At 38.0% G+C, this 72089-nt stretch overlaps 1 long non-coding RNA gene across 2 annotated transcripts; it reads left to right on the forward strand.

The window, feature by feature from the left end:
• The first annotated feature begins 3518 nt into the window (after positions 1 to 3518).
• On the forward strand, positions 3519 to 52155 carry LOC106836584 (uncharacterized). Of its 2 annotated transcripts, XR_011496703.1 has the most exons (5): positions 3519 to 4382; positions 7504 to 7605; positions 11737 to 11820; positions 43606 to 44010; positions 51868 to 52155. It is a non-coding gene; the product is annotated as an uncharacterized lncRNA (long non-coding RNA). The 2 variants fall into 2 exon arrangements; XR_001399389.3 differs by lacking the exon at positions 43606 to 44010 and having other exon boundaries at positions 3526 to 4382.
• Positions 52156 to 72089: the final 19934 nt, after the last annotated feature.

Consider the following 72089-nt stretch of genomic DNA (forward strand, 5'->3'; position numbering starts at 1 on the left):
GACCTTAGACATTTTAATAATTGTCTTTAATACTTAATATTTGTGACATAAGAAAAAAGTCAATGATAGCCTGGAAGCAATATATAAAAAATACCATTGGGCAGGAAATCTATAATTTGGGTTCTCATCACCCTCGTATTGGTCGTTACAACATTCTTTTGGATTAGATTTCTGTGTCCCCAGTAATGAGCAGAGCTCTGTCCGTATCTGCAGAGGATGTGCCCGTCTCCCACCTCAGTGCTCCCTTCAGGGCTCAGGCACTTATTCTTCCAACTTCTAAGGGTGTTGGCTACTAACGGCCCACAGAATTGCCTTCAGCCAGAAGGAATTGTCCTACTCGAGATTACTTCCCTGGTTCAGACCACATCCAATGGCCTGTCAATGCCTAGTCCCTTCTTCTCAAGTGGAAATGGCCATCCCGTCTCCAGAGTCCCCGATGGAATTAGCTGAGGCCTCTGTTGCAACGGCATCAAAATTGAACCTCTCTCTCCCCAGTCTTGCTCCTCGCACACCCCTATGGATGTTGTTTCCAAGAGCACTTCCCAAAAAACCCCCTACAAACTAATCTTTATCTTAAAGTATGTTTCCAGGAATTCAATCTAAGATAATAATAATATGAGGCATTCAAAGCCTGGCCCCACCATTTACTATTGAAGCCATTTATTTAGTTCTTTGGGAAACTTATGTAGTTTCTTTGAACTTTTCATGGGTTTTATAAAGATTTAATGAAGAAATAGATCTGTAAGTAATACTATATGGAACAATGTTCACAAAAATAAGCCTTGTTTAAGGAAAAAAGTTCATAAAGGTGTTACCTGATATGCTGTACAACTAAAACTCTCCTTATTAAAAAAAACCTTTTAAACTTGAGGTAAAAATCATAAACTAAGGTGAATTAAATGAAAAAATCATGAGTATACAGCTAAATGAATTTTTACGTATCTGCCCACCTGTGTAACTACCACCCAGATCAATCTATGAACATTTCCAACACTGCACGTCCTCCGCTTTCAATACCACCATCAGAGACAACAATTATTCTGACGTTTATCACCACGTTAGTTTTTCCTGCTCTCGAACTCTTACACATGGAATCATTCAGCAGGTGCTCTTTTGTGTCTGGTTTTCTTTATGCAACATAACTTGGTTCGTCTGTGCTATTGTGGAAATCCATAGTATGTTCTCTTTCTAGTCACTGTGTAGTTGTCCATTATAAGAATTTACTGCAATTTACCTACTATTCTGCTCTTGATGATCACTTAAGTTGATTATAGTGTTTGGCTGTTAGAACAAAGCGACTATGAACATGTTTGTACTTGTTTTCTAGCAGACAGATGCGCTCATTTATCTTCAGCAGATAACTAGGAGTTGAATTACTGAGTTATAGGTTAGGTGTACTGGGCAAATGAATCTTGATAAAATATGCCCAGATTTAGCTAATACTTAGGAAATTCCTTTTGCTGAGGATTTGAGGACAAAAACTATATATCACTACTAGTTAACTTAAAATTAAAACATAAATTATGAAGATTATGAACAAAACCTATGAATACTCAACGAGGCTGACAGTCAGAAGCAGAGGAAATGGTTACTTAGAACATGAGTGACAGACACAATGAGTTCCTTTCTGCTCTTCAGCGCAGCTACACAAACACCAGGGAATCAGTGTAACCAGAGTTCAACCCTGCAGTTCTACCTCAGGCCTGCACAGCTGCTCTTAACTTACAGACAATGTATCGAAAAGCCGTATTGAGTATGCCTCCTCCTGCACACAGGTTGGTGAAATAGATGAGAGCCCCTCCCTGTTTTGCCTGCAGTGGGCTCGGTAGTAATAATATAGCAAAAAGAGAAGTAAAACCGTAGGAGGATTTGGAGCCCCACTAATTAGGAGCCACTCAGCAGCTGCACTGTGAAAATAAGTATCCTTTGTTGCAAGGTCTTCTGATTTTTCAATGATATGGGATATATGACATTTTATGGGTGTACCAGGAAAGAGACATCATATTCAAGCGGTATTATTGAGGAAAGCTTAATGAAGAGGCTATTTACAACGGTAGAGGCAGGGTTAAGGGAAACCGGCAAGCAAAGCAGGGAGCCTTAGGACTGAGAGGGCCTCAGGAGGCAGTCAGCAAGCCTAGGGAGCGCTGTAACCAGAATCAGGAGAAGTTAGCCCAGTAAAAACCGCGGCCTTAAGTGGATGGAAACAGCCAACTGGTGGCGCTGCTGCAAGGAGAGGGTTTAGAAATAAATATTCTAATCTCATTCTCCTCCTGCCTTCTCAGCTGCTGGAGCATGTGTCAATTCTGGGTCATTTCCATAGCAAATTGTCTTAAAGCTAGAATTAATGGGTCATAGGGTATGAATTTTTCAGGACCTTGATATGTTGTCAAATAATCTTAAGAGATGGTTATACTAGTGTATACACACAAGAGGATATTACACAAGAGAGCAACAACTGTAACAACTAGATAGGTAGAACATTTTCTCTTATTCTTTAATTAGCCAGTAGTTTTTCTCCTGTGAATATTTTGTTCGTCTGTTCTCTACTCCTTTTATTGGTAGAGTGCTAATGGTTCCCCTATTAATTTGTTAGGGCTCTTTCATTTCATATAGTTAGAAACCATTTTTGTAGAATAATTCTTAGTTTTTATTTTTTGTTGTGATATAGAAAATGTGAGGCATAAATTAGGTAGACATATATAGGATATTTTAAATATTTTTTGAGTTACCAACTTCACAGAATATTTTTAATTCTAAGAATTTTTTTAATGCTATTAACTTAATGGTTATATAGATAAAATGTATTCAAAAATAATTCTACTCCTTTCTAATAATGATAACTCCTTCTTCAGGGGAAAAAAAATCCTTTGTTTTTATTGTCAGCCAAGATACTTAGAATAATGTAAGTAATAATTAAATTAGAATTATATTTTTTATTAATTTTATTTTTCAGTTATGGGTTACCTGATAATCAAAATTGTTTTATTGCACATGAATGAACATGTAACTAGATACAAAATTTGGGCATGTCTCAGTCCTTCTCTCTCAATGCTTTGTCCTTATTCTTTTTTTCTTTCTATCTCTGCACTTCAAATGTTTGCTAGGATTTGTCTAGCTATAACTTTCCTAATTACCATAATTTGTTGCAGCACTTAGATTCCTCCACTGCCAACAACATGGATTTTAATTCTACTGCAAAGTTTTAGTTTCCTTGAAAAAGTTCAATGTGGTTTTTTATCTTGAAATAGTCTTTTTTTCTTTTAAAACATTTGAAGCCTAATAAGACTAATATAAAGTAACTTTTTAAAAATACATTCTGATATCTATAGTAAATAAGTCTGAGTGGTACCTTTTTCTTCTGTCAACTATGATTTTTGTTTTCTTTGCTCTGTAGTTTTTTTTCCTTAATAAGAATATTGTTAATCTTTTTCTGCTTACCGATCAAAGAACAGAGATCTATGAAGGCCCAGTACTTGTCCAAAACAGTGTAGGTTTCCTCTTAGTTCTAAATACTCTGACTTAAATGGTGATAAAAACAACCTCTCAGAATCGCATTTTGACAAAAGCCCCAATTTCCAGAGTTTAATAAGTATACACAGGTTGCAAGTAAACTGACATAAATTTTCTCTTAATCCTCAGTTTTCCGACGCTTTAAATAAAACTTATTAAGTGCAAAACCACAACCGCCAGCAGGCATGTCAGCTAGGAAGCTTCCTGTTGCCACCGCCCGTCCTCCCTCACAATCTTTGACCCAGAGGTTTTCTGATCGCCTTGTCTAGGAAGGGTGAGGTGGTTTTGCTAATGCACTGAGCAAAGACTTTATTGATCACGAATTGTGATTGCTCAACTCAGCGTCATGAATCTTTCAGTGAATAGGATTGCCTCCAAGATGCTTCCTTTTTCAGAATTGATGACTTCCTCTTTTTCTCTCTCTCTTTTTTTTGTGATTATTTGAAGGAAGGGTGTGAAGGGTAACATCAAGAAGACTAGTCACATATCACTGATGCCACAATTAATTGTGTCTTAATGGAAGAGTAGAAATTCCCTAGTCAGAGAAGGGGAGGGAGAGGCATCCCCGGTCACACAAATGCGGCTCAAGGACAGAGCAGTGTGACAGAGTGGCGTGTTTGGCAGACACCATTTCAGTGCAGGTTAAAAGCAAAACGTGCAGGTGGTGAGAATCTTCTTGGAGGAAGAAATGTTCAAGGCTAGCTGACTGCAGATCCGGGAAAGCTGGACGTGTTTATATCCGGGTTCTGCGGTTAGTGGCGAAGCTTGGACGGAGTTCGCCAGAACAGTGATGTGACTGTTCTATGATTCGAGACAGGTGGTGATTGTGTGCAAGACGGATAAACAGGAAACAGAGATGTCGGAGTGACCAAGTAAGTGTCTATTCAAGAGTCTGAGTATCTTAATAAAAGTCTTAACTAAAGCAAGGCCAGTGGAATTTGAGAGCTATTTTAATCACAGAATTAAGAAGACACTGATGACTGGGAGGTATTTTCAGAAGTGTGGGGAGGGCTTCAGATACGAAAGAGGGAAATTGATGTATAATGTGAATAATGGAGAAATAAAGCTGTGCGAGAGTAAATTGGTTCAAATCTTATGGAGGTCAATTTGGCAAATAACAGCAAAATATATATGTGTAATATACAATATATAATATATATAAAACCTTTGATCTCATAAACCCACTTCTGTGGATTTCTCCTATGATATTGTTGAACACATGTTAAATAATTTATATACTAGTCTGTTCATTACCTGAGTGTTATTTACACCAAAAGATTGGAAACACTTCCAATATATATCAGTGGGAAATTTAAATAAATTATGATATATCCGTCCAGTGGATTACAAAACAATGGTTTAAGGGGGAAAAAGCTTGTTTCTATGTATTGGAATAAAATGATCTCCAAACTAAGTTCATTTTTTTTAAGTGTACAACACTGGGCAGGAAGACTCTTTCTTTCCCTCTTTCTTTTTCTTTCTTTCTTTGTTTCTTTCTCTCTTTTTCTTTCTTTCTTTCTTTTTTTTCTCTCTTTCTTTCTTTCTTTGTTTCTCTCTTTTTCTTTCTTTCTTTGTTTCTCTCTTTTTCTTTCTTTCTTTCTTTGTTTCTCTCTTTTTCTTTCTTTCTTTCTTCTTTTTCTTTTCCTTTCTTTCTTTTTCAGCTTTATTGAGATATAATTGATTTTCAATGAACTGTACATATTTCAGGTTAAAATTTGATGGATTTTGGTAAATATATGCACAGATGAAACCATCATCTCAATCCAGTTAAAGAACGTATCTGTCACCTCCTAAAATTTCCTTGCACTCTCTGGTAATCCCTTCCTCCCTTTCTTAACCCTCCTTCACCCCATTCTGGGTTTTGTCACTGATCTGTTTTCTGCCACTATAGATGAGTTTGCATTTCATAGAATTTGATATATGTAAAATCTAATAGTATATTGTCTTTTTGGTCTTTCTTCTTCCATTCAGTATGTTTATTTTGTGATTTAGACACACTGTTGTCTGTATTAATAGTTGTCCTTTTTATTGCTGAATAGTATTCCGTTGTATGATAAACCGCAATTTTTTTACTCATTCGTATTTTGATGGACATTTGACTTCTTCCTAGATTTGGGTATTACAAATGAAGCCATTGTGATCATTGAGTGCAAAGCTTTTGTGGTCTTGGGTGAATACCTGGAACACTGTTTGAGTGATCGGGTAAATGTATGTTTGACTTTTGAAGTTGTCAAACTATCTCCAGAGCGGCGGCACCATTTTGCGTTCCCACTGGCCGTGGATGAGAGTTTAAGGGGCTTCACATGTTCTCCAAGATGGAGTGTGGTCAGCCTTTCAAATTTTAGCCATTTTATTGTGAGGATGGTGGACTGTCATTATGAAATTCATTAGCGTTTCCCTAATGATTAATTATGCCGAACCTATTTTTATGTGATTTTTTGCTGTCTGTGTGTTTCCTGGGAGAAGTGTGTCAAATTTTTAGCCCACTTTTCAGTGCTGCTGCACGTCGACTTATTGTGGAGTGCTAAGAGGTACGGATTCTAGATATGAGTGCTTTTCAGATAATAGTTTTGCAAATATTTTCTCTCAGTTTATGGTGTGCATAATCATTTTCTCAAGAGTATATTTTGAAGAGCTAAGGAGTATAATTTTGATAAAGTCTAATTTGTTAACTTTCCTTTCATGTATTTCCATTCATATATTTTGTGTCATGTTTAAGAAATCTTTGTCAAACCCGAGATGACAAAGATTTTTCCTATATTTTCCTCTAGAAGTTTTGTAGCTTTAGCTTTTACATTTAGATGTATGATCTGTTTCAAGTGAATTTTTTGCACATAGTATGAAATAAAGGTATACTTTGATTTGTGCTTTTTTTTTTTCATCTCTGGCTGTTTAACTTTTCAGCACTTTTATTTGAAGAGACTGTCCTCCATTGAATTGCTTAGGCACTTTTGTCCAAAATCAACTGACTGCACGTGCTACATGCATGGATATATCTGTTCCCTTCCATCTCTTCCCTTGATTCACACTCTGGGACTTTGTGCCCATGGCAAAACAGAAAGAAACTGCTTTACTGCCCTGTGAAACCAGAAGAGTGTGTGCCAGGCAGAATCCTGGCAGGAGGGAGCGGGAAGCCCCCAACGTGATTTCCATGAGGGGGACTTTGACAAAGGCTCACACAAGAAGGGAGCAGAGAAGGACGTTGGTCTTGGGAAAGAGAAAGAACCTAGGACTCTCTCAGGTAGACTAGCCATCATGAAACACCCCCATTTCAAGCATGTAATTACAATATGTAGTAACTAATTATGAGGAAAGGCGCACAGTGTTTTAAAGACACATAACCACTGTCAGAGAGTGCTGACCGAAAAAAAGAGTTAAAGTTAATTGGGTAAATGGCATTCCAAGTAGAGGGACTATCCCATGTGATGAGCCTCTAATGAAAGGTAAAATGGTACATTTTTTTTAGCTATAAAAATGCCAGAACGGTTGAAACAAAGTATGAGAAAATGCACCTGGAAGGCCAGCCACAGAGGGCCTCACAGTCAAGTCATAGATGGGGATCTTTATTCCAGGAGCAAAGGAAGGCATTGAGGAGGGAAGTGATGAGTGAAGAGCCATGTAATTCAATTTGTAATTTGAAAAGAATTCTCGTCTGATGAGCCCCATCAGACTTTCCACGGTATAAAAGATGGTGAGCCTACTGACGTAGCTACTGCAATAATTCAAGAGAAAGATTTGGAAAGGCGACAGTGGAGAATAAAGTAAGATCATTGGATTTCTTGATGGAGTTGATAAAGTTAGACTTTACTGAACTTGAGGAATGAACTTTAGGAAGACCCACAATGCCTTTACTTTGGTTCCCACTCTATTGAATGTTTTGTAAGAACTGGATCCATTCTGGGAGCAAATAATACTCCTCTAGGCAGAGAGCCAGTTCTGGACCTATTAGCATTCAGATCCATATTTTCGGTCCATTTCTGCTCTTTTTCACAGCGGCTAATCCCTGCAGACTGCATTTACCCAGCTGACTTTTGGTTGTGTTCAGCCAATATAAGGCACGTGCAGGAGACTGAAGGATGGGAGAAAGATGCCAAGGTAATTTGATGTCTCTTTCTCTTTCTCTCTGTCTTTCCCTTTCTCTTCCTCCCTCTCTCTCTTTCTCTATCTCTTCCTCCCCCTCGCTCTTTCTCTTTCTCTCTCTCTTCCTCTCTCTTTCTCTTTCTTTCTGTCTTTGTCTGGTATCTCTCTTTCTCTTTCTGTTTCTCTCTTTCTCTTTCTCTCTCTCTCTCTCTTTCTCTTTCTTTTTGTCTCTTTCTCTTTTTCTCTGTCTTTCTCTTTCTCTTTCCCTCTGTCTCTGCCTTGGGTGATGACTTTCTCTTTCTCGCCTTGGGTGGTGTCTCCAGCCATAGATCTGTTTCCTTATGGCTCTAGTTCACACCAGACAGGGCTAATGTGTTTCTAGCTTCCCCTAGTGACTTCAGCCCCTAGAATTTCACAGCACATTCTCCCTTTGACTCTGCAGCCTAGGTTGACGGTAGCTTCCTGCTATTGCTAGCCTCTGGGTTGCCTTTATATACTCTATTTGACTTCTCAGCCATCTCTTCACTTGTGCAACCAAATCCCCTCTGTTTTAAATTCTTAGAGAGTTTTCTATTTTCTTGTTTGGACCTTGAGTGATACAAGTCTCAAAGCCCAAATATGGAATTAATAATTATAAATGCTTAAGACCCACATCATGGGCTTGGCTCATGGTCAGTGCATTCCAGGTCAATGCAGGAGGTGATCTTTAGGGATCAAGAGAAACAGTCAGGTAATAAATTAAGCACTGAGCTCTTTTGTTTCACTAGGCAGCCCATTAGCTCATAGTTCTTTTTTTCCAAAGCAGAAAATTTTTTCAAGAGTAAAAGAGTCATTTTTACATATTTAACCAGTAGGGATCTATTGTAAGACTTGGATCTTAGAATGCTGTGGATTTATGCTGTCCTTCGTAACATCCCAACTACATACAGTAATCATTCTGAACCAGATGTTAGTTCTTCTACAAGATTTCAATCTTTTTTCAAAATTGTTATTGAAAATCATAAATAATCATATAAAATAATAATTTTATCAAGATCTATGTTGTGTCAACAATCATTTATCAAGTACCTACTAAATGAGAGGCATAATAACATTTCTACATATAATATTGGGTTTCATATCCCTTGTTTGTCACAATAAAAAATTTAGAAACTGATACCCAGAGATGTTAATGAAATTGCAGAAGGTCATTGTAATAGACTGTGATGTCTCTCTTATGACCTGCTGTAGACAATCTATTTTATTTTTGGCATTCTTTAGACTGAATTTTTCCGCTTTTTTTTTTTTTTTTGGTTCTTTAGGCCAGATACTAACTAGACATCAAAGAGAAATGACATATTAGGTCATTGCAATTTGATGGAAAGCAGCAATATTATAATTAAAATATTTCAACATATGGAGGCAAAATGGAAGTGTCTGAGAGAATTAACATCACATTGAAAGACTAAGCCTTTCTCTAGAATGAAATCTAGCATATTGAACAGACTGAGAAAGTTTCTGTATCAGTCAGCTTTCTAAATTTCATCCAACAGAAACTAATTGTGGCAAAATTATTAAAATAAATTTTGGAAAGAAAATTGGCTTCATACTATCTCTGATAAGTCCAGTTTTTAAAACCTGTTCAGTTAGGGGCTGGCCCCGTGGCTGAGTGGTTAAGTTCGCACGCTCTGCTGCAGGCGGTCCAGTGTTTCGTTGGTTCGAATCCTGGGCGCGGACATGGAACTGCTCATCAGACCACGCTGAGGCGGCGTCCCATATGCCACAACTAGAAGGACCCACAGCAAAGAATGTACAACTATGTACCGGGGGGCTTTGGGGAGAAAAGGAAAAATATAAAATCTTTAAAAAAAAAAAAATAAAACCTGTTCAGTTAGACCAGGATGACCTTCACCAAAGGCCCTGGCCAGGGAATGTCACTTCTGTAGAAAAAAGCAGGACTTGTTTTTCCCTGACAACAGACCACAGTTGAAGGGGGATTGGTAGTTTAGGGTCCATGAGTCAAGGGACAGCAGCAGGAGTCTGTCTCAATGCAGCCATCCCAGTGACCATCTTGCCCCTTAGGTAAATATTCACGTTAACGTATTTAAAGAACTATAACACTGGTGGAGCAGAGCAAATTTATTGTGGGTGATGATGATCCTATGCAAGAACTGTCCACCATCGTGGCACCTTGAGGAGCCACCATGGCCTGGTCTGAATAGGAGTTTCATAACGATCACATCTCTTCAGATGGTTCAGGTTTCATCAGGGATGATCTGGAGCTTATGTGGGAGATAGCAGTGAGCCGAAGAAGACTAGCAGAACAGGGACTGTAGCCCTGATAAGACACGTTTCTGGTTGTCTGGGATGTGTCTGCGGGCTTCCATTGATAAGGACACTATCTTCAGCTCCTGTGAGGGCAGTAGCATCACTGATCTTTAAATCTGTCTTCAAACATGGTTCTGAAGTAACACCAGGTGTTAGACATTGTGCAGTAGGCAGAATAATAGCCCCCTAATGATGTCCATGTCCTAATCTCTGGAACCTCTGGATATGTTACTGTACATGGCAAAAGGGATTTTGCAGACGTGGTCAAGTTAAGTAGAAAACCTTCCCTACCTGTGGTCAGAGACAGATGTGATGACAGAAGCATCACATGCAGTGTGGTTTTTTTTAGATAAAGGAAGGAGACCATGAGCCAAGTAATGTGGGTGCATTCTAGAAGCTGAAAATGGCAAGGAACCAGACTCAATCCTAGAGTCTCCAGAAAGGACCATAGTCCTGCCAACATCTTGATTTTAACCTGGTGAGCCTAGTAGCAGACTTCTGACATATAGAACTGTAAGGCCATACATTTGTATTGTTTAAGCCACTAGTCGTATGGTCTTTTGTTATAACAGTGTAGTGAGTTGAATGATGGCCCCCAAAAAGATGTGTCCATATCCTAACCCCCAGAACCTGTGAATATGACTTAATTTGGAAAAAAGGTCTTTGTGGATATAAATAACTTAAGGATCTTGAGTGGATTATCTGGACGGGCCCTAAATCCAGTGATGTGTCCTTATGTTAGATTCATACAGTGTTTAACAATACATATATCATAGATTTGCCGTGAGGATTAAATAAAATAATGCATTTTAAGTATTTGCCCTGGTGAATTATAAAAAGACCTTAAGAAATATCAAAAGCTATTTTCCTGATTGTTGTTGTTATTAGTAGTAGTTGTATCAGATAATCTTCAATAATTGATCAGATTGGGCCTGAATTTGATAACATTTTTGTGCACCTACTGTTATATATGTGCCTGGAACCATAGGAGAAACTTGGAATGCAGATGTGAATTAGAAATCATTCATGTTTTCAATAAGCTCAGAGTCTGAGCTTAATTAACTTTTTTATAAACGTCCCAATATCAAGCTTCAATGAGGGCACAAACAGGTATTAACGAAAACTCTTGTTCATCTAAGACTATCCAATACTTTCAGCTTTTACAAGTAACTTCATGCATGTATTCAAAAATGTTTGAGTTCACTTCTTGGGCAAGGTGCTTTGATAAAACATTTGGCTATGTGAAAACGATACGACATCACGTGCTTTCAGAGCCAAGAGATCAACTGGGAGATGGTGGTAATTGCTGTAGGAGAGGCCCAGGCCAGACCTCTGAGAGGGAGACGGAAACATCAGCCTTGCTTTTGCATTTCAAATACTTCATTCAGAAAGCAGATAAATTTTAATTCATCTTGTGATAGTCCAATAACTTTAGCTCTAGTGATTTACTTTGTATGAGGAGGTGATTTAGTTCCACTGGTGTGCTGCGAGTTGATGGCATTCGAAATCAGCGACTGGAAGATCCGTTGCCTGTGTGCTAATCCAGATGCTGCATCTGCGTCTAGGACTAGAAGTCATCTTGCCTCACTCTCACTCCCCTGCACAATAGAAATGACAGTAATCCAGTGGCTTACATTCAACTGTTTACTCTGTAAAGTTTTCTGGATGGCAGTACTTATACTTTATTTTAACTTCATATTTATTTACAAAAATCAATGGTTCTCCTGTGGGAAAACCAGCACCTTCACCACTCTCCCTTGCTCCTCTTGTAGGATAGAGGCAGGAAGACACCAAACTCTCTTAGGCATGACTATTTCCTATTCATATCTTTCCAACTAGGTTCATCTCTATGACGAAGAGACAAAGAAATCAAGGAATCATTGAGCAAGATTGACCAACATGGCCCCACCAGCGTGATTGCTCGTAAGACAGCCTGTTCTGTTGCCCAACAACTTTAAGAATAATAATGGCTAACATTTATGTAGAATTTACGATATGCCTGGTAGCATTTTAAGTCATATTTTAACTCTTCAATATAGACTTATGATTTAGGTGCTACTATTATGGGTGGGCAGACTAAGGCACAGAAAGGGTAATTTGCCATTTGTCACACAGTAAGTGGTGGAGATGAGATTTGAACCTGATGGTCTATCTCAAGAGTTTGTACTCCTAACCTGTCTACATTGTGATTCTATTAAGGAAGTTTTTACATTGGTTCAAAGCTACCATATTTCCGAAGCTTAGTCCTTGTTATTCTGAATGATTTTTCACAGATTAATTGAAATCTTTAACTTTTAGAATTATAAAATATTAGTCTTGGAGGAGTCTCCAGAAAGCAGGTGGATTCCTAGATGAGCATAATGTATAGGTACAGAATTCTAATCCAATGTCCACATATTAACCCTTCAAATATTTTTAATTCAATAAATCAACTATCATATTTAACTCAAAGCTATCTCATTCCAAGATGAAATATTACTGGGTCTATTCACTATTTATCCTGTAAAATAGTCCCACATTTTTCACCACTGGGTTTGCTCCGTCCTTCTACAATAGAGCATCTCGGTGTCCTTTGAAAACATGGCACTCAGAATCTCACATAATCCTTCCAGCTGAGTTCTTGCCCAAAGAGTGTGGGATAATTACAACTCTAGACTCAAATTCTATAATTCTGTGAATACTGTCTTCACTTCCAATGGCTTTTGGGGGCGATGTTGATGCCAGCGTGGCAGCTCTGAGTATCTGAGAGACAGTATTGGTTCACAGAGATCTTGAAGTCGGACAGTTTCCCCCAAGATGACCTGATCCTGCTCCTCCCCCTCCTCCTTTTCTAGAGTTGTCAATCCATGCCTCCTTCTTTTGCCATTATAAAGTTTTCTTATATATACAAACCCAGGGCTTTTTCTTTCTTTCTCTCTTGAATATGATCTATTTGACCTGTTAAGAACTTTTCGATATAACCTGTTTCTGAGACGATTCCAGCGTTGCGTTTAATGCATTTGATAGGCTTACAGTTATAATAATAGTGCTTCTCACTCAATACCCCTCAGCAGATTCCCTGAATCTCAACTTCTTTCATAACCTTTTGGAATTAAGATGGACAATTCATGGACCACTTCCTTAATATCTTAATAGGCAATATCTATCAATTTCTTCCTCCTGATTATTTTATTTTATTCTCTGCTATTCCTGATTGATGAGGTAACTCTCTAGTCATTGCATTGCTTTCCTGGCGATTCTGCTCTTGTTATACCCCATTTTAGCACTTAATTTGTTTATTCCTGCATCAGATAAATTTTGTTTTGATGAGTGTTTTGAGATGATAGAAGACAATTATTTCTAAAATCCTATCTGGAATTTTGCTGGACTTATGTATTAAAATCATCTCAGGTCAGCTTCCAGAATACTCTTTTGGAAAATCAGGGCATTACTTATAATCAATAATATTCTGAAAACTTCCCATATTCCATTATATTATAAAGACTGTATTGTAAGGTTTTATTACAATAGTGTTGATAATATATCTGAGAATTATTCTAGTAGCCTGAGATAAAGTCTGCCTGGTTCTGGAATTTTAAACTAATATTAAACTATTTTAAGTATATATAGTAAAATAAATAAGTACAGCTTGGGAAAAAGAGACTGACCACCTTAATAAGGACCAAAAGATCACACTTGCCTTGATGAAGTCACCATCATTCAGGATGCACACCTTAATCTTGGATAATGAGAAAGATGATGAGTCAGCAAACCAAGAATAACTCCACCAGCGCCAGGTAGCAACTTGAACCAATTTTACAGAAGATGACCTGTGAAATTTGCACTCTTTGCTTCAGGGGGAATTAAATATGGGCAGAAGAGAAGTAATTTCCAGACAACTGAATCTAGCCAGTATGTGGATCAAAAGTGAGGTTTCTCTCAGAACTTGGGAATTAGGTAGAAAAGACAACTATACAGCAAAGTCTAAAACAGATTTGAAAAATCATATCAAAGAGACAAAATGGCTTACAGACCAGCAAAACTTGACTCTGTTCGCCCTTCTGTGTCCCTAAAAGTCCATATGTTGAAGCCGTAACTCCCAATGTGACTGTATTTGGAGATGCAGCCCCTGGGGAGCTAATTAAGCTTCAATGAGGTTTTAAGAGTGAGTTCATAATCTGGAAGGTCTGGTGTCCTTGTAAGAAGAGGAGACGCCAGAGAGCTCTCTCTCAGCACACACACGGTGGAAAGCCTACTTGAAGACACAGGGAGAAGCCAGGAAGAGAGGTCTCACCAGAAATCAATCCTGACAGCATCTTAATCTTGAACTTCCAGCCTCCAGAACTGTGAGAAGATAAATCCCTGTTGTTGAAGCTCCCTAGGCTGTGGTATTGGTAATGACAGCCTGGGCAGACTAATACACGCTTGGAGCCTTTTTCAATCACCTCTTACTGTTGGAGGCTCAGAATCACTTTCATTTTCTAATCCTATAAGGCCATTGGTTTCTCGAATCTGTTCCAATTCTTCCAAGTTCTGTTGAAAAACCTGGCAGTTATTGCTTAAGCTCATATCTTTCTTGCCACAGCAGGCTAGAGGCCACTGAGGCTCTTCCAACTACTTTTCCTGTAGCTACGGCCTCAGTTGACACACGCTCAGTCTCCAAGATATTGCAAATGACAAGCTTAACAAATTTTGTGCTCTCGATCAGCTTTTCGTACATTTTAGTTTCTTCCTGGACCCACAGTTGGACTATTTTCACATTCTCTCTTGCAGTTAGAGGTGTCTCTCCTCCTCCTACAAATAGAATAAAGACAACCTTCAGAGACACCTAGGAACCCTGTGTTGAAGATGATGGGGCCACGTAATAGAATGAGCCTTTGTCATTCTGGCTAACTGAAAAACATAAACTGAATTATTATGTGTGCAAGAAATAAAATTTTTATGTGTTAAGTCATTGACTTTTGAGTGTTTCACTGGTATGAGAGCTGGAGTTATCTAACACAAAAACTGCTACTGAAAGTGGATGCTCCTGAATCGAAATCCTCAAGTATTTGGCATTGACTCGGCAGTTAGGTGCTGAGTGATAACAGATGTCTCAGCTGGAGATCCGTGCTCGACCCAGAGCTCCCCTCCCAACAACCCGTGTTAGAAGCGTAGCTAGTGTATGTAAGAAAAAAAACTGTTTTAAGCTACTGAAATTTTGGCATTTTTGTTTTCACAACATAATCTAGCCACCTTGACCAATATAAAAAAGTCATCTAAAAATTCGATCTTTAAGAATAAAACAAACTATAAACTACAAAATAATATAACTAGCAAAGTATGCAGGGCCTAAGTTTAAAAAACTGCCATTGAGCATCATACCAAAATACATGAATAAATAGTAACACATATCTAGTTCTTAGAAATATTTTGGAGATGTTCATTCTCCTTAAATCAATTTATTTTTATTCAAAGTGAACCCAACAAAGTTACTGCCAGGTTTTATTTTCAGGTTAAACAAGGACATCAAACGATCAGGAAACTTAATGAAGAGAAAATATTGGAGGGCATAATCCTACCGTTTATTAAAATGTATATTTAAAATTATAATAATTAAAACAGCTTAACATGAATAAACATTCAGATTGCCAAAAACTTTGAAGAGTTTGAGATTTTACTGTATGTACAAGCTAATCAGCTAGCCTGTGACTGTTTCAAGGATGCTGACAGGAGATGTGAAGCTCCTGCGTCAGAGGAAAGACTTCTTTATGCACAATACAACAAGCAGCATGACCATCAGCATATCTGCAGTGCTTACCTTTGCCCACAAATTCCGCTGGGATTGCGCCATGAGCCCAGATGACACCTGCATGTGCAGAGGGTTTTATTTAAGGGGAGGAATCCAGGGCAAAGGGCCTAGCATTTTTTGAGCAAACAGTAAACATTGTAGCAAGTAATGAACAAGCCCGTCTCCCCCAGCTCCTGTCCTGGGAAGCGAACAGTTCTAGGGTAGTGTTGACCTGTGTAACTAGATGCGGAGACTGCTCGGTATCAGGAAGTATGTGAGCCTTGCACACTCTGCAAGATTATTCAGGCATGGTCAGGACTCATGTTGGACTGCCTCTCCCTACGTGGAACAATGGAAATGGAATACGATAAATAACCCAAATACACATTTTTTAAAAACCCAGATAGTAATTTAATAAATGATAAAATGGCATTGCAATATGATAAGAAGAAGACGGATTTTCTTTTTAATGGTAGGGAGCAATTGGTCAACTATTAGAGAGAACAAGCTGGATTCCTATAGTCATCTTTATATCATAATTCTGGATGGACCAAAATTTAAATATTATAACAACCAAGCCAGGGATTTATTTTTTAAATCTTGAAAGCAGGAAACCCTTTCTAACAAAGATGTAAAACATAAAACAAATGCAATTAACTTAATATTTAAGACGGTAAAAATATCAGTAGTAAGTATCAAATGACAAACTGAAAAAAGTTTGCAAAACATTTATACATAAAATATATAGACAGGGTTCTTAATATATAAAAAGTTTTCATAAATCAATACAAAAACCAAGAGCAAATAAAAACAGGTCGAGACATAAACGGGCAGCATGCAAAAATACTATTGAAAATAACAACATATGAGAAGTGTTCAACCTCAATTACAATTAAACAGTTCATTTTTGGATGCTATGTCAGCAATATCCAGCAAAATTTTACTGCATGTACACTATCTCTAGTACAATCTTAAGAGAGCAAAGAATCTTGTCTTGTGCCTGATCTTAAGGGGAAAGCATTCAATTTTTTATCATTAAATATGATGTTAGCTGTGGGTTTTCATAGATGCCCTTTATCAGATTGAGGAAATTCCCTTCCGTTCCTAGTTTGTTGACTGTTTTTATCATGAATCAGTGTTGAATTTTGTTAATGCTTTTTCTGCATCTATTGGGATGGTCATGTGAGATATTTTGTTCTATTGATAAGAGATATTACATTAATTGATTTTCAGATGTAATTGAAATTGAACATTTTATTCAAATAAAGTCTGGTCCTTTGGGGAGAGCTCTGCGCTCTCTTTTCTTATGCACTTCTCCCCATGGGCTAAAGTTGAGCCACTATGCTGTGCTTTGGGCCAGGAGGCAGCCTCTGGTCTTCCTGGCTTGCCTCTCCCAGCTTGGAGCCTCTGCACCACGAGGGCACTTGGGTGAGGGCGGTTGGGTTCCCAGTATCCTCAGCCAGCTCTACCTGGGGAATAGCTTCTTCCTACTGGTAAGGACTGGGACGAAAGAGGGAGCCCCTCAGCTCTTGGCCACACTCACCATGACTTTAGCCTCTCCCCTCTAGAGTTGGAGGGGATGGGAAAGGCCAGCGGCCTCAATCTCAGTAACCTTTGATTGGAAGCTGAGGTGAGCAAACTCCATGTCCTTGACCACACCTGCCAGGGGGCAATGTACTCATGCTGAGTTGAGATGGGCAAGAAGGAAGGAAAGGATTGTGCCTCAAATGCCACAGATTCTCTGTTTTCGTCTAATTTTAGTACATTTTCTGGAATAAATGTTTCTTCGTTTGCTGTATGAACTTAGAGACTTTTTCAGGGGCTTTCTCTTTTTTATAGCTTAGCCAGCTTTGCTTGTTTTCTGGGCTATGGAGTTCTTCATGGTCCGATCCTGGAAGCTGCATATGATTTTATATATTTTAAATTTGGGGAAAGAAACCATAAAAATTTGCTAATAGCAATCTCTGAGGAGAAGGATTGGAGTCTGAGTAGGAGGGAAGCTCAATCTTCATTGTATTCTCTTGTGTACAATGAATTTGTTGAGTGACTAAATGAATTTTGTATGTCAGTTGTTTCCTTTTATGAATTTTTATATGAAAAATGTTTAAAATACATCATTCTTTTTCCTCTGATACCTAAGACCGTTTCACTACCCTAAGCATTCTCAAATAAGCACGTGGTCTCCAGCGTTACTGACCAGCAGACTGTGGGTGGGACCGATTTCTTGACATTTCATTACCAGAGGAGCACTGAGCACTCTCTGGACCCAGAAGGAAAATTACACAGAACTGAACATGGCCACCAGGCCCTCGACCTTCTGCTACGATGCATTTCTAGCCACATTTTCTCCCCAGCACAGGGTCACCTCTCATGCTCCAAAGCTCCTTTGTGACATTGCAAGCTCTCATTTTCCTGCCAGGTTCCCTAATGTCAGCACATGCGGACATCTGTCACTCTTTCCTCCGTGCTCCACAGTGGACTCACGCCACCTCAGAGCTTCAGCTATAAAGTGTTGATACATGTGTGTCTGTTTTTCCCACTGGACTGAGCTCCTTAAGGGCTTGTTCCCCTTTGGAGCCCCCCTAGAGCCTAGCACATAGTAAAATAGGAAGAATATTGACATAAATGGGCAAAATGCAGGATCTTTAGAGGGTAAATATGACCTACCTCATATGTCTTTGATTGTCCTGAAAAGAGTTCGTTTACTTCCTGCTATGAAAATGAGCTCAAAAAGACGAAATTTTTGAAGTACAGGTACAAAAGAGAACTGAATCAAACTGCTATTATATGAAGCTGCAGGGGACATAAGCTCAAGAAATGGCAAGGTCATGTAGGTAAATGGTGAAAGTCTGCCAGTGGTGAAAAGGAATGGCAAATATGAGTGGTTTGCATCTGTTTTTAGCACACAGCTGTCCTCATTCATAAAATCATCACATATTTGATCCATGTCTACTTCACTTGACCTCTAACCTGAGGGACTTTCGTTACACTTAGAGCCAGCGCTAATACCTTTCAATTCGAGAACAGTTACTCATTCAAAATTGTCACAGAATAAAGCCATTAAGGTCTGTCTTATCTATTTAAGTTTGCAGGTCTGTCTAGAGAAGATTTTGTAATCTTTAAAAAGTGAAGAGAAACATATTCTTGATCCAGAAATAAAGGCCCTTTTAGAACGGTTACAAAAGAGAATAGGAGAAATTTTCAGAAACAACCCTTCTTCCCATGAATTCTAATTGATTAATAAACAGTTTTTAAAAATCTTTGTTAATAGAATTTGAGAAAAGGACTTGGCATTACATCTGTAGTTCATTTAACCCAAAATCATCATGAAGGAAATAAAGGAGGGAAATAAAGTTGGAAATTATTATAATTGAACCAAATCCACAAACTGGTATTGGAATACACAGAACTAAAAGATAGATTTCCAGTTTAGCGAGACTATTTCTACCCTGTATCCATATGCTATTGTTGTGATTTCTTTGTTATTCACTCATTCAATATTTATGCAGTATCTAATTGGGGCCAGGCCCTGTGACAGGTTGTGGGGATATGTAAGGAACAAAACAAATTCTTCATGGAGCTGACGTTCCAGTAGGAGGATACAGACAACGAAAATGGAACAAATGAGATATGCCAGGTATAAGTCCTATAGAGACCAATAATACAGGAATGGGAAAGGAGAGTGCCTGAGATGGGGAAGTGCTATTTTAACCCGAACTAGTCTAACCCACCCAGAAAAATTACTCCTTTTGAAATTAGTGAAAGTAATATTCCAAATTAGGCCTGTCTTCCTTCTTTCCTTCCTTCCTCACCTGGTCTTTCATAATCATTCTTCCTCTTCAAGCATTGCCATAACACAGTGGAGGAAGCAAATAATATATTTTATTTATCGTGTGCTTTTCTAACTTTTTCCAAGAAGGACATGTAGATGGTTTCAATATTATCAGAAGATAAACACAGTGAGGAAATTTGCATAAAAGAAAAATGAAAGATGATAAAACAGGATGAAAACATGTCATGAAGCCCCACACTGATGCCAAAATTCCACAAATTTCGCTCTAAGCTTTCTAGCAAACAAAGAGGAGAGGGAAATTAGCTGTGAGATTCAAATAACCATAAGGTAAAACAAGTCAATTGCTAGAGTGACACATGGCTAGACTATGCCCCAGCTGGTCCTCCTTAAGAGGACACTTCACAGTAAACACAACAGCATCCCCAACAGCATCTTGCTTCATTGGAGAGTTTCTAACTGAAAGAATCTGAGTGTGAAGTATAACCCTATGCTACTGGAGTTCACAGTCTTCTTGAGGGTATCCACCACACACCCAAGAAAACATTATTACTTTAAGAGGTACTGTAGTATCTTCGTCAACATGCAATGCATCACAAATTAAAATTGCAAAAAAGGGGGGCTGGCCCCGTGGCCGAGTGGTTAAGTTCGCGCACTCCGCTGCAGGCTGCCCAGTGTTTCGTTGGTTCGAATCCTGGGCGCGGACATGGCACTGCTCATCAGACCACGCTGAGGCAGCATCTCACATGCCACAACTAGAAGGATCCACAACGAAGAATATACAACTGTGTACCGAGGGGCTTTGGGAAGAAAAAGGAAAAAATAAAAAAAATCTTTAAAAAAAAAATTGCAAAAAAGGGAGAATCCACTGTGGGCTGATACCATGAATTTTTGTTTCTTAGAAAGACAACTTAAACTTTGATTTTCTAGAACCAAGGATATATGGAGAAAAACATAAAGGTTATCCAGGATCCAGGTGAGGATGGCGGCAGTAGAGTTTAGGGAGATGTCACAATGACTTGTTTTGGAGACTGTAAGGAAATCATAGTGACTTGAGCAAACAGTTAATTTTATGAATAGCGGGAGAAGAGATTAAGATAGATAGGAGATGCTCCAGTCCTAGAGGATGAGCTTGAAAGTATGGATTTGGTGCCTCAAGCTTCAGGCTCTAAATTAGGGGTACATGGATAGAGTTCAGGAGGTGTATGGACTACTTGAAATTGTTCATGATTGTGAATGTATGCACATATGTGGAATTATCTGGGAAAAGTGCCTGTCTTGTTCATCATTTTTGAAAGGGACCTTAATCTCCCACCAATACTGTCAAACAACAACAACAAGTGTAGAAAGAGGCAATGATCAGCCACGGATGCTCTTTAATGAGGAGCGGTGCCGGACTCTAATTGAAAATGTTGGGGCTGCCAGCATAAAGTTGCCCCTGCTTTTGATAAATAAAATAACCGAAATGTAACTAAAATATAAAATTATTGCAAAAGACTGGACTTGGACATCTCAATTCGATAGACAAGCAAAGGGAGCTCAGAGTTCTTTTCCTCTGGCTCCCGTGATATCAGAAGCAACAATCCCCAATTTTGGGGCAGATAGCGTTTCCCACACCCTGCCCAGCCCTTACTCCGCTAAATTTATTCTCTTAACTGGTTGATGCAAGACTTTGTAATTCAAGTCCCAGTTTAGGGATTACGAGATCACACTGGAACGTCATCCTCAGGTTCAGGAACACACAATGGCCGGTAAGAACCACAACTTTCTAATTCAATGAGAATGATTTTCATTATTACACTTGTCACATAGGGAACTTATTGCAATATAATTTACAGATCACTAACACATCTTCCACAAAGTAGAACTGAATTCTTCTTTTGGAAAGCCTAATGACCATAAGAGAGATGAAAATGCAATTTTTTAAAGTATTGGGGAGGTGGTGATAGCAATAAAGAGCAAGAAAGTCAATATTAGGCAAACAAGAAATAAAATGAATTAAAGTTGTTTTAGGATTCAAAAAGTTCAGTCTTTCAAACAAAAATCTCTAAGCATATAAAATTTCATGTAAATCAAAAGTAATTTACTTCGCCAACTGGCTTTGTTTACTTTGGGGTATTTTACAATGTTTTTCCTCATGTTTCTAATTATAAAAAAGCTAATTATCTTTAAATTAAGGCATATATGACAGCTGATTTTGCAGTAAACTCATGAAAACAAATTTGTGTTTTCCCATGGCAATACCATAAGATATGCAAATATCATAATATTGTGGTTAGAAATAACCACACGTTCCTGTAAGATGTAAAACTTGGTCCTTCCTTACTATACATCACTGTAAAAGCTTAATTGTAATCTGTAAAACCCAGAAGCTGGCTGAAAATGTTATGTGTGCTCAGTAAAGACGACTGGCTCATTTGAAATTTCCTGGACTGCTCCTGTTGCCACAGAAGCTTGTTAAAACAAAGTAGCTGGATACATTCATGAGTTCCTTGACCATCTGGGGCCTCTCTCAGGCGATGGCACAGTGAGAGAGCTCCTGGCCAGGAGGTTGTGTGTGGGACCATAACTGAACACTGTGCCCTTTGCCCCTAGATTCTGGCAGCGTCAACACACCAGCCAGGTGAGCCATAAAAGTGGTTCTGTTCTCTCTTACTGTGTTATCCAATATAACCCTTTTGTGTTCTACCTACATGATACTTTTGTGTCCAAGACCATTATATTTTATGTTCAGTGGTCAGTATTACTGGTCAAAGCCCTTGATGGCTAAGCCCTAGGGCATCTTCCTAATGAAATCTATTCTCTACTTGGTCATTTCAGTCATATTCTTTCCGAAGCCTCTTCACTTTCTTAGATCTACAGAAAAAAATATGTGTGTGTGTGTGTGTGGTACATATATATGTTGTGTATCTGTGTGAGCCTACGTATTATCTATCTATTTATCTATCTATGTATAGAGAGAGATGACAAGAAAGAAACATGTGACTATGGTGCAGGATACCCACTCGTTAAAGCCTGTATATTTCTCACTACTCACGCGAAAATTTTGTTTCTTATATACCTGTTATTTTATTTATATTTAGAGAAAAAAAAGATCTGGGGAGGGGAGAATGGGGAGTTTTTGTTTAGTGGGTACAGAGCTCCATTTTGCAAGATGCAAAGAGTTCTGTGGATGGCTGGTGGTGATGGTAGCACAACAATGTGGAAGTACTAACGCCACTGAAGTGTGCACTTAAAAATGGTTAAGACGTTAAATTTTATGTTATATATATTTTACCAGAATTTTTTTAAAAGATGTGTTTGCCAATCTACCCAAATATTTCTTCTATTACAGAAATTATGTTTCAAATTTAAGTAACTATTTTCAAAAACATTTAATGGTTCCCCATGAACAGATTAACAGCACCACAACAATGTACATGACAGCGTAACCTTCATGGCCCTCGATTCTGATCTCGTTTTATCTCTCTGAGATCTTGCAACTGGCTACTTAATCCAAGGCATGACTCGTGGTTTTCTGAGTATGTCATTTATCTCATACCTACAACCTTATTTCATGTTCTTCCCCCTTTTTGGAAGTCCCTTCGCTGCTCTCCTCCTTCTTATAGAAATCATTCTCGTCTTCCAAGATTCAGGTAAAGTCTTCCTTCTGGCCTTAAGCCTTGTGGAATTCAGATCGCTCCAAATAATGTTAGATTTCTCTGTAAGCCCAAGACGCCTCACACAGATCACCACATATGATAACTTATCTACTTCTTTGCCCACCTTTCACGAAAGCGTCGCATCACAGCTGGGCCCTCCCGGTCAACAGACAGATCTACTGGAAAGCACCATCTATTTACTATTTTTCCATCTGTGTCTTTTTACCTCTTGCTAGAGTGTTTTACGTGGTAGACACACAAATGTTTGTTAACTTGTATAATATATCAAGATTAGTTACTTGAGCACCTCATTTTAGACACTATCTCAGAAAGTTTAAAGCAACAACCACCATGACAGCAAAGAAAGTTGAAGAACAAGCAAAGTAAGAATAAATTGGCTCACCCCACCTAAAGGCATTTTTTTAATTACTAGCTAAACGTTAAATTACAAAATAATCATTTTATAGAAACAAAGGCTTTGTCAATTTTAGACAACTAAATGATATATTTAGTAAATTTAGCATAATTGTTAATTGAAGGAACATTCCAGATCATGGGTGGGGCTATAAAATATGACCCTCCAGTTTTTACCCTCTAAAAAGTGGTTAAGTCACATCACAAATAATTGGATTGATTTTGGCTCACAACATTCATTCTTTGCTGCTATTGTGTGTTGCTCAACTGTGGGCTTTGCGTGGATATAATAAGCTAGTTTTTGTTAGAAAGTCAGATTATAAAGCCAGTAACTGTTGGAAATCTTGGTTGGTCTCTGTGGAAACCAATGTATGTGACTGGCATAAGTGTTGTTAATGAGAATGTCTGTGAGAATTTGACATTTGGTGTAATTCTCTGGCTTGACGTTAACTGCATTCTGTCCCACTTTACTATTTCATGCTTATTTGCAATTTGTAAAAATAATAACCACCGCATGCCTTCCCCTACGCCGCGTCCTTGGTGGCGAGAAAAGAATATACCCATCCCTTGTGCCCTGCCCTCCAGGCAGGAAGGCCAGGGAGAGACTGCCTCAGTGCTTTGTTAGTAGAATATAGTCAGATTCTCCTTCTGTCTCACCTGTTTAAATATATCATAGGATCAATTTTAACCAGAAAATTTTTTTAAAAATTTTTAATTGTAGCTGCTGTAATAATTCTAACGTATTTGCTTGGTACAAGAGTCTAAAGTTACAGAAGGGCGTTCAATGAAAATTCTCCCTCCCACGTAAGTGTCATTCAAATACCTAGTTCTTCTGGGTGGGGACCCAGCTATCAGTCTCTTGTCTAACTTCCTACAGATATTCCATACACAAGTAAGCAAAATGTTTATTTATTCTCATTTTACCCTTTTGTTCACACTAGTCATACCATCCTATACATATATCCACTTAATTTATCTTGAAGGTTATTCCATTTAAATATATAAGTGGTTACCCCACTCTCTATTTTTTCCTTTCCTATTAACTCTTTTAAACTGGGGATTGTGTCACATGTACATAAGTGGTGCATACATGTGTGTACACATATAGCAGACGCATCCGTATAGTTTATGAAAGGAACACAGAATAATAATAAAATGACCACTTATATACTACCTTACAGATGACATAGAACATTACCAATAAACTTAAAACCCATGTGCATCACTCTCTAATCAAATTTCCTCTTTTTCGTCATCCAGAATTATTTTTAAATTAAGTTTTATATTTAACATTCTATTACCTTTCTTGAATGTTTTTATCACAGATGTATTTATATGATTACTTATTTTCCTGTTATATGTGTTTCAGCAATAATGAAAAGAGAAATCATACTGCATGTATTTCTCTATAACAGACTTTTTACGTCAAGTGTGTGATTCATCTATGCTAATGTACCTAATAATAGTTCCCTGAGTTTCATCATCACGTAGGATTATCCACGCTCCTATTGTAAGAAATGAATTGTTTCCAGTTTTTTCCTGCTATAAATAACAGTGCCATTAACTCTCTGATATATGTCTCCTGCACATGAGGTAGTCTCTCTACAAAATGTATCTAATAGTGGAATTGTTGAGTCATGGGATATGAGCACCACCAACTTTACCGGATGATACCGAATTGTTTTCCAAAATGCATATGTCGATTTACGCTGCCACCACCACTTTTCTACATTCTCGCAATACTTTTTAGTTTCTGCAAATCTGTGAGTGTGAAACTGCATCTCATTTAATTTTCTTTCCTATTATTTCAAATTAGGCTGGGAATCTTTCAGAGGTTTGTTGGCCATTGTTTTTTTCCTCTTCCTGGAAATATGTGTTCACGCAATATAGCCACAGAAGAGAGTATAAAACATGTAGGCACAATTTAAAGAATAATTATAAAGCAGACTCTTGTGTAACTACAATTCAGGTAAAATTCAAAACATTCTCAACATTCCAGAAGCTCCCTCATGTCCACTCCCAGTCTTTCATCATTTATCCTCCAAGAGGTAACCATTGTCCTGACTTTTATTTTAATAATTTTCTTTCTACTGCTTGTTGATTTCTCACTCAAATATGTATTTCTAATCAGCAGAGCTTAGTTGTGTCTCTTATAAATGTTATAAAAATAGAATCATACCGTATGCATCATTCATTTCATTTAGATAATGGCCAATTGTTTTCCAAAATGGTTGCATTAAAATTATACCTCCACCAGCAGTCTATGACAGTTCCCATCGCTCCAAATCTCTACCACTTCTTGTCTGTCTTTCTTTCTTCCAACCAATCTGGTGGGCATGTAATGACACATCATTGTAGTTTCCATTTTTATGTCTCTTTTTATCAGTACTTCACATTTTTATTCATTATTTGTATTTCCTCTTTTATGAGATGCCTTTTTTATTGAGATATCTTTTTACTAAGGAATTTAGGAATTGTGCGAATAGTGTAGATACAAATTCTTTGCATTTATGTGTCATAAATATCTTCTCCCACTCAGTAGCTTACCTTTTCATTTTCATTGTGACCTCTTTTTATATATAGAAGTTTTTTATTTCAGTGTAGAAGAATTTGTCAGTCTTTTTGCTTATATTTAGTTCTTGTTTTGTATTTCATTTTTTAAAATCCTTGCTTACCTTGAGGTTTTAAATTAACTGTCCTATACTGGCATTTAAAATTGCCTTTCACATTCCATCTGGAATTGATTTTTGTTTATGGTTTGAGGTAGGGATCAAATTTCATTCTTTTCTATTTGGATCCCTAATTGTATGAGTGCCATTTATTAAAAAGTTCATCCCATCCCCAGTGATTTGCCGTGTGCTTCTGCCATATATCAAGCGTCCATAATTGTGTAAGTCCGTTTGGGGGCTTTCTTTTCTCCTCCAGTGGTTTATCTATTCCTTGCATGTCTTAGTTTTTATTGCTTAATAAAAATTATGCTGACATCTATTAAAGAAAAGCCTCCCACTTTATTCTTCTCACAGTGTGTTATGGCTATCTTTGGCCTTCTTCACTTCCATAATTTAATTGATACTTTTACAAGATTAAGTAACCCATACACAAACATGATCTATCTATTTATTTATTTAGGTTTAATTTCCTTCAACAGTTTTTAGTAAAAAATTGATGATTTTCTCCATAAAATTTCTCATATTTTTGTTTTATTTATTTCTGGATTCTGTGAGTTTGTTTTTTGTGTTTTTGGGTTTTTTTTTTACTATTTTAAGTTCTATTCTTTTTAAAATTGAACACTTGGTGTTCAGAAAGGCAATTGACATTTGCATTCTGATACCTTCTAATGTAACCTCTTTAACTTCTCTCAGTAATTCAAATGACATTAGGAGATTATATAGATTTTCTTTGTTGGCAGTACATTGTCTAAAACAAAATGTTAGGTTTTTTTCTTCCTTTCTAAATACTGTGTCCTTTCATTTATCTTATTTTACTGGCTTGGGCACTAAGGTGTATGTTGAATATAAGTGATAGAGTGGGCATTCTTTCCTTTTTCCTGATGTTAGAGGGAATGATTTTAAGGTTTTACCATCAAATTTGAGGTTGCTATGGATTTGATTAGGTACCTCAAATCAGATTTTTAAAATCCTCTTTTATTTTTAGTTTCCTATAAATTTTTAACAAGAATTGATTTTAAATGTCATTGAATGTTTTTCTGCATTGAGGTAATTGGTTAGATGATTGCATTGTTTTTCTTCTTTAATCCATTAATGGAGTGATTTTAACCAACTTTTTATTCCTGGGATATATCTAACTTGCTCATAAGTTACCCTCAAGAGGAGACTCCTCCTGTGTTTTTCTCTTCCCATCGCCAAGGTACAATATCAACTCACAGCTACATTAAAATAAATACTTTGCTTGAGGTATTTCAGATCTCATGGCTAGTTTGAATTTGGGTCACCCACCTGAGTGAGAGCTAACTTGTGATTCCATTTTCTAAGAGGATGTTTTATTCTGTGATTCACAACCATGGACAATATAGACATATTGTCTATGTTTGCACAATCTCCCCCACAGCTCACCCAACCCAGTAACCTTTTTATTAAGGCTGTGACCTTTTGGGGTCCCTTTTTTTTTTTTTTTTTTTGAGGAAGATTAGCCCTGAGCTAACTACTGCCAGTCCTCCTCATTTTGCTGAGGAAGACTGGCCTGAGCTAACATTGTGCCCATCTTCCTCTACTTTATATGTGGGACGCCTACCACAGCATAGTGTGCCAAGCAGTGCCATGTCTGCACCCAAGATCCGAACCGGCGAACCCCGGGCAGCCGAGAATTGGAACGTGCGAACTTAACAGCTGCACCACCGGGCAAGCCCCTCGGGGTCCCATTTTTATGAGGGAGTCTCTGATTCAACTCCCCACAATGCACAAGTCTGGCCTTTGCTCCTGTGTTACGTAGTTCTTAACAGTGAGGTTCCATGTCATTGAGGAACAGCAAGTTCTTTAGGCAACCACTCGTTTCTGTACCTGCTCACCTCTGATATGGCTTCTACGGAGTTTCCTTACTTTCTGGCAAACTTAGCCAAGTATCTGAAATTTTTTAATATTAATGCATTATGTTTAGTTGCTTTACAATGAAAGGATTTTCCTGGCTCCCTGGTGTACCATATTGAGGGAAACGAAAATTGCTTTATATATGGCCCCATGATATTCAATTCTATGTACATAACATCATCTATGTAGCCATATAGCTTTTGTTTCCATCGTCTATAAACAATGCTATACCAGTCATACGACGGAAGAGGAGTGTATTAGTAAAACGTTTTGGAGTCACAGAGACAAAGGGTTCCAGACTTTGGCACTGTGACAGATACCGCCAAATTGTTCTCCTTAGAGGCTGTGCTGCATTACCTTCCCCCAGCAACGCATGACACTGCCTGCTCCTCTTCACCCTCACAAGAGTATCTGCTGTCAAACTTTTGATCTCCGCCAGTCTTACAGAGATAAACCACAGCATAGCAGTTTTGGTTTAATTTGCAATTCTCATACTCTAAGTGAAGGTGAAGACTTTATGTATGTATAAGGACCATTCATAACTCTTTCTCTGTCAATTTCATGTACGTACAAGGACCATTCATAACTCTTTCTCTGTCAATTTCATGTATGTACAAGGACCATTCGTAACTCTTTTTCTGTCAATTTCATGTATGTATAAGGACCATTCATAACTCTTTCTCTGTAAATTTTATGTTCACATCTATATTTGTACTCTTTGTTCATTTTCTGTTGGATTGGTGTCATTTTCAAATTGATTTTCATTTTAGGTCATTGTGATGAGTTGGCAACATTATTTTTCTGCTTTTGGTCTTTTTGACTTTGCTTTTTTTGTCATAAAGAACTATTTTAATAAAATAAGAATTTTGCCTCTGGGTTTTGTATATCAACACTGGGAAAGTCTTCTAACTTGGGGTATTATGAATTGGCACTTTTATCATTATTTACTTTTTTATCAAATTCATTGTTACCTTTGCTACCTCCCTAGAAACTATAAGTACACAGGTTCAAGATATCTATGGCTACTTCCCAAATCTCCTATGTATCTGCTTTTGCCAACTACCATGTGTAATTTTAAAGTCTCTCTTGCAACTGCACTCTATTTTTCTGGTATTTAGACACACTATAGCATTCTTGGGGCAATTGGTAGTCCTTCCAATGGCATGGCTTGTCTAAGTTGGAAGGAAAGAATGACCACAATTTCCTCAAGAGTCTAGGTATTATCAGTAAATATTCTATGAACTGAAAAAGAATCTGGTACAAAAAGCATCAAGTAACAGGACAGTAATTCCCCTCTCATTCAACATGATTGGAATAGGCAATTAGCTAATTAAAAAAGTTAAAGGGGGTTATCATTTTAAAAGATATATCTTTTAATACATTAATGTACAGTCATTGAACAACATTTTGACTCATCACCAAGGACTTTGTTTGAGCATCACTTTGCTGATTAAAATTCAGTCATCTTATTGCAGATACCACACTCATTACAGCACCATTGACATTGCCATTTTTGGTCTATTTTAAAGTGTGTGTGTGTCTGTGTGTCTGTGTGTGTTTTAAACACTCTTCTAGAATTTTCACCATCATTCCAATCATTTATTATTCTTCATTTAAAAGCATTTATTTTACGCATGTGTTAGAAAGTACCCTCTAGCTATGATCATGCAAGATTAGGTAGGCATCTATCAATGTGCACTATAGTGGGAATGAAGAATGATGGTTAATTCAGTGACTTGGTTAAGTGGAATTAAATTAAGTACACTTCAATTGCATCTGCCATGGAGAGTGATGGTTAATTCAGTGAGTTGATTAGGTGGAGTTAGATTAAGACAGTTGAAATTGTATCTGACATTTTTACCTTTCCGAGGAGTGACAGGCATATTTTCAAATCCTGTAGTTTTCTGATTTTTAGTTTGGTTTTTTTTTAAGGCAGATTGTAGCAATGTGGATTTATGGATATAATTATATTCTGGCAAGTGGATTTAAAACATTGTTAGCCAAAAAAAATCTGGGAAAATGATAAAATACTTTTCCCCTCACATAATTGGCACTATTTGATTTAAGATGAGTTATTCTAAAATTTTTTCTTGTCTTTACGTGACCTTTAGCTATAGACAGCTTACAGAAGTTAGCACAAAGGATCAGCTTCCTTAATTAGACGTATCACATTTCACTTGGTTTCGGTCTTACCTGGAAATCTGAGAAAATACAACCTCATGGACAGCTGTGGACCACTGGTTCCACTGAAAGAAATATCGCAGAAAATAACTGCCGTTTGTTATCTGTAAACGTCATCGTCATCCTCATTATCATCATCAGAACTGTCAGTTACTGAGCATACACTGCACGTCTGGCACTGCAGTCTGTGCTTTCTTTGTTAAAAACCCATGAGGACGCTACAAGTTGTGTCTTATCGTTCACATTTTGCAGATGGGGGAAGCTCCGGCAGGTATCACTTTCTGAAAGGCAGACACTTAACACACATGAGAGCAGGATTGATAATGGTCTTGTCTAACTCTTTCCCATTCAGTAGAAGCTTTTTCACCAACATACTCTCTGTTAGTTAAAAATCTAGTTTAAAGTAACAGAAATAAACTTGAGTCAACTTAATTGAAATATGAGAATTAATGAACAGGATACCAGTTCATCTCATGAAACAGATTAACTAGTCAGACTTTTGGAAGGGACTAAGATCAGTAACTGGAAGTCAGCAGAAATCCAGTCTCTGTCTCATGTCCTTTTTGCATTCTTTTTCTTCATTCCCATCCCACTCTCTACCCCTCTCTTTCCTGGAACCTCATGGGTTTAATGTCTATAGTTTCAGCTACATATGGAAATTATCCCTGAATTCTACTTTCTAATTCCCTGGAATGAGTGTCTGAATCTGATTGGCTCAGCTTGTGACAAGTCAAGTATTCAACATTGATAAATGAGAAGGGGTGGGGAGGAGGGCTATATGTTACTAACATAATACAAAGGGGCATCTCATCCCTGGAAAGGCAGGGCAATTCTCATAAAAGAGGTACAGCACAGATTGCCAGGAGTGCACCCAAACCTACATTTTCTTCTTGGAACTCCGTTGGACTGCGTGTCTCAGTCGGTCCTGCAGTTACGTAGAGCAAAGTGACTGTTTCCATCATAGAATGTGACTGAGGATGATGGGTGCCAATTCCAGGAACAGGCCCTAATAAAATTCGTTCTTGTTGCCCCCCTTTTAGGGCTGACTGGAATAGGATGACCTTGGAAGCCATATTTTTAAGTTGGCAGAATTCTGCAGCCTGGATTTCGAAGCAACTAGGTGGAGTAGAGCTGCTTTCCCAAACTACTCATTACTGTTACTCGGAAGAAATACACTTTCAGTATTTTTGAGTAATACGTTTTGGACCTAACTTTCATACCAGTAATGGATCTCTCTTAACTCATACCAAAGAGAGGGCTCATGAGTTGAGAAATCATCCCGGAAGATTTCTATACACTCCAACGCTGTGCAGAGAGAGACAGGAATCACAGAACTAGAAAGAAGTAACAATCATAAAATTTCCTTGAATCTACCTATTTAATCTCAAATACTTGTTTTTCCATATCTATACAATGACTTTGTACACCAACGTCCCTTACTCTAATCATGGTTATAGCTGAAATCTTGATATTATCCATGGCTTAGATTCATTTTGCTGAGTTCACGCTTAATCACACATTGAGAGGATCGAGTTTAGTTGTTTTCCTTTTCTCCTTTAGGACATACTTTGCAAAGACAACTCATTGTCAAAATATATTGTTCCAAACTATTGAGTATATGTTTTTGTACATATATTTTAACAATAGAAATTCCAAATTAATTCAGCACAGCCATTGTCCCAAAAGAGGTTACTGTCTAACTGAGCAAAAGTGACACAGAGCATTACAATGATTAAACAGCAATAAAAAGTTTTTAAAATGCTAAACACAAATATTTTCTTCATGTATTCAGTTAAAAAAAAGCTTCCAAAAGTATGTATTCTATACCCTACTGTATTCAGATAAATACTCTTTTAGGTTAGTATATGACTATATATATATATATATATATGCATCAAAAATGTCTGGAGAATGTCTCACAAATATTAATAGCGATTATATCATTGTAATGGGATTACAAGTAATATTTAATAGTTTGTTTATTTATATTCTCTATTTTTCTTCTTTAACAAATTCATATTATGTGCCTAATAAAGAAAATTCTAGTGGAAAAATATGTGGGCAAAGAGGAGAATTCTGTTCATTGCCTATGAGTTAATTCTAAAATATTTTAAAAAGAGAGGTCAAGGAAAATGTCAAGTGGCAAGCTGTGTTTATTTTGCAATAGAGAGGGGTAAAGGAGGTAAGAAGGAAATTAATGGAACCACCACACCTAAGAACTCCTCAAATATTTGAAAAAGGACTACAACCTGTGGGAAGTTATCACATTCATGAATACATATTAAGATTTTATTACTGGGTTAACTTAAAAGACACTTTATTCTTTTGGAGCTGAGTTTCTTTTTGCAAGTCAAATGGATCTTTTGTATATTACTCTGGCCCAGGAGAGGGCAGACCACCACACATAAAGAAATTTAACTTAACCTTTTAAAGAAATAATGCCTATAGCACGGCCAAGTCCTTAGCAAAGGAAATGGCAATTCTTCCTCAAAACATGTGTTGTCCTTTTCTCTCATTATTTCCATTGCCATTTGTAACCATCTTCAAACACAAATGCACTTTTCTGAATAAACTGTTACTGTAATAACTTTGGTGTCATGATTATTCTTCCTGAAAGGTTTACATTTATTCTTAGACTAGATCTTTTCCGTTTGGCAGTGGATCCTCCTTAAGAGGAAAGTTTGCTCCTTCTTATGAGGAAAACAAACAAAAAGAAAAATACTGTAGAAGTGGCCTGGTCCTATACTTTTAAGTAAGCAAAGAAATGCATGCCAGAGTGGTTTATCTAAAATAAAGGAGAGAAAATGATGCTATGAACATGAATAATTAGTCTACTGAAATTAAGCTCCTTCTACAGACAGGTTAAGCCTATTTCCAAACTATGTAATAATTTGATATTATTAAATACGTGTTTTAACATTTGAGACAAATTTCTTTCTTTCAACAAATTTAACAGATAAATTATCATATAAAATTTTTTGAAACTACCAAAGGTCTTTATTAAATGACCACAGAAGAGAACTTGAATATTCGATAAACGGGTTAAGTAACTATCCTGTCACAGTTGGGTGCTCCACTAAGACTCACTAAGAATTCGTCATCGTCTATTGGACCCTTTCGCCGTCTGGTCTACACTGCGTTCGAGGCCAAACCCTAAAGTATAAAATGTCAGGTTGATATTTAAAATAAGTTCAAGGTTTTAAAAGTTATCCAAAAACTTAATTGCCTTTGCTTTTCTCATTCTCTGTTTAATGAGCTGATATTAAAATGACCTGTGCCTATTAAGGTAAGGGCTTAACAACTACAAACATATGTGTGAATCAGCATCGAAATAAAGGCCGAAATTAATGGGGATTCAAGGAAGATCGGCTTCCAGGACATTTATTTTTCCTAGGTTTTATTAGCAACTCTTCTGCCAGAGGACATGGCTATAACTGAACAAATTACTCCAAAGACGTTAGGTTGTATTATGACAAATAATTTTCAAAACCAAAAGAAAAATTTATCGGAAGAGGTTAATATTTTCCTAAACCCCAAAGAGATGAAAAGTGCGTTGACATATCTGGTCAGAGCAACATAAAGCTTTTAGGTCAGTAATTACATTGAGCAAAGCTATTCTCCAAAAATTGCGTAAGAATTATTCTCACTCATTGTACTCTGGAATTGTTACTTATATCTTAATTATTTTATATTAGACAATTTTTAAAAATCTTGTGTCTACATGATTTCTCTCTTGAAAAGCAAACATTTCTAATTCTGAGATGGGAATTTTTAAAGTAAACAGGACTGCCTTTGAACTTGGAATAGGAAAAACAAGCCTCAGTTCTGCTATTCTCCTCTGGGTGTGGCTCAGAATTCGCGAGAAAAGTGCAACTAACTCAGAGCCCTTGATTTATGACCCATTTGATTGGTTTTGCTGACTCACTTAAGGCCTAAAACAAATCCTCGTGTTATCTTTTGGTGTGGTTTTATAACTTTAGCAATAAAAAGGGGACACGGGGTACTATAAGGCTCTCTGAACATGCTCTCATTAGTGCAGACAAAGAAAGCTAAACGTCTGGTTACCAAAGATTTGCAGCTCCTGAGTTTAACCAGTCGAGAATGTTTGCCTTGTTCTGCTTTTTCCTGTATTTGGGGGCTCGATGGTTTTCCCCCCGCCCTGCCTCCATGGAACTTAAAACATCACCTATTCTAGATTTTTAACCTTCCTGCACTGAACAGCAAATGAATATACCATTTTAAATCTTGAAGGAATCTTAAAGTGCCCCTCCCTCATTTTTTAGGTAGGAAATTAACGTCCGGAAAGAATGCACAGTTTCATCCTGTGGCCTAAATCAAGGATTTTTCATGTTAAAATCAGACACACTAACTCATAGTCATTTGTTTAGTAATAAAGAATTCAAAAAAACTTAAGATAAGCCCTGTCACAAGGACGAATGTTCAGGCCTTAGGAAGGCAGACATTGTTAGCTGCCGTTAGCCAGCTGGTTACCCGCAGGGCCCACCCATGACCAGCCACATTCCCCAAGCTTGAGACATGTCCTGTTTCCTGATGAAAAAGGAGCTGTGAGTCTTACCATTGAGCTAAATTGTGGAGACGGGCTATGCGCAGCTACCTGTAGTGGAAGTTCTACCCAAGTGTTGTCCAACAGAAATGTAATTTGAGTCACAAAATCTTAAATTTCCTATTAGCCTCATTAAAAAAAAGGAAACTTGTTACAAATGCAGAGCCACTGATGGAGAATCTTCACTTTAACAGAGTTCCCAGATGGTTCATATGCACATTAAAATATGAGAAGCAATGTCCTAGAGATTAAGGAGAGAAATTATAAAAATGACAAATGTGATATCTGGGAATTACAATTTATGCTATAATTTGCAGGGAGAAAAACTGGTATATTAGTCAGGGTGCTCCAGAGAAACAGAAGCAATATTAAAAGGTATTGGCTCACACGATTTTGGAGGGTAGGAAGTCCCATAGTCTGCCTTCTGCAAGCTGGAGACGCAGGGAAGCTGGTGGGATATTTCGAAGGTTGGAAAGCAGGAGAGCCGATGGTGTAGACTCCAGTCCGAATCTGAAGGCCTGAGAACCAGGAGTGCCAAGGGCAGAAGATTGATGTCCCAGCTCAGCCATCAGGCAGAAGGAGAGACAGGCACGAAGAGACAGAGACACAGAGACAGAGAGAGAGCATATCCTCCCTTCTACCTTTTTGTTCTGCTCGAGTCTCCGACACTGGGGAGGTCGACCTGCTTTCCTCAGTCTACCAACTCAAATGCTGCACTCTTCCTCAAACACCCTCACAGACACACCCAGAAACAATGTTCAACCAGGTATCTGGGCCTCCTGTGATCCAGTCAAGTTGACACACACATTAATTGCCACACTGGGAAAAATAGAGAGATTAGGCAAGTGGGCAGCTATAAAATTATCAAATGCAAAAAGGAAGTTTGACACAGAGACAAAGTAAAAACCCAAGGAATGCTAACTATGATGATCAACTTCAATTTTAATGACTCATCGTCACTAGGAAGACTAATTCACTGAGGCAAAAAGAAGTCAAAAAGGCAGAAATAGACACCCCACGTCTGGGCGGTTCTGTGTCGCGCAGCCCTCACTGGCTAACGCCTCACATTTGCAGAGCAATTAGCTAGAGCCTCCTAACAGGCCAGTGGAGATGTTATTACAGCAGGTGATTTCCCCTCATCTGATAAATTGAGACTGAAACCTGGAGAAATCATGACTTTCCCTCATTACAGAGAATTAAACAGCAGAGCTAAAATTGGCATGACTGAAATGGCAAGCCAATAAAATGACATGACTAAAATTTTCTCAGTCATAGTCTCATACCACATAAGCGTATAGAGCATAATAATACTAGGAATAGTAATAATAATGGCAGCAGCTAACCGTGTGAGGCGCCAGTCACCGCACTCCGGGACTCGATGTCTGTTAACTCACTGGATTACCGCAACAACTCTTTGAGGCAGGCGTTATTATTCTTATTTTCTAAATGAAGAAACGGATGCACAGACGGGGTCAATTACTTGCCCAAGTTCCCAAAGCTAAGAGGTCACGGAGTCCAGCTTGAAGTCAGCAGTCTGGCTCCTGAAACTAATTCTTAACTGTGCCTACTGCCTGCTTGACTTAGTGGTTGGGGCAGGAGGTTGTGGATCACAGAAGACCTCGCTGCCCAACACAGAGTTGAACGATAAATTTACAAACAGGCCCTGACTCTATAAAGTACTTTATTCAGGGTTTCTTTTAATCCAGAGATAGTTTTTAACTTATAGCTCTTTCAAAAAATATCTACTCGGTAAAGCAATATTTGGTAAATTGGCTCTTAACACTATGTAGACAAGGTCTCAATAATCTTCACTTTCTCCCATTATCATAGCAAATAATCAAGTCATAAAGAATTAAAAATCTAGACATTTAAATATAAATTAAGGGAGAGGTTTTTACTTTTCAGTAATATACACTGAATTAATAGGTATAAACACTGATAAATGAAGATTAGCATTATGCCAAGTACAAATGCTTTATTCAGCTGATTAAGAATTTCAGTAATAAAAATTGAGAAGTAAACCAATTGCTCAAATCTGTCTAATCTACTCTAACAGTTGCTCCAATCTCCTCTTTCCCAAAGATTTGCAACGAGAGGATGGAAGACGTTCTAAAGCCAGCCAGCTAAAGTCATCATCAAGTTGGGAGATTACTGTTATTATTAGCCCCATTTTACAGATGAGGAGTATGAGGCTTAGAAGTAGTGTTCTTGCTCAAGGTTCAATGAAAAGCAGAATCTCTTGAATTATGACAATAATTAAAAGCATCTTCATATTGGCTCATATTAAAGATATCCATGGTATTTATACGATCTCAATAAAAAGATATAAGCTTTTCAGTGCATTTACCAAAGTTAGGTGATTATTGTTTAGAAGTAGCAATAGATTCAGCTACTCATGTATGTCCAAGGTCATATGCTGTCAAAAGTCAATACCAAAGAACCTGAATTCCAAACAAAATTGGGAGGAAGCCAAGTTGGATATGTTGCACAAAAGAAACCAAGCAGATTTCCTTGGTGCCAAGGTATTTGGCTGCCTTCTCAAGCGTGACTTCTTCTGTGTCCCGTTTCTCTCACTTCACCCACAACATGTAGCCTTATAAATGCCTGAGCATTAAATCATAAATTGTAAATCAACTTATGAGATATGAGCAGAGATTATCTTAAAATAATAAAATGGCATTCAGGCCTTTTAAGGCCTGACTGTACACTCTACACTAAGTCCCCAGAATAAGTGTTGACCAGCCTGGCAAGTAGAGAAGAAAGAGAAGGCTAAGAGCTAAGAAGAAGGGAAGAGAAGAAAGGAAGGTCAGGGAGGGACCTGCTGGCTCTCCCAGTCCACATGGTCCAAGGGAGAGGATATCTTCCAGGCTACCTGAACTGTAGTCCACCCGACAGCAGTACCTCTTGTGAAGACTGATTCCTTAGTCTGCAAAAAATGAGATAGTAATCTGTCTTTTGTAATTTGCTAAAATGGAGAGAATAAGCAAGTAGGACAATGCCTTGTCCTGCAATTATCTTAGGTAACTAATACATATAGTTCTAATTAAATTAATTAATTGTGTTCTGGTTAATATGCCTCAGACTCTTGTGAATTAGGGTGAGTAACCGGTTCTTCTGGCCATGCTCAATCTGGGACGGTGATAAGAACCTTTATCACAATTAGCAAGGGCTGGAATCGGTACCATTGCAAGTTCTTCCTTCTTTTCAAAAAGTTCTTTCTTCTTTTCACTGCTCCTATACCAGTGGTTCTTAATTTTTTTTTTTTTTAACTCAAGGATGCCTTTGAAAATCTAATGAAAAGTGCACATATGTGTAGACATGAAAAAATGGCTATCATTTCTGGGGCTGGCCCAGTGGCGCAGTGGTTAAGGGCGCACGTTCTGCTTTGGTGGCCCAGGGTTCACCAGTTTGGATCCCGGGTGTGGACATGGCACCACTTGTCAAGCCATGCTGTGGCAGGTATCTCACATATAAAAAAGATGGAGGAAGATGGGCACAGATGTTAGCTCAGGGCCAGCCTTCCTCAGCAAAAAGAAGAGGATTGGCAGCAGATGTTAGCTTAGGGCTAATCTTCCTTAAAAAAAAAAAAAAAGGCTGTCATTTCAAGAGATTCGTAGAGCTTGAAGCTCATCTGCGGACCCCCACTTAAGAACCTCTCATTCCCAAGAGACTTGCAATCTGATTCAGTAAACGATAATCACAAAATTACCAACAGAACAATTACAGAATGCTGTATTGCTTTACGATTCCACTCAAAGGAGGAGAGTGGAGGTCCCTTTTGTTTAGACAAGCATGGAGATGGTTTTGTGTGTGCAGATATTAGCTGGGTTGGAGATGAATTGCCCTGGCCAATAAAGGAAAAAGAAATGTGATTTGCGAGGGGAGATGCCTGGAAGGAAGAATCTTGAGCCGCTGAGGCTATTGGCCTTAGTGAGGAAAGAACAGAGAAAACAGAACCCCAGAGCACGGGCTTCTGAGGGAGGACAGCAGCAGAGCCAGGCCCCGGCAGGATGAACTAAGAGAGGCTGACACAGCACACAAGCCTCACAGCTCGGTGCCTTAGGTGCCTTAACACACGAAGCTTTCTTTTTCCACAAATCACCCCATGGATCTGAGCAGCTGTCCAGGTCCACTGCCTTTTAAGCGGCTACTGAGCAATCCAGCCCAATTCCGTCTTTTGCTTCTGCCCTGAAAACCGAAGGCCTTCTCATGACTGCTGTAGTTGGGGAAGAAAGCGTAGAGGGTCTCAAAGCTGCAGTGAACACATCACTTCTGTCACAGCTGCTTGGCAGAAACTAGTCACACAATCTGAACGAATGCAAGGAGGCTGGGATGTCAGGATTTCCATACATCCAGAATGAGAGGAAAACCTGATGTTAGTGAGTTCCAAAAGCATCTACTACAAGACCTGTGAAATGGAGGAGTCCTACTGTGTGCTGGAGGTGTCCGTTGTTAAACTCTCATTGTCTCCCCTAGGAGTCCTCAATAAGATATAGATCTTCTCTTTCCTTAAAGGGGAGTGAAAAGGTGCTGAGCTCTGCGTGTCGTGGGGCACAGCCTGGGCACAGAAAGCCCCACTCTGCAGGTATGGTTAGAGCACGGCGAGCAGAAGTCTCTGGCATCTGATGATAGAGCGCTGTGAGACAGGCAACATCCCCGGCATCCAACCCAGGCTGCATCCTACAATCCTGAGAAGGCCAGGTGACTTCTCCGTCTGCAAAATGAGCAAGCTGGATTTGATAACTAGTGTTAAATTGTACCATGCTGGCAATGGATGCAAAAGCAATTACAGAAGAAAGAAATCAATCTAAAGAGTAAAATTATTTTTGGCAGTTAACCTCATTTTTTAGCCCATCTGACCAATCTGTTACTCCCTCTGATAATCACTTCTATTAATGAGATTTTACTAGATAAGATACATCAAAAAATCTAATTTTGTTGTTCCTTAAATTATAACACTCAGCATAAAAAATACACCTCAGTCAAATCAAGTGGGATAAGATATTGACTTTGAGTCCATTTTATTTACATCTTATTTTCCAAAAGATATACCTAAGATGGGTAAAATCGAGCACAATATATTCTTTTCAACGTTTGGTAGCTGCACTTACATGATTGCATATATAAAGGTGACCATCTACCAGCGTTGCTGGGACAGTCACAGCATGATTACGAATAGCCCCGTTTTGTTCTCTGAAGCGGCCCAGTTTGGACAGTGTGTTATGTGTCCCCCGACGTACGATTTTCAGTAAGTGGTTTTTGTGTACCCTCAACACCAGAGCCCTTATTTGCTGCTCTTATAATCAGACCCCAAATTAATTTAAATCCAATACTGGGGACACGGAGAACTCATGGAAAGTATGAATCTTTTATCTCTGTATCATTCACTCCAGATAGAGGGCTTTCCATGTTCACATCACCGACTAAAGCAATCGAAGTGAGTGAGTGTTTTCTCCGGGCTCATTGATGGGAAGAAATCCTCCATTCGAGGTGAACAGTCCTCTCTGATGTCTCCAGGGTGATGGAAGCCAGTAATGACAAGCATTGCCGTGCTGCAGTTCAGCACTGGTCTGAAGAGAAGCCCTGACACATGGAGCGCAGAGAAACACGAGCACAGCCTGCGGACGCTCTGTCTTCTGTCGTGGAGGAGCTCATACTATCCCTGAGAATAACTCTTTTCTAACTCAAAGGGAAAAAAATGGTTATTCTACCCTCTATTTAAGCCTAACGTGGATCTCCCAATGACCTTCTTTATAATTGCTATGAAAAAAGAGTAATTTTAAGTTGGTTTTAGAAGAGTGATCACCTGCATTTTTGGTTTAAAAATTCAACACATTTTAATACTTATTTCATGCTGACTATTTTTTTCCCATGGTACTAATTCCCTTGTGCTCCTCTAACTCACTACGTTCCTTAAGGATCAACAATTAGGTGGAGGAAGACCACCAAATGTTAGAAATAGCAACTCAAACGACGCCAAACTAGTGTCGCCAAGAGTAAAATTTGCATCGCCTCTGCATTTTGCTCTGACTGCGGGATTCTACAGAGGTGGAGATGTGTTACTTCTCCCTCGTAGACTCTTGGTTGCTCTGTTTCATAGGATATAGGTGGGTTATGTTAGCATGAGCCGGATACAATCGTCAGAAAAGGCAGCGATGTTTTAGTTATGCTCTTGAAGATATTCATTTAAGTCAACAAAAATCTAGGGTAGTGGGAACCCTTGGCCACTCAGTAAATTTCATAATACTGCATTTCAGCAGCAAAATTGCCCTATTTGGTTTATTTTAATATCCATGCATTGCTGATAATTTTCTATACAATACGGAAACATCTTCATTCACAGACACTTGAGATAGAGTTTCCTGTGTTTCTATTAATACTGAGTTTTGTTCCGCCTGTATTGTAAAGCTTTCTAAGCTAATTATCAGTGAATGCTGGAGAAAGTACGATGCCTGGAGGGAAGCCATGGGTAATTTTCCACGGGTATAAAATGACTTAGGTTCCCTCCTTCACTGTCTCCCAGAATCAATGGATACAACATGCAGAAGGGAGTCCAAGACATTTGTAATTAACTGGGCAGTTGATGGTAGGTGTATTATTTTGAAGCAAATCCCAGATAACACACTATTTTATCTGTAAACACTTTAGTCTGTGTCTCTAAAAAATAAGAATTCTTTTAGACCCAACCACAATTCTATAATTATACCTTAAAAAGGACAATAATTTGTTAACTCTATCCAACTTAACAATTGACTCGTTAAATTTTTGATTTTTAGTTTAATTTTTTGAGATCAAAATAAGGATCATACAATGCAATGAGTTAATGTCATATTTCTCTTCTAATCCCTCTTTTAATCTCTTTTCTCTTTTTCTTTCTCTCTCTCTCTCCTTCCCTGGAAATTATTTGTTGATAAAAGCAAGTTATCCACATTCTGTAGAGCATCCTACACTCCAGATTTTGTTGATTGCATCCTCTGGTGTCATTTAGTGTTCTCAACAACTCTTAACCTTTTACGTTTGTCAACTCTTTGGTTAAAATTAGGTACAATTTCTATAGGAAAAGTGGATAAATTCTTCTTTTTTGTGCTTTTATTTATCTTTTTATGATCATGTTTTGGGAATTGATCTCAAAATTCTTTATTCTCGGTCCAAACTTCTTTTGAATACACCTGCAGACATCCATTAACTTGTACTTATTTTCTTATTCATTGTTTGGATTTCATACATAGAGTAACCCCAGAAAGTATCTGAAAGAATGTAATTTAAGGGAGAGGACAGAACTGTAGGCTGAGCCATTGTAAGACAGCTCCTTACATTGGGACATAATGAGTTAACAGTGAAGAACTCTTAGTGACCATGTCAATGATTTTTCATCATACAATAAAATACTGAGACTACACCCAATCAAGGTCTGGATAACACCCCTCAAAACAGTGCGTTGTTCACAGTAATATTAGCTGTTTAACTTTGGTTCATTTTTTTTCCAGACATTATTTCATAAAATATGACCTCCTCAATTAATGAGTTTGTGTTTTGTTCTGACAATTTTTTTCTAAAATATGGCTGCAGAAAAATAGAGCTGATGCTCTCAGGCCCCAGGGCTTGAAAATATCATTGTTCAGATGTGAAAATCCCTGATTAAAGTCTGTAAATTCTAGTAGATGCTAATTTGCTGACTTAAAGGCGGATCTTGTGTATGTTCTCGCTACACAAGTGAGAGTAAGGCAATACTTAATTTTGCTGTTAACTGCTTGGATTTTTGTTTGTTTGTTCTAAATTTTGTCAATACATCAACTCTTGTAGAAGTTTGAAAAGGGGTTGGAATTTATACAATTAATATTATAATACTCATTACAGAATGTGGATAATCATGGTGATATTAGAACTTATAAAAAAGTTTGGAAAGACCTTACTTGTCCTTAGCTATGTTAATTGATGAAACTGAGGCAATATCATACTATTCCTTTTCTGTTGCTGTTTCACTTGAAGAAATTGCTGGATCATTTGCCAAATGACCTGAGTTATGGCCTTGATATTTACTAACTCTGGGAACACGAGAAGGTCACTTTAATTCATAATACTGTTGGGAGACAATTCTCGTGGGTCTCCTGAGTATCTGCATGTCTTGTGCATGGAGCACTGATGGCCTTTGTTGAGCCTGAAAAGATTATCTTTCCAAGGACCTGTGTGTAGCAAACAGCCTTGGAAGTGGGAGGTAGAGCCTTCTCCTGGGGCAGAGGGCAAGTTTGTTTACTTTCCAGTATCATAAAGATAATGTTTTCCTCCGGGTGAAAGTTGGGCAGATTGCTCTGCAACCCATTATAAAATAGTAGGATTCTCTAAGCTTGGGGCTTCTTGGCTGTGACACAACACATTGCCCCTGTGGGACAAGGAGTTTGATGTGAAGGTGAAGCCCATGCTTCTTTCTGTATTGTGAGTAAAGAATTGTTTTCTCTCTGACCCAGCAGTCTCGTGATCTCTGCCAGTTTGCATAATACTGTAGCAGGTTAACTTGGTAGTGTGCAAGCAGAGTTAAATCTTCACAGTTCGCAACAGATCGTATAATTCGCTTATCTTTGAAATTAACGGCTCGGTCTATGAATTGGTTTAAATTTATTGTTTAGTTCTGATTCATGCCCTCAAGGGCTTACAATCTTCTGAGGTTGACAATATGTAAAGAAGTGTTGCAGGCACTGTACCTTCAGTCCCGGTGAGATTCAATCATCTGTACCAAGGCTATGACCTAGTTGGTGAGCTGAATGGGTTGGAAGGTGACAGTAAAGAGCAACTGTATGAAGGCAGATGTTTGCCTTATTGTTTGACAGAAAGGAAGAGATTGGAGATTGCAGTCTGCTGGGTCTGGGAAGACCAGAAAATGAAGATAACTCCCATGGAATGGAATCTGATCCCAACGCGGGGAGGGACTAGCAGAGTTATTTTCATGAAAAACCGTTGAGATATGGGAACACAAGCAGAGCTGTTTATCTCCAGTGACAAAGCATACAACAGGATGGGAGAGATGCGAATTCTTTCCCCTTCTGCACGGCACATCCATGTCTTTGGCGCCATGAAGCCCCAGTCTGCTGCATCTGGGTATCGTCTAGAGTAGCTGCATCAGAGCAGCAGCAGAGACCACGGTGCTCAACAGGAGACGGACATTTGTAGTGGACACGGCAGTGCCTGGTGTCAGCCTGGTGAGAGACGGTGAACATCACTTGTAGAACCAGCTTGTAAGTTCATGTGAAGCAATCTCGGGTACTACTAGGAATGTTGGACAGGTAGTTCTCAGGGTACTGAGTTACTACTTGAGCAGTTTGGGAAAAAACCTAAAGCAGTTTTGGTCATTATCACTCATATGGCCGCATTTGTACTTAGGGCTAGTGAGGCATGAGGAAACTCAGGTTATACAGTAAATACAGTACAATCTGATGAGTGTTTTAACAGAGCTTAGTGTTATGGAGTCATAGGACAGAAAACATTTGAGCTAGATCTTGAGGGATGAATAGGCTTTTGCTAAGCAGCCAATAAAATAAAGAGAATCCTTTACAGAGAAAACTATTGCAAAGTCATGAATTCTGGATTACATATTTCACATTGAGTTTTTAAATTTTGATTTGTAAAAGCTGAATTATTAACATTTTCAAGATTGAATCGTAAGTACCCAACTAACCGTCAAAGAAAATATGTTCAAAAGATGCATATACATGTACAAACCTGAATTTCTCACTTCAAAAAATTATCTACAGTGCTAGAGTTCCACACTTTGCAAACTCAAATTCTGTTAATAAAATAATTCTTCAGTTGTGTCTTTTGGTAGTGTTTGTGCCTGTAGTGTGTATATACGTTTGCATTCATTCTATGCAAGTTTGCCAACAAATATAATCTTCCATTTTTCCCAAAAAAATGTTCAATATCAATATAATACTTTATTTTTCAATTTGCATTTTACCAATAATTGATTTAATAAATAAAATGTAATATATACATCTCTTTAAGGATATAATTCCTAACCTGTAAAATATTCACCTCTATTTTCAGCTTCTAATCGTCAACCAAGGCTAGTTAGGCCAGTTTGAAGGAATGCATCCTTGAAGTTCGCTATATTTAGGCAGATGTTTGAAAGCAATGGGAGAAATACCTGTACACATTTGTACATTCTATTTCATAGGGAATATGGTGTGGATGAAAAATGCTTTGGCTGGTCTTTATGGCTTGATCTCTTAAAATTTTTTGTCTTATAGTGATTTTAAAAATCCAAGTACAATATAACCTGGAGAAGTGAGGCATTGCCAAGCCTAAAAAGCTCTAAAAGAATTTCCTTTTGATTCCCTATATCTTCTTTGATCTTTTATATGGGGGTTTGCAGTCTTTTATTTGTTTACTGTAAGTGTCACAGCATTATCTGGTAAGTAATGAAATAAATTATACCTTAAATTACATTGTTGAGAATTATCTTTGATGTATTGTTACCCTATTCCATTGAAATGAAGAATTTTTTAAGTGATGTGGCTTTAAAACTAGCTGATAAAAAATATTTAGCAACATATATATTTGTACTTTGGGTGAGACCAGTGATCCATTATACCCAGTATTCCATCTTTGACATTGATATCTGTAGCTGTTTCGCAGCCAATTGCTGTGTTGCTGTCCATGACACATAATTAAAGGTAAGATATATGTGGAAGATGATGGCAACAGTATCTTCCATAACATATGCTCTTCTTACCACGTGACTTTGCCAGTCTACCCATTAATAGGTAAGGTCCGTGTTTATTTCCCTTGAATCTGAGCAGGCTTGTGAATACAGTGGAAGCAATGTTATGTGACTTCTGAGGCTAGATTTTTTTAAAGGCCATACACGTTTTGCCCATTTCTTTTGGGATGCTGACTCTTGGAACGCAGTTACCATATTACGCAGCCACACTGAGAGGTCCAGCTGAGGTTTCAGCTGACAGCCAGCATCCACACACCAATGACGTGAGTAAATGAGTCTTCAGATGATTCCAATCTACCCCTCTGAAGCCCATCCCAGCCTTTGAGCTTTCCTAGCTGAGAACTCAGATGTGGAGCAAAGGCAAGTCATTCCCACTGAACGATTTTAAAATTCCTGACCCACAGAAACCATGAGCATAATAAAGTTTTTGTTTTATGCCACTGAATTCAGGACTGTTTATTATGCAGCTGTAGCAACTGAAACAATATATCGTCCCTTAAATCCTAATTTCCCTTTAATAACTCAAGACCAGTCAATCTGCATATTGTTAACACGTTTTCAGTGTTTGAGTTTGGGGCTTGTATAACATATACTCAAAGGTATTTTCTTTAAGTTGACCTAAATTCTTTTTCCTGGCCATGATCAAATTTTGCAATAATCTTGAGTGACAATATTCTGAGCAGAGTGAACTGCAAGTGAAAACACCCTGAGATAGAAACCGGTCTGAAGGGTTTGAGACACTGAAAACAGGCAAGTGTGGCTGGAGTGTAGAGAAAGAAGAAAAGTGGTAAGGGTGTGTCAGAGACCTCTTATATGCAGAGCCACAGGCCATGATGGGGAGCTGGATTTTATTCTAAGAACTCTAGAAGGTTTTAAGCAGGAGAGTCATGCGCTCTGATTCACATTTTATAAGCCATTGCAGGGTGAAGAATGGTTTGTGGACTTTGGCAAAATATGCACAGCAATTTAGAGAACTAAGGCAGGAGTGCAGGCCAGAGACGGGTTTGGAGGGGCTGGGAGTGGAAAGGGTGGCCTGAGTTGGGGCAGCTGGAGCAAAGGAGATGTGTTTGGAGTATATTTTGGAGATAGGAATTACAGGAATGTGACATATTTCCTGACTAGGTTTAAGACAAGGAAATGAATTAAGGATTACATCTAGATATGTGGCTGGAATAACTGAACAGATTGGGAGGGAAGTAACCAAACTGGGAAAAAGTTACAGAAAAGGAAGAGATTTGAGGTAGGCGTAATCAAGAGTTAAGTTTGAGATATTTTTGGCAATTCTGCTTATAAATCCTAATGAAAACAACCAGGTAAACAGACTTGGAAGCCCTGCGGTAAGGCAAGTGGGTCGATCTGATCACAGTCCAGTCCATGCAAAAAGAAGAAAATATACTTTCTATGTAATAATTATTTGAAGACCAGATGAAATTTTCCAGATACACTACTCTTCCGGTTCCAGTTTTCCTTTCTAAAATATAGGGACTTGATGAGTAGACCAAGTTAATTCAAAGCGGTATTGTTATTCCAGTATTGTTATGTTTTGCGTGCTCCAGTTTTCATCAACTGGACTTCGTTTCTCTACTCAAAGTGGTAGAACGAAGAATAAATGTATATGATGAACTATAATCTTAGAAAACATATAGGTAAGAATGCGTCAAGGATGATTAACACACAAGCCTTTGGCAGATCTGGAACACTCTTAGGAAGGAGCGTTTGAAGTTTCTAAGGTCAGGAGCCCTGGCCAGGTAATAAAATGGTTTAGACAGGGAAGAGCTGTTTTTCAATAACTGTGAATAGAATATGGGTAACTCATAAACAGGAGCCTCCTGTCTTAAGAATTTTGTTCTTGGCATCCTTTTGTTGGAAAAATTAGATACTTAGGGGTGTGTCCTTAAAAATACTAAAATCTTCCGTTTGTGGAAAATTTAGTAACATTATTTGGAAATAATTACCCTTAAGTGAAGGAAAAGTATGTATAGATAGTTCTCATTGATGTTTAAAAAATAAACAAAGCAAAACAAACAAAAACTAACACTGGTGTGATTGAACTGAGTGTTGCTTTCTCTTTCTACAAACACGATTGCCACGTTTTGTCTAAGAGGAAGATATTTAAACCTGCTCTTTCCTTCTATGGTTCAATTGTCATGCAAGAGAAAGAACTCACTCTGAACAATAGACAGGTGAACTGTGTTCCCAGACAGATTGTTGTATGTTATACAGATATAGTGGGTTAGGACTGGTCCTGGTGGTTGGCTTACACATCCAAACAAGTAGTTCTGATGTTGTTTGCTTTTAAACAAACTTAAATTCTATGTGTTTTGTATGTGCGTACATGTGTGCTCATACATGTGTGCATGCAGGCAATTGCACAGGCATACAAAATTAACGTGTCTTCTAGACATCAAGCACAACATGACCACGTAACTGTTGAGGAGTTAAAAGCACTCTTCTCTAGCCCCGTCTCTCTCACCACTTTAGATGATGAGTTTCCCCTGGTAGACTACAAATTGCAGGCAGAAACTATATCTATCTTAGCATTTAGCTTAGTTTACTACCTAGCACATACTAGGAACTAAACATTTGTCGAATCGAATGCAGTTGCCTCTTCTAACTACTGCCTCTTTCTTTTCTGTACCTTCACACATCTTACCACAGCGGTCTTCCCTCATTCATTATTTATTTCTGCTTTTAGGCAACATCCTTCTCATTCTGTTGAAACGGTTTACATCTAACAAAAGTGAACAATAATCATTTGTTTGCCTAATTCAATAGCTTCTTATTAACCCTCATCCCGTTTGAGCTCTTTGCAATATTTAGCAGAGTTATCCACCCTCATATTTGAAATTCCTTTAACTTTTGTCCACCTACGTCGCCTTTTTCCTCTTCCTATCCACAAAATCTCTCCCTCTTTGTGTTTACCATTAAATTTGGCAGTTGCATAGGGTTTGCCTTCAGACCTATTCTCTTTTCTCTCTACTTGCTCTTTCTGGACATTTTCATCCATTCCTAGGGTGTCAGCTCCCAAATTTGTGTTGATGATATCTAAATCTATATGCAAATATTAGCATTATTTTCTGAATATTTCTCTTTGCATATTGAACATCTCTATTCAGACATAGTATCAGACCACTTTAGCTTAAAAACAAACAGCAACTACAACAGAAACGGGCTCTGGCTAACTGCAGCTAAAATAAAGGAAGAAAGGGAAACTTACTGGCTTGATTACTGAAAAATTCCAGGGAGCCAAAGGATAGAATCTATGGCCGCCACAAGAGGCCAAAGGCCTGAGAGGAACTCAGGAAATACTCTTTCTCCATCTCTCACCTGTACCTATGGGTGCCTAATATAACTGTTATGGGATCTCTGAGTATCTGTTGATGCCTTCTCTCACACTGGCAAGTGACTTTTTGTACTCTTTAGCCCACACGCTGGAATATGACAACTAATGGTTGCCGAGTTTATACATCCTCAGTTTCCAACATCCAGAGAGAGAACTACTTTGGTTTCTCTGTTCCAATTTAATACTCTGAAGCAAGGACTCTTAGTGGCTCATCCTAGAAAGATATTACCCCTAACCAGTCCACTGTGGCCACAAGGAAGTGTCCTTTGTACAAATGATATCTTCTTCAAAACCATGTGAAGTGAGAAGAGACATGTCTTAAGAACAGGAGATGAGTGAAGACGTAAGATTTGCTTGGCTAGAATGACTCATAGGTTTCCATTACAATGCCTCACAGGCACAGTAAACTCATGTGCCAAACTCGCTAGTATCCACCAACCCAGCCCCACCTCCTGAAACAGAGAGTGAGAGAGTAATCTCCGGATCCCTCCCGTAAGGGGATAATCCTGCCCAGATGTTCAAAGTGGAAATTGTCTTTGATTCCATCCTAACCCTGTAGATTCAAACACTTTCTGGCCTGTCAGTTCTAACACTGAACTGTCTCATGGCTCCACATTTCCCAATCCCATTGCCACTGTCTTCTCATAACGTCTCATCAACTGCCCCCCTCTGGTCTCTGCGACTTTATCATTTGCTTCTCCAGTCTTTGCCCATACTAGATGAGCAAGCTACGTTGTGTCACTTCTCTACCTAAAAATCATCACAACTTGCAGAATAAAATACAAGTGGCCCAGCCTTATGTTTGGCTCCTCTCCATCTAGAGAATCCCACCACTGTCCATAGGCATCACTTATCCAATCTCATAAACTGTATTATTTACTCACTCTCCTGGGCTTTTGAATACATCAGTTTCTAACTCTGAAGCTGCCTTATCTTTTTTTAAAGATTGGCACCTGAGCTAACAACTGTTGCCAATCTTTTTTTTTTTCTGCTTTTTTTCCTCCCCAAATCCCCCCAGTATATAGTTTTACACTTCTTTCCTTTAGTTGTGGGTCCCTCCAGTTGTGGCATGTGGAACACCACCCCAGTGTGGCCTGATGAGCGGTGCAATGTCTGCACCCAGGATCCAAACCGGCAAAACCCTGGGCTGCCGAAGAGGAACGCACAAACTTAACCACTCGGCCATGGGGCTGCCCCCTGAAGTTGCCTTATTCTTTTGTTTATTTGGCAAACTCTTTCTCCTCCTTCTGGATTTACCTCAGGACTCCATTCACATCTCATCTTCTCTGGGAAGCCTGCCTTGACACTTCACACATCACCAAGGAAATATTAATTTTCCCTACCTGAATTTATCTCAGTACAATACTCTTAGCATCTCTTAGTGTTTCTAGAGTTTGTTATTTGTTTTCTGTATTAGCATTCAGACAATCTAATGCATCTTATATCTTTCTCTCTTCTTTAGAATCTCACAGAGGGTTTGGTGTATAGAAAGAATATTTATGAACATTCATGAATGAAAAATAGGAATATTTTTGTTATCGACTACGGATTTTAAGTGGGCTCCTTGTTGGTATGCAAATTTTTAAATTGTGAGCAATCTATTTTTCAATGGAATGTCTTCTAAAAATTATTCAACTCAAAATTCGGCATTGAGTCCTCCCTGTGTGGTCTATGGCACTGGCGCCACAGCCAGGTGGTTTACTCTGTAGGGCTGAGAATGACACGTGATCAAATAACGATATTACAAATCAGGTTATAAATGCCAGAGGTACAAGAAAGTGCCTGTAGGAAAAAAGAAAAAGGAAAGATTGATTTTGGTTGGAAACCAGCATTACAAATGAAACCACATAAGGCAGAGGGGGACATAGTCTCAGTTGGCACCCAAAATGGTCAACTAAATGAACCTTGTGGGTTTTTTAAAAATTCCGCATAAACGTGGTACATAGTGTACAAATTCTGTCCTCTAACTACTAAATTATTTTTGTTAATTTACAACCACGGTGATGATTTATAATGCCTATAAAAACCAGCCTAAGACAAACATTCTCAAACACAAAAACACTCACACATACAGGACTGCCAAAGTGGTAATTTCATTGGCTGAGCTTTCAGCTCTACGTTTGAGTTAAAGGGGAGGATTAACATGTGCTAAAGTGAAGGTTGGCTAAGGCTTAACTATGGGTATCAGATTGCCTGTATAAAGCAGTAAGTCAAATACCAAGTCAAGACAAAAGTGTTTGTTCTTCACTTAGGCTTCCAACCCCAGGCATCATGTATTTAAGAGCAAATTTAAATGCAAGCCTTTGGAGAATAGAGAATAATGTTGGCAAGCAAGTCATTCCCAATTAAGCAAACTAAATTTGGAGAAACAAACTATAATAAATGGTCATAGAATTTAAGAGAACAAAGCCCAATGTGTGGTTACGTCTTGTTTTTCTCATTTAATTGCTTTCTTCCCTATCCCTCTCAATAAGAGTTAGCATCAATGCTCTGTGGGATCTGAGCAGAAGCACACAGAGGACTTAGGCTGCTGTGAGAGCACTTGCCTGGCAGGCTCCTTGGGTTTGGTGACAGCTGTCTGAATGAGCAGTCCTATGGAAAGATTAGTGGTGACTTCAACCTACCAAAGGTCTTAATGCACATATCAATTCATGTAGTAAACATGCTTCAGGGAACAGAGGGAACGACATCTTCACTTTTGTCCCACCAAAAGCAGGGTAGCAGGCTACACTTGGAAAACTTACAAATTTTACTTTAAAAGAACAAAAAATACATCTTTTCAGGATGTCATGATTGGCTACCAAAATAAATCGTTCCATTAGATTGATTTTGCCATCAAACATTTGATAAATGACACTTCAATCTCTTACTCTAATTCCCCATTCTTGGGCTCAGTTATTTTCATTTGTATTATTTTGAAAATGTATTTTTAGTTCATACATAATGAATGAGTGACTAATAATATACAGATATTCCTGACTGCTTTCATTCTTGATTATTCACGACATCTATTTCTTATTCATCTGGCAGGATAAAGAGCTCTGGGGAAGAAGATGACCTTTTCATCCACGACCAGTAGAAGATGGAAATGAGTTTTGTATGAAAAATCTCTCTATTGACCAGAATTCTATCAAGGATCATCCCAGACAGAGGGTTGTTCTTTGGCGGGTACACACTAGTATGGGAGAGTAGTCAGCATCTGTTTTGATTAGTCAGCACCCTGATGAGTAATCATCATGATCTGGATGGACATACATACGTGGCAGTTATTTATCTCTGTGCCTTTTCATTTTTTTAAATAAATTCATTTTCAAAGCTAACTGGGAGAAAATTTTATTGTGGACACTAATAGCTTTCACATTTTTGTGCCTGCTCCTCTACCCCTACCCTCCGTGGTGCCACCTATCCTGTCACTGTGATATCATGTACTCTTTCTCTGTCAATTCCTGGAAGCAGACTTCACATGCATCTATGTTGCTTAATCTGTTAAAAAAAAAACCTTAGTACATTTTATCATATTTCACAACGTTTAAAAAAATTATCTATTTGGCACCTTCAAAGAAAATCCAAGTGCCAATAAGCTGTAGGGAAGAAGGTATATTTGGTTATTTATTCAATCAATGTATGTTGACCCTCTATTTTGAGCCAGGAACAACTAGAAGTGTAATGGCAGGTTGGAAGAAACAGGTTGGCACCCATCAGTTGGTAATGGTAGAATCTTAAGTTATTGAGTCAATTCTTTCCCTCTAGAAGGATCTTGATTGACCTATTTTTGGGAAACCAGGAAATGCTGACTATAATTCTGCCATTGTGATTTTCAAGTTTAATGCATTTTTTCCATTCTCCTTTATACTCCTCATAAGATGGTAAGTCTGACAGCACCCTGCTGCATCCTCTCTCCATGCAGTACTTCTCCTGATGCTCACTCTCACTTACGTATATACCTGTCTGCAATTCACTAATAAAAAGCACCTACAATATGAATTTTCACAGCAAAAACTTCAATGTCATCTCTAATTTACAGATGAAGTCACTCACAATCCAAGACTTGATAACCTTCCCAGAGTCTCACATCCGTTAGCAGTAGACCAGATATTCTTGTCCTAATGCTGTCAGAGATTTGACTAGAATGAGTCAAAATCAATATTTGAAGGATCATTTTTTGGTCTATTTAGTTCACATTAATTAAGCTGTTATGATTAATTGATTACACTAATACTGATGTCCTTTTCATTGCTAACATAAATTTTATTGATTTGTTTTAATTTCTCCCATTTCTAGGATTGCATGCCCACCTTGCTCTAATTTTCAAGGGAATGATATTTACTTCCTATGTGTACTCCATGCTCATAATAATTCTTACCTAGATATGAGCAAATTTATGTACTTCTGTATCATGAGGCTCAGAGGAGACAAAATGGAATGAAAACTTGCTAACTAAAAATTCTATATCCCATCCCCCAAAAATACTGATCTTGATAATCTGTATTTTAAACAATAAGAAGCAAAATGACTCATGTCAGATATTTAATTTTCCTCAAGAACTAGGATTTTAAAATTCAGAGACTGTTTCAGGATCAACGCTGGTTCCAGTTGCTCACCAGACCACTTGAATATATTCTTAGACTACCTACTTTTGTTTTATTAATGGCTTACCATCCTTTTGCCAGAAAATGCAGGACTTTGTGTTAGAATAACAAACAGAAGAGGAACTGGTTTCAACAACCATTTATTATTGCTCAAAACATTATAATTAACCATACTCCATTTGTTCTCAAATATAAACATAACAGAAGGAACAGCTAATGATACCTCAAAGGAACAAATACTTCAAAACTGAACCTAATAATTTATGGGTGTATGTAGCCTACCTACAAGGGAAATTGCATCTAGTTCTTGCTTGAAGACATTTAGCCTCTGGATTGCAGAAAAAATAGTATTAAAGGAAAGAAGGACCACAAGCATAGGGTATGGTCAGATTCTGGTTAGTTTTTAATAGCCTTTATTTTCTAAAACAGTTTTTAGGTCCATAGCAAACTTGAGCAGAAGGTACAGAGATTTCCCATATACCTTCTGCTCCACACGTGCAAGCCTCCTCCGTTATGAACGTCTCTCATCAGAGTGGTACATGTGTTAAAATTGATGAACCTACCTTGACAAATCGTTATCATCTAAAGTCAAAAGTTTACCTGAAGTTCACTCTTGTGTTGTACATTCTATGGGTTTGGACAAACATTCAGTGATATGAACTCGCCATTATAGTATCATGCAGAGTAGTTTCACTGCCTTGAAGAGCCTCTGTGCTCTGCTCTTCATCCCTCCCTACCCCCAATCGCTGACAATCACTGATCTTTTTACTGTATCTGTAGTTTTCCTTTTTCCAGAATGTTGTATAGTTGGAATCACACAGAATGTAGCCCTCACTTAGTAATATGCATTTAAGTTTAATTCATACCTTTTCATATCTTGATAGCACATCTCTGTTTGGTACTGAATATATTCCATTGTCTGCATTGACCACAGGTTATTCATCCATTCACCTGCGGAAGGACATCTTAATTGCTTCCAAGTTTTGGCAATATGAATAGAGCTACTATAAACACCTCTATGTAGATTTTGTGTGGACATAAGTTTTCAATTCTTTTGGGTAAATACCAAGGAGCATGATTGCCAGATAGGACTCTGGTTTTCAACCAATGGAATTTAGATGGCCAGTAGGAGAAAGACTCATAGTTTAGGGAGACCTCTTTCCTCAACATTTCAATAAAATTTTGAAAAAATTAAAAATGTTGTCTCTCAATCCCCAAGGCACCTACCTGAAAGTCATAAGCACTGTTTGTAGCTGATCCTGCCTGCCAGGGTTTACCATCGGCCATCTTTCTGTACAGCCCTGCACATGGCGTCCTTTTCATTCCCACAAGTCAGCGCTTCTGATACGGCGCTTCCCGATGGCTCTGCCTATCCAGGACTGCCCTCCATGCTTCTTCCCTTTCCCACACCATCTACGCTTGTGTATAGAGACGAAAATAATTTTAGGAAAAACACGTGTGCTTTTACCATCACTAGAGCGGTAAACACTACTATTCTCCTACACTGTTATCACTATTTTAAAACACTGCAGGCATTATTTTAATTAGTGCTTTAAAGATAGAACAATAAAATTGTTCCTTCACTGAAACATTAATTTCTATACTTTTTAAATTTATCATAAGCAATGAATAAAATAGTCAAACGTTTGCAACTGTATAATTTGTGTATTTACAAAATCCAGCTTTTAGTTTCTATGGGATTCAGTATATTTGGTCAAATGATTATGGGGAATAAAACAAGAAGGTTAAAGAATCACTTCTCTAGGATATTAGGTGATTATGTTTATTCTTTTTTTCTTTTAATTCAAGATAAAACTTAGATCTAAATTGAAGAATATAAAATAAAGAGAGCTGGAAAGAAAAGAAAGTTGCTACATAGTGAAAACTTTTTCACAAAGAACATTTTTATGAACTCTTGCTGTTTAAGATTTACTGTGGTAAATTTCTTTGGTCATCCATAGGGCTGCTGCGGATGGGTGGGTATGCGGATGAGCTAAGTTGCTAATCTACATTAAAGACACGTGGTTATGAAACTTTAGCATTCATAATGAATTCATGAAAATGGCTCAATAGAATTTCAGGCCAGAACAACTTCTTTCTTTGTTAGTTCATTAATCCACTATTTCCACATATTTTATCAAACACTTACTATGTGTTAGGACGGGAATTGGAGGCCTGCCCCTGTAAGGATATGTCAGTTTGGACTCTCACTTGGATGATTGCAACAAACCCCTAACCTACTCTTTTCTTCTACTCCTGTCATTCTAACCTATTTTTCACACAGAGGCCAAACTGAGTTTTCTCAAATGTGGTTCTTATCATTCTACTCAAACTCTTAACAAGCCAGTGGCCTCCTGTTGAACTCAGGACATGGTGTAAAATCCTTGCCCTGCCCTTCAAGCTTCTTCACGGTCTGAGTCCGGCTTCCTCCAGCCTCAACACCAGGGAGTCTCCCTCCCTGCTCACTCCCCCGCAGCTCCTGGCCTTTTAGATCCTCAGCCTCACCCAGCTCTTCTTCCTTTCTCTGAGCCTTTGTCTTTGCCTGACCGGCTCACCTCCACATTCTTGGCCCAGCCAACTCCTGCTCATCTTTAGCTCTCAGCTGAAAGACACTTCATCAAAACAACATTCCATGAATTATTTCATTTCTGATGGAAGAGTCTCTTTTGTAATTGATATATGTACCTCTGTAGATATTTAATAGAAGTCTCTCGAGAGAGACCATAACTCTAGGAGTGCACAAATCATCTCTGTCGTATTTTCCATGGTGCACACAGCATTTAGCATCAGGCCTGGCATATATCAGACATGAACTCAAAGATTAATTATTAATGTTTGATCAAATGAGTATGCAGATGCTTTAACAGTGCCTGGGCACACGCAAGCTCCTCCTTTAAACAAATTAAAACTAATCCACAAATCTTTCATCTGCATGTCCAACTTCTAAATGGAGATATCTGAACGTGACTAAAAGAGGGGACTTTTTGGAAAGATCCACATAAAGATCTTACAACCTAAAGTGGAGAAGGTGAGTAAAAGAGAAAAGAAATCAAAGGAATTGTTAGGAAAACAAAGCGAAGTGAGAGAAAGTGGAGTCCTAATTTTATTTTACCAGTTGTGCTCCTTAATCTTTGCATATTTAATGGTATTTTTACCACCTCGGACTTTTTCTGTGATTATCTTTCTTTCCAAAACATCACCCAGGAGATACCCCTTAGAGTTCATGCCAAAGCTTCCAGGTCCCAGGGTCTGAGGAGGCTCGGCAGTTGGACGTCCAAGTTCACTCTGCCAGCTTTAGGATCAGCATAGACTCAGAGGCTCAGCTGCCACATGAATTCATTTACTACCTAATCCTTAATCCATTTTACTCCTTCATTAAAAGCAGAGCTTTCTTTCCCATAGAACTTTTGAGAATCACGGCACTTTCTTCTCATGTTCCATGTCATGGAAAGTTGTACTAAAAAGATTAAATTAAGAAACCAAATTATGTGGATGTCCTAAATGTGGTATGTTTTCTAAGCCTGATCAAAATTAAAAGCACTCTAAATTTGAAGTAAATACAAAAATATGAGGTCTGTGCAGATACAGTATTAACAGAAGACCGAACCCATTTTAATCATTATAGTTAAAACATGTAACTTTATTTTCTAGATAAATGAATAAAAACTACTTTGATATTTCACTTATAGTTACTTGAAATTCAGCTAGTTTTGGTACTATGGTGCCAAATCAAAGTCAAAAACATGTTTTTCTGAATAACAAATTTAAAGATTACCAAAATGATATTTTAATAGGAACACAATTAACATCACATAAGGAATTAATACAAATGTGCTATTCTGTCATTAAAATTTCCTAAGCCCATGAAGTAATACTACTCTTTAAATTGTTTTTTCCCTCAAGGATCTGTTTAAATGCATATGCTTTTCATGGCAGCAAATGACACTACATAATTCTTATTTCCAAAAATGTCATTTCACTGCATAGCAGAGGTGAAGTACCAAAGAGAAAAAAAGAAAAAGAGATGAATATTGTACAACATTTTGTTAATACAGATATACGTCTAAAAGGAAAGCAGTGGGGAATGGTGCTCAAGATGAGATAAGTAGAAAAAGTAAAAAAATCTGAAATGATAATTAAAGAGATACATAATTTGTGTGAGACAGATGCTAAAGTTTGCTCAAAACTCTGCAAATTAGTAATGCTGACTTGTTACCCTACATTCATAAAAATATATTTAATTATTTACTTTAACAACATTAATCAACGTCCATCTACCGCTCACTGCAAATGCTATTTAAAGCAATTTAAAGGCATAACTTGTAAGTACAAGTTAATATTTATCTCAAATCATTTTTATCTTTTCTTTAATCATCTCACTCTGAATCGTAAGTCATAATACAAAGACGTAGCTGGTATTTTGTCCATTCTTCTAGCACGGGGTTTCACAATAGCAGTACTGCTGACATTTGGGGCTGGGTAATTATCTATTGTAGGGGCTGTCCGGTGCGTTGTAAGATGTTTAACAACCCAGTAGATGCTGGTAGCAACTGCTCCCCAACACACACACCAGTTATGACAACCTAAAATTTCTCCAGAGATCGCCAAATATACTGGGATGGGGTTTGGGAGGAGGAGCCACTCCCAGGTGAGAAGCTGCGCTGCAACAGAAAGTGCAAGCGTCCCAGCGTGCACCTCCTGCAGCGGCCGGTAACTCAATCCTAGGAAGCCCGTTGATCGTCATCGATTATGTCTAAACTAATTGATCCTAGTTTATTTTTCCAAACTCTTCCATTCTAAAACCCACAGGGCAGGAAAGAAACAGTTAGAGGGTAGAGATGCCTCTAGGGGCATCTTGTATTTGGTTTCTTCGATTAAAAGCTGCTGTTTTCCTGCCAGAGGACTTAGTTCAATACTTTCCTTCTTCCGTTAGAATCAGTTATGGGCTCCACATTATAATTCTGTCAGTTCCCAATAGCAAGATCCTGCTAATCAAGTCATATCTGCATAAAAAGCCGTTTTCAGTGACAAATTTCATCAGTTTAATAAACTGTGTCTTACGGAAAACAAACCATTTTGACTACAATAAAAGCATTGTTTTTGAATTGAAATTTATCTTGGCTTCGTGAGAGGCTGTTATTGGAAAATCATGAATGCAGCTCACTCTAGACTGAACTGTCAGGCAGGGAGAGTCACGAATCTCCAGTTCTCTGAGCGCCTCCCTCGCTCCCATGGGGGTGATGTGTGCAGTGACAGAGTGAGTCTGATTTTCTTCCTGCTTCACTTTCAAATTACAAGCATGAATAATGTTATCAGATCCTTGGTGGTTCGTGCAAACTGTACTTAGTTTCTTATTTCAGGAAAACCTTTCACTGAAATGTTTAGCTTTTTAAACAAATCTTTGCACGACTTCACATTTTCAACTTTTTAGTAGTACTTGTACACAGACAGAGGGAGAGAGGATTGGGGAGGAAAGAGAAAGGTGCATGCAGAGACATGGCCCTTCGATGGGCTAGATGCCTCTCTGTCCACAGCCCAAAATAAAGCCCACTGTATAATTCCTTTGGGATAGAGTTTGCGTAAATAAGCGCAGTGTGGGTGGGGGCAGCCAGAAACCTGGCTTCAACCTCTCCATAAGACATTTAGTTTCTCCTCGTTTTCTTTATTCATAAATCAGGGTAAATAATTTTCATTAATCTATTCAATACAAATTTGTTGAGGACCTAATATGTGCCAGACATTATATTTTGTGCTTAGATCACAAAGGTAAACGTGAAAGACTTTCACAGAGGTCTTCATTAATATTAATGTATTAATATACAAAAAGAGCTCATCTGATAAGCAAAATATTATGCAAATAAAGCTTGGAACACAAAATATAAATCAAAACATGAGAGTCTAGCAGTTAATGACAGTATTCTCTGAATGTAAATTGTATAGGATTATGCAAATGTGTGTGCTCTATTTCTATACATAAAACTTGCCAAAAGAACATAAAAGACAACTTGAATAAATGGTGAGAGATATCATGTCCTTGGATGGGAAGCCTTAATATTATATAGGCTTGCATCAATTTATTCAACTAAAGTAAATAAAATAAAAATTCCTAAGAACAGTGAAAGGAGGTTTCTAATGCTTTGGTCATATTCAGTGAAATGTTAATTCAAGAATATTTTGGAAATATTTATTAAATTTCAAATGATCATATCCTTGACACAGAATTTTCACTTCTAGATAGTTATCCTCCAGAAATAAATGCCGAAGTATGATGACAAGAATATTCACTTCTGCTTTGCTCTGATAGCTAAGAACGCAAATTTCTATCGGTAGGGGCAAAAACTGTCATAGACCCATTTAACAGAGTAGGCGTGAAGCCATTAAACACAATGAGATAGAGCTAAATTTAACATCGTCAAAAAATGTTCAACACTCACACATTCCTGGTGGGAATGCAAACTGGTGCAGCCACTATGGAAAACAATATGGAGATACCCCCAAAAACTAAAAATAGAACTACTATATGATCCAGCTATTCCACTTCTGGGTATGTATCCAGAGAATATGAAAACACTAATTTGAAAAGATGTATGCACCCCTATGTTCATTGCAGCACTATTCAGAATAGCCAAGTCTTGGAAGCAACCTAAGTACCCATCAACAGATGAATGGGTAAAGAATATGTGGTGTATATACACAATGGAATACTACTCAGCCGTAAAAAGATGATGAAATCTTACCATTTATGACAACATGGATAGACCTTGAGGGTATTATGCTAAGTGAAATAAGTCAGAGAAAGGCAAATATCATATGATTTCACTCATATGTGGAAGATAAAAAGATAAACACATAGTTACACAGAACAGATTGGTGGTTACCAGAGTGGAAGAAGGTAGGGGAGGGTAAAAGGGGCGAAGGGGCACATATGTATCGTGACAGATGGAAACTAGACTTTTGATGAACACAATGTAGTCTATACAGAAGCCAGAATAGAACGATGGATACCTGAAATTTACATAATGTTATAAACCAATGTGACCTTGATAAAATAAAACGTTCAAGATATACTGCTGAATGAAAAAAGTTAAATTTCAGAACAGTATGTATTATATAACATCTTTCTGTAAAAATAGGAAGGTAGCAATATTAGTATATGTGCAGGAAAAAAGCTGAAGGACCATGCAGCCAGCGACTAAAGGAGTGGGATTATGGAGGATTTTGACTTCTTAGATTATTCATTTCCTTAATATTTGAATTTTAACTTTTTCTTACTGTTAAAATTATAAAAAAAATAAGGCAATTTGAAAATTTATGTCGGTAACATTGTCTTTCTCAGGATTTGACATCAGAAAAATTATGGATCAATTTTGCGGCTTCTGTTTTCACACCAGTTAGAACTTCTAAGCTCAGTAGGACTAACACCATTAAACACTGCTAGCCCAAGTCAGTCCCTAAATAGTTTTTAATTAGTCTTTCCTTAGAGAAAACATGGCTGCTATAGAGTGAAATTACCTAAACTAAAATGATTTAAGAATTCACATCATAAGACTTACATCCGCGGAGTATTTGACATCTTTCTCTGCAAATTTACCAGGAGTTTAACATTTTTCAATTTCATTTTTTAGTGACTGTATTTGTGTATAATTGCACTGTAAATAATTCTGATGAATTACCAGGAAATTTTTCTTGGCTTCTTCTGTCTATTTTTCCCCGTTGAATTTTGATCTCTTTGAATTAATGAGGTTGGAAAAAGAAATGCAAGTTAGTAACTGTGCTTAACCCATGAAACCTTAGTCTAGTTGGATATTTGCTACATCAATTACAGGATGAAAAATGTGAATTATAATCACTTTATCTCGGAATGTGATGAAAATTAGACAGCCCAATGTATAGGTCAAAACAACTGTTTGAAGAAATCTTAAAAATCTTTATACTTCTCTAAAATGTCAGCCAAGGTATATTTTCACATAGAATGCTTTGTTACTTCTTGTTAATACATGACACAGACTTCAGGAAACTTTCAGTTAAAGTTGACTAAGACCAACAAGCTTTCACTACAGAAAGCTACATGTAAGAGCTCCTCATGAATATAATAATCCAGGTGCGTTTCACTTTAGTCTAACAACATGCTGAGAAAAAATGCATGAAAGGCACTTTTTGACAAACGGTAAATCTGAACTATGCAGGGTAAATTGAATAAGTTCAATAGTCCCTTGTGATGTTCTTTGTAAGCTCATGATATTATTGTCTTCAACACCAGTAATGTTATCTTACCGTTCTTTAGCCAATTCAGTATTAGGAGAGTGAAAGTTAAATGTTACAGAACAAATAACAGAATGTTGTGTAGGTCATTAATCACTGGAATGCAATATTTATGCACCTGTATATACAAGGAGCACCTCCAATTCTACCTTCACGGTGGCCCAGGGCCAAATCCAAACACGTGCACCAAGGCCACAATGTCCACTGCTAGACTTTAAACAAAATAAAGGCAAAGTTGAATTTTGGTAAAGTTCTACTTGTTGACTAAGCCAATCATACTCAAATTCTTAAATGCATTATTCTTAAATATATTAGCCTATCCGATGGCCATTTTTCAGTTCATACATTCCGATTATAGCCCAAAGATCCCATTGGCACTCATTGGTAGCATAGCCTTCGCTTTACCAAACTACTATTTGATCACGTAGAACCGGCTTCTAGCCTGTTCTTGGAACATTAGAGATTGTTTCTCAGAGTAGGTATTATCTTGGCGAAAACAGAATAAAGAGACGTTCCATGAGAAGAAATAATAAGTATAAAGGTTTAGAACAAAAAAAAAAGTTCAGAGTGGATTGAATGCAGAATTTTCTTTAATTAATTACCCTATCATATCTCTATAGGGCAAATATAAGATTACAAATTATTGTTTTTGTTTTTTATTTCCTAAAACTATAACATTCTTAGTATTAAACATTGTTTTCTAACGGGTTGAGCTATTGTTACAATAGTTTTTAGGAAACTAGTAGCAAAATAGCGTGTTGATAGTTATTACACGAAAAAGAAAATATGTTTCTCAATGTGCAAATCTTTTTAAAACTAGTTCAAGTATCCATTGATGACTGTTATGTTTTTCTAATGTGAGGTGAGTTTAGTAACAATTATAGCTTAAAATTGTTGTACAGATGTAAGTACTGAAGGCCCCTGTTCGCATAAATAAGTAGATGAGCATTGTTACAGCATGGACACATAATTGCCCGAACTCATTCATTCTGAGTTAAATGACAGAAAATACCATAATCAAAATTTATAAACTGAAATGTCAATTAGATCCTGCTTCAATCTCATTAAGAGTAGTGGATAAAAACCACCAAACTCATGAAAGTATTAATTGAAACTGCCTTTGCCCAAACCCACATGGGCTCTCCCTGTCTCTTTGCTTGGCAGGAAGAGCTTGCCCCTTGGGCAATGCTCCTCAGTAAGATCACTGGTGGAGGAGACAGATTTTTCTTGTGTTATTTGAGAAAGAGTGATTGTGAAAAGGGAGGTAAAACTGAGAGCCAACACATGCCAGACTGATTCATTTTAGGCGTAAATATTTTTTTTATTTAAGATCAATTTTTAGGAAGCTGAGAATCAGAGAATTACTTACTTTAAAACTATCCACCTCCAAATACCATTTGGAAGTTTTCATGCCTTCTTCCTGCAAGAGTAGGATCCTTCTGGTTTGAAGGATGCAGTGTTTTGGCCTAAGGCCAAGAATTCATTTACAATTCTCTTCTCCAAGTGGGACCAGGGCCTTGTCACCTGCCCCAGTTTCCTACAGCTTGCTACACAGCCGCAGCACCCATTCACTCACTTCCCTCTTTATCTGTGGCACCTGAAGATGTCACATGCTTCCATGTGTGTTCAACTATACATTTACAAAAATATTGGTTACAGATTACCAGCAGTCCTGTATTGGGAAAATTCTTAAGTTATCTTAGTCTGCCATTATATCTGAATAAGTTTGTTCAATCTTCAACCCAAATTATTAAAAAATCTCTATATGGGAGAAGCTTAAGGGTGCATTCTGGCTGAAATGTAGAATCTAGTCTTGACTGCACAGCATGCATACTCCATTTTTTTTCTTTAGAGTATATGTTATACATCAATAAAAATAGAAAAATTTAACTATTCTATTCATACTTGCATAATATTTAGAAACTATCCAAAAAGACATCAAGGCAGGGGTGGGGAGGATGGGGGTGAAAGGGGCTAAATACACCTTAATACACCCCTTGATGCCTCCACTCGCTGTGCCAAGAAATAAAGCTAACACTTTGGTAGCACACGCCAAGAATTAGGTAGTGAACCCGCTATCTAGAGAGGCACTTAATAAACACTATTTGATATTGATGAGTTACAATTGTATGCTTTGAGTTGATGGGAAAGAACATATGTAAAATAATTGACTGAAGGGTAAAAGTTTGCTCAGTACTAAATAATAGCAACAAAATTTTGAATTTATGTAGCTTTATAACGTATATCCTTTGAGCTCAAAACAAAAGACTTCTTAAAATTTTGTTTATTACATACCATTTACCAACGGACCGAGAATATGGGATTGCTTACTAGTGTATCCACATTGCCATTTTCCAGTTCCTGATAGGGCATACTAAAGAAGATACTTAAATAAGTAAATAAATAAATGGAAAACAAAAAACAGGTCAACAAGAATAAAAGTGGTAAACTTTTTGCTGGAGAGAACCAAAGAGGTATTAAAATTACTGAGTCAGAAAAATTGAATCCAGATGGTCTTGCTGATGCAGGTGGTATAACTGAAGTTTGGAATGTTGTTGGGAGGCGGCAGGAAAAGGCACAAGCCTGGAGGCTCACTTTACACCACGTCTTCCCTTATCCCGCAGGGGTTCTTGGATTACCTTCTTCTCTATTCTTTGATCCAGAATGTTCAGGGATGATGAAAGGACAAGGCAGAACTGTGGCAACGCATGGTGAGTAGTATTTTCAGGGCTCCCCAAAGCACCACATGATTTTCTTTCAATTCATCTGAGAATAAGCTGTATCCTCTATTTTCAGAGACAATTTTTTTGTGTTGAACAGGGTGGTTTTTCCCCTGACTTTTCATTTACATGCACTGAGATTTTAGAGTCTTTGTTCTTGCCCTTTTTAGCTTGGCGGTAACTTCTTCACTGAACACGCCTTCACTATTGAACCACTTCTTGACCACCCTTTGTGACACACCCATGAGAGATCACACACCTGCTTCTAGATCATGTTCTGGATCCTTAGGATCTCAGAATCCCATGTCCAAATGGTCCTGAGTTTCCTCCAGGCTCTATCCTCTCAAAGGCACACTGCACAATTCTGTGTATCCCAAGGAGATGGGCTTGGGTGCAGAGTCCACATCTACGCACCTACAAAACAAAGCAGAGTGGTTCTGGGGGTCTGATCCAAAAAGAGAAGATAGGATTGAGGCCAAGTGCTGGCTCTCTCTCTCCATGCCGCTATGTTCTGGGATGAGAATCCAAAAACTCCAAGAATTCTAACTTCATTTGGCCTTCCAGGTCTTTATGAAGATATTTGTCAAGGTAGGAGGGTACATATTTTATTTAACAGTTAATTAAGTTGAATTATTACTGTTACATTTAAATACTTGTGTAGAATAAGGGCCTGCTTTGGTGGTTAATTTTTTTTTGTCCCTGGGCCTTACGATAGATGAGGCCAGGCCACTAAACATCTCTCCCAGCTAAGACAGCCACAACAACAACATCACCAGAGCTTCACAAGATATCACATTTTTCTGAAGATTTGGATGCACACCCAAATAACCAAAGTGTAAAGCAGAGTTTGCCAAGTGGAGATTTAAACACAGTACAAAGGCAGCATAAGTTAGAAAAATGTCTTAGCCTGCTTACCCTCCACCCCCAAACCAGAATTTAAGACTAAAGTTTTTGTGAAACTAGATTATTTCAGAAAGTGATCTCCAAAAGTGGAGAACTGGAAAAAATGAAAGAGAAAAGGAGAGAGAGTCCATCTAAAGCTGTGTTGGTGAGTGGCTTCCCTTGGGCCGCCAGAGTTCAGTTCTGCTGGGGGCCTGCTAGCTACTCTGCGAGATGTGCCTCAGAACTGCCCACCCAAGGAAGGGTACAGAGGAAGATTTTTCCACTGGTTCCCATCTTACCATTGTTCCCATGGGTGCTAACTCCTTTGATCTTTCAGAATTGCACCTGTGTCAGTGTGGCTGAGCAGTGTCTGTGGTCTGCAGAAGTCCCACTGGTGGAGGCAGAGAAGGTTATGGGAAGAAAGCAACAGATGCTCTTCAGTTGAAGGAGATGCTATCAGGTTGCATCTGTAGGCAGCTGGTTGCCATGGAAATGGCTAGAGCAACAAGGTAGGCTGAGAGGATGTGAGGTAGTGGCAAGAGGTTCCTGGCACAGGAGGCAACAGTTCCTTCAGTGAGGAATCAGGGAAAATAGCGATTCCATTTAAACCATGCTCCAGAGAACAGGCAGACATCGACAGTTGCAGATGGAAGATGCATTAGTTTCCTAGGGCTGCTGTAACAAAATACCACAAATTGGGTAACTTGAAACAACAGAAATTTATTTTCTCGTATTTCTGGAGGCTTGAAGTCCAAAATCAAGGTGTCTACAAGGTGGATTTCTTCTGAGGCCTGTGAGGGAGGATCTGTGCCGTGCCTCTCTCCTGGCTTCTGATGATGGCCGAAAATCGTAGATACAGCACCTCAGTCTTCACAAGGCATTCTCCCAGTGAGTTTGTGTCTTCGTATGGCATCTTCTTAGAAGCAATCACCCCAGTCGTATTAGCTTAGTGGCCCACCCTGCTCCAGTATGACCTCATCTCAACTAATTACATCTACACTGACCTTATTTCAAAATGAGGTCACCTTGTGAGGTACTGGGGCTTAGAACTTCGACATAGCTTTTTTGGGGAACACAATTCAACCCATAACAGGGGAAGATCATTGTAGGCTGAGAGAATTTATGAAAAATGGTTCAGATGCTTAAAGCCATTCAGGAAATTTCAGTAAAGGTTGTGATGGGAACTTCAGGTGAGAGAGTGGAGATGGAGAAGTTAAGAAGGCATGGGTCAGACCATTAGAGTTTGGAAGGCAACAGTGTGGACTGTGGGTTTGGTCCTCCAGGGACCCATCAAAATCCTGTTCACAAAGAGGATGTGGTCTGTGTTTACTTCCTCAGGATCAGGTTGGGGATAGGGACTAGAGAAGATTCAACTAATATTTCTTTTTATTTTTCATGTTTCTTTAAAATCAAGGACTTTCTGCAGTCCTCTTTGTAACTTTAAGTTCCGTAATATACTTCCAATGGTATTAATGTTTAAAAATAAACTTCTCCAGAGTACTCCTACTTCAGAATCCTTGATCCCTTTCACAAAAGAATGATACAAAAGATCAGTACTGCTTCCATGTATTTCTGTATCTTAAAGATCAAGGTCAGCTTTGCAAAGAAAGAAAAATGATATGAAAATACTAACCTTTTTTGGTAAAACTTTCTGTATCTTTATTCAAATATCATTGGACACATAGAAAATCGATACACTTATTACTTAAAACCACAGTTACAATACGTAAACATTTAAATCACAATGGAAATACAGCATACTGGTTGATAATATTAGTATTATATTACATTAGTGTTATAGCATTAGAATCACCTTTAGAACTACTAGAATTTTAAAAACATATCCTTTAAAATCTTGGGGCAAAGGCACTAAGAAAACAAAGCTAAACAGTATCCATAGAACATATTACTCCCAATTAATTCCAGTGGGGAGACATGTGGTGATTAATTCCAGTGCCTTGAGTGTCCACAATGATAGTTTGTGCTCACAACTTGTTGGAAATGGAAGTCAGTGAGTTAAAACACAGGAAAACATGATCAAACTTGGCATAATTGGTATCTTGAAGGGCACCTAACTCTCCCAAGCTTCACTGTCTCTCCTCCCCTGGGCTCTCCTAAGTCAGTCTACACGGTTGGAAGCCGGAGTATCTGCTCTCTACACAGGGTCTGGTTTAAGAGCACCAACAATGAAAGCAGAGCAATGGACTCGGTGTTCAGAGGGCTGATCCGCATGTGAACCGGGCGTGCACAATAAGAAGGGAGCCATTTCCATATCATCACAGGGCCAGGAACAGCCAGGCTTTGACAGGGCATCGAAAATGTGGGGCCTCTTGCTGGTACCCGTTCCACTCTTGTCACAGACATCGAAGCAAGTTGGCTTGGATAAATGCAGAACTCAGCCTCACGTGGCGCTCCTCCATTACACACGTCAATATGTGGAGATTTCTGCCTGAAAGGGAACCATGAAAAATGGAAATTCAACATATGGTCGATGAGGGCTGCAAAAATCATGGAGAGGAACAGTGGCACTCCTGGGGCTCTCAGTGGCATTTTTAGGTAATTGCTTAATTGAAATTTTATTCCTTTCATTGAACCTCACAGCAGGAGAGAATCTACAATTACAAAGCATGTTTTGATATTTCCTTCCTGCCCTTTATACCGATGGGTGAAGAATGGGCATTGATTAAGGGACAGCCACAAAACAAATTGCTCTGGAGGGGAAGAAGAGGGAGAGAGAGGTGTGAGAGTCAGAAGCAACACAGAAGAATTTTCTTTTTCCTTTGTATTTGTATCAGCAACATAGGAAAATAACTTTACTGAAAAAGAGTTTATCCTTTATGCGTATAAAAGAAGGGCAATAATTATAGTGAAACATTTTTTTTAAGTCAGTCCCAGTCCAAATTTTGTCATTCACGGGCCAAGTGACTGAGCAATTCATGTCACCCCTCAGAGCCTGAGATATCTATAAAAGAGGGTAATGATGCAAATGTTCTACCTTCTAGGATGGCTGTGAGAGCACAGTGAGATAGCACCTGGGAAAGCATGTTGCAAATTGCAAGGCTCCTGTTCTCAGGAAACCGAATGGTTGATTCAGAGAAGGGGCTAGCCATTAATTGATTCTCTAACAGTGTGGGGGAGGGAAGTGGGAGCCGGGGAGGAATTGATAGACCCCTTATTATACTGGAACGGACTTCAGCTTTACAAAACTAGTATGTAAAACAGAAACACAGTCCTTCTCCTACCAGTAAGTAGCCACAGGAAAGAATTTTAACGGGAATGAAACTTGAAGGTGCTTTGGGAATTTGTTTAGGGATGTCCTCAATAGGAGGAACTGGAAGTAGCGTTGAGTTGACAGTGTCTCAGGCCCACTCTCTGGATCTTAGACTATTAAGAACATAAATTTGTTGTTTTTACTTGTGGATGATCTTATGAGATTATTGTGCAGCTGTCATTAGTCTCGTAAATGTTCAAAGGCAACATCTGTGAGTAGTTCTTCAGATGAGTCAAATTTAAGGTTTAAATAATTTTCCAAGTTTCGTAAAAAAAAGGATGTTCTTAGAAAATTGAGCAAAATAAAAGTGGATTTAGATGAACAATGACAGATAGGGTCAGCTAAGAGAAAACAGACTCTCTCAGTGAACCCTAGTCTCTCTATTTTTTCTCATCGGAACAAATATATACATGGTTTGAAGACCATAAGAAGCAAATAATTATAAAATAATAAACAAAGACCACACTGGGCTAATTATAATTCCACTGCATCTGATGTTGACTAATATTTTATTAAAATAACCACGTTCACATGTTTCTATCCAAGACAGAACTGAATGGATCCGTACATAGTATCCGTTTTCCCCTTCTGCTTTAGGAACAAACAACCCAATGTTATTAGGAGCAGTGACAAAAATATTTTATTTCCCAATCTTCCTTTTAGCTGGAAGTTTCCATATGATGATGTCCTGACCAATGAGTTATAAGTGGAAGTTTGGGAAGAGACTCCTAGAATGTTGGTGCCCCAGCAGGTGTTTTAGCACTGAATTGCCTGGAGGATGGAAGCCATTTACTATGTGGTGGTAGAGAAAATATCTAGATGGAGAATGAATACAGTGATCCTGGATCACCATTCCAGCACTGGGTTATGTTCACTTTTATTTTATGTTAGAGAAAAATGATGTGATTTTTAAAATCTTTTTAAACATTTTTAGTGCTGACAACCTAATCTTAACTGATATACCACAACAGAACAAAAGTTCTTTAAAAGCAAAGACCTTTTCCATTTTGTTCAATGCACAGCACACAGGTAGGCCCATAATAGAGGCTCAAAAATATTTGTTGCATCTGAACACCTAAATCTACCTTTTCCTTTTATGCAGTTGTTGAATAACTCTCCTATCTACCTCTCCTCCTCTTTGCTACTTTTCCTATGATAATTTCTAAATTATTTTCTCTATTGCCTTTTTGTTTGCTCTTCCACCAATCTTTGCTCCTCAAATTGACCATTGTGGATATCTTGTCCCTTCTTGCTCAGACGAAAGTGTGCCTCGATGAAGAACAAGCAAAATACAAATCCAAAGGAAATGACAATTCTTCTTTGTTATTCCCTTTCAAATTTGGTTTAAAAAGAGACCAGAATGGTGGGCCACTGTATCATTCCTTAAGAATGTTCCTAGTTTAAAAAATTATAGTTCTATCTTCCCAAATGTAAAATAAATATTCCCTACATCCTTATAAATATTTTATAATGGAAGTATGACTTGAAAACAAAGATTCGAGTTTCATAGTCACTGTGAACTTGAGAACATCAAGGTTTGTATGTTGGATGTGTCACTGGGGGATGTGTTTGGAAGAAAGTCTGAAGAGTCATGAGAAAATGACAATCAAGTTGGAGAGTTGGTCCCAAAGATTAAAATTCCCAGTTGATCAGGAAACAAGAGTCACTTTCTAATATCCAAAGTAAAATTATAAATGGGAAAAGAATTCATGCTAAAAAGAAGAAAATGAATTAAATGTCTTCAAGCTGATTGTAAAGAAACGTGATTCTGACATTTAAATTATCCAGCCCTACGCACTTGTTTTGCATTTTTTAAAAAATTCCTAGGATAAAGGAACACAAGATGAGTTAAATTAGAGAAATATATCACTACAGGGATGTGATAAAATGAGAGAAGGAGAGTTCTTCACTGCTTGTCTGAAAACTTAAGTAGTGTGTTTTTTTCCTTTACTCTGACTGCTTTTAAAATTTCTTCTTTTTATTTTTTCATAGGTTTGATTACAATGTGCCTCGATGTGATACTTTTGGCTATTTATGATTTTAGGGAGTAGTAGTGCTTTTTAAAAGTCTATCTTGATATCTTTCTTCAGCTTTGGAAAATGTTTTGCCAGCATCCCTTCAACTGCTGCTCAGCCCCTTCTCCCTCCCTCCCTCTCTTTCGCTTCTACATGGATATTACCTTATTTCCAATGTCCCTTATGCCTCCTCATCTGTTTTCTCTATTTTCCAGCTTTCTTTTCTCCTTGCAGTTCGGTCTGGTTATTTTCTCCTGACCTACACTTCTGTTTTCTTATATCTAATCTGCTGATAATTTACTCACTGAGTACTATTTCAGTTATTGTATCCTTCCGTTATAAAACTTGCATTCCATCATTTTATGTATATTCCCGTACTTTCTGGAATTCTCCATCCTGTCATCTATTTTACTGAACACGTTAATTGGTTATTTTTGAGTCTCTATTTTATCATTTCAGTACCTAGATCATCTGTGGGTCTGTTTCTAGCACTTATTCCTTCTCTTGTTATCTGATCTTTGGGTACTGTTCTCCTGTAGGCTTTTTTGCTTCTCTTTTTTTAAGTTGAATTGTGAACACTATATAGAAAAGGCTGCCATGGTAAGAAGTTCTGGATGACATTATATTCCTTGGAGAAGATTTAATTATTCTAGCCAGCAATTAGAGTAAGAGTAGATTCCCTTGGTCTAATCAAAGATTGATATAGTTTGAGAATACATTTCAAACTTTGTGAGAGCTTTAATATTTTAACTTTGTCATATTCCTGAAAATTTGGAGTGTTACCATTGCCTCTCTTCCTCAACAGACTCTAATTCCCAAGTTGCGCTCCTCCTGTGTTGATAGACTGCTGAAAGTTTTTCTTAGCCTTTTCCCCTGCTTTCTTCTTAGTTTCTCAGTCTCTCACACCCTGGCAGTTTAATGCTTGACAAATGCCTCAAGGACAAGAATGTTAGCCTCACTTGTCTACAGATTCATTTCCTGTAGATCTTGGTCTTTTGGGTCCTTTGGGCCTGTCTTGGTGGCCATCACATTTTTATCATCTCCTCTCAAGAGCTTGACAAAAAATCTAGCCAGACACTTTCTGCTTAGACTCTGTGCCCCACACTGTGAAATGGCAAATGCTTCAACGGGAAAAAGCAATTCCTCCTAATATGTTTCTCTTCTCTTTTGGCTCTGTTCCTCCAAATCTGGCTGCCTTTACTTGCTCTCCAGTGCCTAAATAAGCTAAAAAATTTTAACCAAGATTTTGCAGTAGCTTCTGACTGAAGGATTTGTGTGATCCAAGCTATGCATCAGAGTTAGAAGATATTTTTGGAACCAGTGTTTTGACCTTTGGCTTTCCCTCTAGATCTGACTTTTTATTATGTGGGTTATCTTGTATCAAGTTGGAATTTTTCTTAATATACTAATAAAAATTTTCTTATGTAACATTTTAGAAATGCTGGCAAATTTATATTAAAAATGTGTTTCTTAGTTATTTTGTCCCCAGTAAAAGAGGAAGAAGTTGGGAGGA

This window comes from Equus asinus, chromosome 21 (genome assembly GCF_041296235.1).
Source record: "Equus asinus isolate D_3611 breed Donkey chromosome 21, EquAss-T2T_v2, whole genome shotgun sequence".
NCBI classification, from domain to species: domain Eukaryota; kingdom Metazoa; phylum Chordata; class Mammalia; order Perissodactyla; family Equidae; genus Equus; species Equus asinus.